The 72,089-nt window shown below is 35.3% G+C and overlaps 3 pseudogenes; 2 read left to right on the top strand and 1 right to left on the bottom strand.

The window, feature by feature from the left end:
- Positions 1 to 25,072: 25,072 nt before the first annotated feature.
- Positions 25,073 to 30,283, bottom strand: LOC123943647 (annotated as a pseudogene).
- A 186-nt stretch (positions 30,284 to 30,469) lies between these two features.
- Positions 30,470 to 59,731, top strand: LOC123943646 (annotated as a pseudogene).
- Positions 59,732 to 69,168: 9,437 nt separating this feature from the next.
- On the top strand, positions 69,169 to 69,739 carry LOC123943211 (annotated as a pseudogene).
- Positions 69,740 to 72,089: the final 2,350 nt, after the last annotated feature.

The following is a 72,089-nucleotide window of genomic DNA, read 5'->3' as shown; positions in this document are numbered from 1 at the left end:
CTGACTAATTACAAAATGTTTATGTAGATAACAATGAGCTAGTTTGGAGTTTAGAAACATCATTTTTATCATTCATTCCTCAAATGAAGATCCACATTAAGTACTAGAATTACAACGAGTGAAAAGAGTTCATAGTTCATATGAAGTTCATAGCCTAGGAGGAGAGATTGATATTAAACAATAAATTACATGAATAAGTTTGTAATGAGTGTTAGGAAAGAAAATTTATAGTATACAACAGGAGCTAATACAACAGAATCATAATCTAGTCTATAGTAAAAGTGACACAAATAACACATCAATAATATATCTCAGTCTTAAAAAATATTTATCTGTCAATGATAACTTTGATTTTAACATAGCGTATCACCAACTATTTGGGGCAGAAAGTGAGTAGGAATTAGATTATATGGCTAGTTACATTAGATAATTAGACAGACGTTGGCAATGAAATAACCAATGCATAGAATATATTCTCTCCAAATGAAGAGGCCACCCCTAGTTTATACAAATGTGGAACCAAATTAAAAATTCATTTAACTATTGGTTACACTGAAAAGGAAGTAGATCAAGAGAACATCTGTTTATCTGTTGGGTCATTTCTACTAGACCTATGGAAATACTATTAAGGATCAGATTCTAGGTATTTTTAGAGGGGTGCTCTGGATTCAATTCATAAAACTTTATTCATAACCATTTTTTTAAAATATTTTATTTATTTATTTGACAGAGAGAGAGGTCACAAGTAGGCAGAGAGGCAGGCAGAGAGAGAGGGAGAAACAGGCTTCCCACTGAGCAGAGAGCCCGATGCGGGGCTCGATCCCAGGACCCCGAGATCATGACCTGAGCCGAAGGCAGAGGCTTAAACCGCTGAGCCACCCAGGCGCCCCTATTCATAACCATTTTTTAAAAGATTTTTATTTATTTATTTAAGAGGGAGAGCATAGAGGGAGAGGGAAAGGGAGAAGCAGACCCTGCCCTGAGTAGAGAGGTGTGGCCCCTGGTGTGGGCCTTGATCCCAGGACCCTGAGATCAAGACCTGAGCTGAAGGTAGATCCTTAACCAATTGAGACACCCAAATGCCCCTCATAACCCATTTTCATGCTAAGAAAGTTTAAAGAAATTTATAGAGTAAAATATATAATTATTTATAATTTATGTTTGTCTTTACTTTATTACATATCCAAATATCATTAGATCACCCTCCAAATACCTAGGCATGGCCAACAATAAATTCAGTTATCTTTTGCATTATGAGATAAGTCCAATACATACAAGCTATCATTATGCATATTTTCTGATATATGTCATTCTGAAGGTATACTGCCAAAGAAGCAGGAAAGAACATATTTTATTTGAAAGGTTTTTTTAGTTCGATTTGTTCCTTTCTTACATCTTGTCCTTTTATTTATATTATTTTTTTCCTGATTGGTTTAAGATTTTCTCTTTACCAGTGGCTTCAAGAAATTGATCTATAATCCCTTAAGCTTTTTTTTTTTTTCCTTTTTTGTATTTTAGGTTTGATAGACTTCTTGTATATGTGGTCAACTTTGGGAAATTATCATTCATACTTTATTCAAATATTTTTGTTCTTTTATCTTCCCTCTGTCTTATCTTCAGAAACTAAAATAACATGTATAGCAAGCTTGAAGTTATTTTTAAAAATCCTATTTTTTATTTAGATCATTCCTATTGAGATATTGTCAAATTTATTGTTTTCTTCTGCAGTGTTTAATACACCATTAGTGTTATCCATTGAATTTTTCATCTCACAAGGTATAATTTTTATTTAGTAATTTTTAATTTGGTTTCTTCTCTCACTGCCAAACCATACTCATCATCCCTCTGGCTTTTTCAACACATGAAATACAGCTATAGTAATATTTATTTTTTTTCACTAATTCTATATTTGTTAGATTTCTGGGTCAGTTTTGATTGATAGATTTTTAATCTCTTTAGGTGTTATATTTCCTTGCATGCTAATAAGTTTTATTGAATTCCAGACATTTTGCATTTTACCTTGTTGAGCATTAGATATTTTTATACTCATAATTTTTTTTAAGTTTTAATTATAATTATTCTTGAGTTTTGTTTTAGGACAAGTTTCTTTGAAAATAACTTAGCCCTCTGACATTTGCTTTTAATGTTTAATTGGCAGGAGCAGAGAAGCATTTAGTTTAAAGGCAATTCTTTCTGATTATGTAGACAAAATACTTCTGATTATTTTACCCAATGCCCTGTAAAGGATGAAATTTTCTAGTCTTGTTGGTGAGAACAGACACAATTTGGGGCCCTGTGTAGTCTCCCAGTACTGTTCCCTCAAGTATATTCATGTGGTGGTGGTGTTTTTGTCCCAGGTTCTGGCAGTTTTCTCACCCATCTGCAGTGATTAGACAGACTCCGTGCAGGTCTCCAAGCACCACTCTTCCCGCCAGCCTCTCCTTTCTACTTTCTCCTTTCTATTCTGTCCTGCAGACACTTGCTACCTTCATCTCCCAGGCTTTCAACTGCATCCCCTCAAATCAAGGAGTGCATCATGACCAACTTGGCTCCTCCTCCCTGTGATATCGCTGGAATTTCTCCCAAATTGTATGCTAGGGAAATCATAGGGCTCGCCTCTGAGGATTGCCATTCCTTGTTTTATGCCTCATGTCTTCAAAACTCTTATTTCGTATGTTTCGTTTGTGTACTTAGATGTTTCATATAGGAAGGTCAATCTATTATATTATAATCTATTATAAGGTCAACCTATTATACCATCCTTAGCTCAAGGGAGAGGTACGCCCTTACTTTTTGTAAGTTTGCACTATGCCACTTAACTTTTATAAAAGACCTGAATTTTTGAAACAGATTATTTTTTTTTTAAGATTTTATTCATTTCAGACAGAGAGAGAAAGACAGAGAGAGCACAAAAGCAGGGGGGAAGGGTGGAGGGAGAAGCATACTCCTCACTGAGCAGGGAGTCCAATATGGGGCTCCATCCCAGGACCCTGGGATCATAACTTGAACTGAAGACAGATACACTGACCTAGCCACCCAGGTGCCCCAAGATATATCTACTTATTTATTTGAGAGAAAGAGAGAGAAAGAAAGAGGTGGGGAGGGGTACAGGGAGAGGGAAAGGGAGAAAAATCTCAAGCAGACTCCCTGCTGAGCACAGAACAGGATTTGGGGCTTGATCTCACAACCCTGAGATCATGACCTCAGCTGAAATCATGAGTTGATCCCTTAACCAACTAACCACCCAGGTGCCCCAAGACCTAAGTTGATGTCTGTTTTCCCTAACCAAAAGAAATCAGAAGAGGATTTTTCACTTTTACCAAAAAAAAAAAGGGGGGGGGGGCAAGAAGTGAAAACGGTGATCAGTGTTTGTTTTGCAGTGAGATGTTACGTAGGCAGCAGCATCCTGAGCAGTGAGAACTGTACCACTAAATCCTTCTCTGGAAGCTAAATTCAGCATCTCAGCATCAAACTGACAAAACTATGAGTGGTGTTTGTGGGCATCTGTGACTTTCTCTGTTTATTTTGTGCATCTGTGAGCAGGATATGTCCTACAGTATCTTGTAGGACAGGATATAGGAAAGCCTAAGAAGATTTTTTTTAGTCTAGAAACTCTCAAAAATATTTTCATAGAAACTAATGGTAATTGCTTCTTTGCTTTTTGATATTTTGGTTTGTGAAAGTTTTCATACAGATGCTCTACTTTCAGATAGTGAGGGAAACCTGTAAAAATAGTAATGGAGTTGCATAAAGATGTATGATTACATTCAGGTGAAGCATTTTACTGTCCAATTATATATGAATTATTTCCTTTACCTTATTTATTAAAGGAAGTGAAACATGCCATATTATTGATGCATTTTTAAATCTTAAAATGTACTGATTGCATATAATACATTTCTTAAATAATTCACTTATAAAACTTGCATGTCAAATGGAGGAAAAATAGACGATAAACAACATTCAACGTAATTTGCCAAATCTTTGTTTTTCTTCTGTAGTATATATATTATGCATATGTTTTATGTTTGGATTTATAAGTATACATTCACCAATTTGCAAATTGTCTATAATATTGTGTAGATTTTCAGAATCATTTAAATGCCAGTGTTACTCTCTCTAACATGAAAGAGTAATGTGATTAAAAATATTCTCAGCAATTTATTTTGGTTTTCAAAGGAGTATCTGAAAGTAAAGGCTTTCAAGAACAAAACTAGGTTCAAATTCTAGATTTGCTAAATTATTGTTCTGTGTCTCTGAGGAAATTAACATATATCTTTCCCTGAGTTAATATGATTTGAGTTTCACAGGTTTGTTGTAGGATCAAATGAGAGAACTACAAAGATACAGTACATAACAGGAGTCTTGTAAAATATATTTCTCCTGTCTAAAATTGCAAACACCAATTTAGCACCAGATTGATGGTCTGAGTTCAGATCTTATACCATTTAACTAAAATTATTACCAGTTTATGTCTGATGTATCAAATCAAGAATGACTAATACGTTTCAATTCATATGCTAATGTTGATTGATTGGTTGTGGCTTCTAGTAGCATTGAAACATTTCAATGCTGCATCCAGATTCAGTGGGAACGGGTATAGTGATTGATTAGTGATTTCCCATCAGAAATGATCATTTTCTCTACATAAACCTGTAGATTTTACTGGCATATTTTGGATTCCCCAAATCTAGTATATCTAGGGTATTAAACATTCTTAGGCTAAATATAAATATTTTTTAAGTAAAATATAAAAACAAGTATTTCTTATATAAATTGGATTCCTTTATTTCTTCCAAGCAAAAAATGGTTTGTTTAAAACACTCCAGATAGATATCTATATCTATCTATATAGATATCTATATATTTTATTATATTATTTATTTATTATATTATATATTTAATATAGATATTATATTTCTATAGACATATCTATATATCTATATATCTATATAAAACACTATAAAACACTCCCGCTATATATGTGTAAAAGGGATTATAAATTATTCATTTAATATAGGAACTCTAGGAGCATCAGAGTTTAGAATACAATATAAGAAATTGAATATTTGTATTGTATGTGCTGAACCTTAAATGATAAGGTAAATTGAAATGAATATTGAGAACAGATTCTTCTCCCATTAAAAAAAGAAATTTAGAATGTTTTAAAAAAATGGATAAATACCACAACCAAACAATAAAGAAAAAAAAGGCCTTAGGTGCAATAAATGAAAAAGATAAATAAAGTATGAAAATGGTTCCAAGGGACTTAATCATTAATGGTATTCCCAGAAGCATTAGACTGTCAGGTTGACAGAGTATAGTTAGTGTTGATACAAAGGCAGCCAGAGCTAGGATTGAGCTCCCTACACCATCTAGAGAACCAGGAGGGGGTCCTTCAACCAGTGAGACAAGGAACTGAGACTAGTTCGCTCCAGTCTGGGGAATCAGCAAGGAAAACATGTGAAGGGAAGAAATAATAATTAAAAAAAAGATAAATAAACAAATGCATAGCAATTGACATTTTAGAAGTATAGTAATTAAAATTAAAAATTCAATAAACACTTTAAACAAAACATTGGACATATCTGAAGGGAGAATTGTTTGCATAATTGACAAATTTGAGCAAATAACCAAGAACAGAGAAGGAATAAAGAAATATAATAAATAGCTTTTAAGAACACTGGAATAACATGAGAATAATAGAAACTCTAATTGTGCTTTTGGCCATATATAATGGAATAAAAAGACGAGAAGTTCTACGTGAAGAGAAATTTGTAACAAAATTTTCACAACTGAAAACAAAAATTCCTAAGTCTTCAAATAAAAACAACAGAAAAGATTATGAACAAGAGAAAAACAAATCTGGACCCACGTACACTATTTTGAATCCATAGATCATAAAATATACAGAATATTCTTAAAAACTACACCAAGAAAAAGACAGCATAAAATGTACAAAAATTAGCCTGAAAATAAAGATCTCATTAACAATAATGAATGCCTGTAGATGATAGATTAATTCACAGAAACACTAAAGGAATATACCTGTCCACCCAAAAATAATTCTATACCCATCTAACCTACCATTCAAAATTTATTGCAAAATACAAATATTACGAAACAAAACATAAACAAAAGATGATTTTCTGCACACATACCCTCACTAAAAGATTTACCAAAGAACAAACTTCAGTAAAAAGTAAAGAGTGAGATGGATCAAGAATGACCATAGAAATCTATAAACATTTAGATAAATTAAACAGTTACAGAGGGGGGTTTAAAAACAAGACATAAACAAAACATTTGGTAAATTAAGAGAGTGTTAAGAATTATAAAATAAACTTGTACATATTGATCAATCTTAGACATAATTAAGCCAGGTGAACATAAAATAACAGAAATAGGTGGGACTCCTGGGTGTCTCAGTCATTAATCATCTGTCTTTGGCTCAGGTCATGATCCCAGGGGTCCTGGGATTGAACCTTGCACTGGGCTCCCTGCTCAGTGGAAAGCTTGCTTCTCCCTCTCCCACTCCTCCTACTTATATTCGTTCTCTCTTTCTCTCTCTCTGTGTCAAATAAATAAATAAAATTTTTAAAATTAAAATAACAGAAATAGAATATACAACTGAAGAAACACATATGTAAAAAAAAGCAGAGAAGAAAAATCAATATATACAATAAATGATTTGAAAAGAAGATGCAACTAGATATATATACCATAAATACAAATGTAATGATTCAAAGGGGCACCTGCACCTTAATGTCCACAATAGCAAAACAATCATAAAAGCCCAGTTTTCCATCAACAGATGAATGGATAAAGAATATGCAATATTTATACACAACAGAATATTACAAGTCATCAAAAAAAATTCTTGCCATTTGTAATGACGTGGATGGAACTGAGGTTTTGCGCTAAGTGAAATGAGTCAATCAGAAACAATTATCATGTAATTTCACTCATGGGGAATTTAAGAAACAAAACAGAGGATCAGGAGAGGAAAAATAAAACAACATGTAATCAGAGAGGGAGGCAAACCATAAGAGACTCTTCACCATCGGAAACAAACCGAGGGTTGCTGGAGGGAAAGGGTGTGGGGAGATGGGGTAACAGGGTTATGGGCATTAAGGAGGGCCCATGATTGTAATGGGCACTGGGTGTTATATATCACTGAAGAATCACTGAACTCTACCTCTGAAATAATAATACACTATATGTTAATTAATTGAATTTAAATAAAAAGTAAAAATAATATGCAAAAAATACATAGTCAATAGGAAAATACAATAACAAAAATATATATAAATGTTGACAATAAATAATAAATATATACATCAGGTTTATAAATATACACAAAATATGTTACACAGATTAAATTTCCCTAAAGATTGATAGATACTTTCAGGTTGGATTAGAAATTCTCTTCCATGTGTTGTTGTAAAAACATATACCTTTTGATAATTTATGTTTTTATATGATATTTTCCTTCAGTGAAGAAAATTATTTGGTTGAATAACAGAGAGAGTTGAAAAAGACAGAAAATAACATACTGAGAAAATGATAGAGTCAACATAGCAATATTGATATCAGAGAATTATATTATAAGGCAAAAATGAAAATTAAGCATAAATTGTTTAATGCTAAAGTGAAAATTTAACATAGAATCTATAATAATCACTATTCTTTAGTTCATATTAATGTGGTAAAAATATAAAAGTAAAATGGATAGAAATGGATGTACACAAAAAAATCAGGTAGTCAATTTTAACTCAGCTTTGTGAGAAAAAATGATAACACAATCCTTATTATGAAGGATATTCTTATTAGTAAGGATAACATATATGTATATATATATATATAATTTTTTTCAGATCAGGTAGTAGGCCACAAAACAAATGTCTACAAATAAAAAGAAACATGATTCTATAAAATACTGTATATGACCAAAATGTGATAAGATTAGGGGATCCTGGTGGCTCAGTCAGTTAAGCATCTGCCTTCAGTTCAGGTCATGATCCCATGGCCCTGGGATCAAGACCCATATTGGGCTCCCTGCTCCGTGGGAAGCCTGCTTCTCCATCTCTCTCTGCTACTCCCACTGCTTGTACTCTCTCTCCCTCCATCTCTCTGTGTCAAATAAATAAATAAAATCTTTTTAAAAAGATGGTAAAATTAGAAATCAATTACAAAAGGACAGCTAAGAAGTTCTTGTTTGAAAATTGAAACAAGACAAAAATAATCAATAAAACACAAAAAAGTCTTAGTAAATTCAAAGAAGAAATGATTAAGGTAATGCTTGAAACTGAATGGCAAGTGTCACTATAAATCAAAACCTATGAGAAATCTCTAAAATTATATTTACAAATTAATTTTAAAATGCATATTTCAAAACAGAATCACTAAGAAGTATTAACTGTGAAGGTCATTAGTACAGTTTATCAAATATATTTGGTTATATTCCTTTCTGGACAATGATAGAATTACACTTTCTTTCTCCGTGAATTTAAGTATATTTGACATTTTTTGGCCAATGAATTTTAAGAGTCACAAGTCAATGTGTCATGTTTGGGCAGAATTTTTAAGTGCTAGTATTGTGAGACATTATATCCCTTTTCTACTGCTGCAGTGATTACAGAAATGCATGTCCAGATAAGGCCTTCTTCAGCCTGATAGCTAAAGAAGTATGAGCAGATACCATATCAGACAACACTGACATGCAGCATGACTGACAAATAATTTCTTATGTATATTTACCAAGATTTTGGAATTGATGTGTATAATATAGACTACTCTAGCTGGTACAGGCATCACTGAATTTAAGAAATTAAAATTAGAAATTCAAAACAGTCTTTGAAAAGTCTATAAAATAGATAAAGCTCAAGAAACATTGTTCAAGGAAGAAGGAAATAAGATGTAAATCAAGAATATTAAGTTTTTAAAGAGGGACCAATTTGCACAAGCAATAAAGCATGAAGAAATTACAATGGAATATATGAGATATTTTATACCAGCTATTTTGAAACCAATTGAAGTAAAAATATCCTACAAATATATAAACTAGCAAAATTAACTCCAGAAAAACCTGAATCAAACTGTAGCCTTTGAAGAAAGTGAATTAAGTCCAAAACATCTTTCAAAAAGGCGTCAGGCCCAAATAGTTTTATAAAGTTAACCAAATCTTCAAGTACAAGTTATCCTCTATCTGATTCAAGATGTTCCAGAAAAAAATAAGAAAAAATTTCCACTTCAATTTATGAAGCTAATTTAATCTTGTTACCAAAAAATTGGTAAAAGAACATTATCAAAATGAAAATTATGGAACATTGTTTTTTTTAAATTATTAAAATTGTTCTAAATAGTGACCCTGACTACCCTTAGCTTGAGCATACATTTTCTACTTGACCGCAATTCAAGGACTCCCTCCCTATGTGCACTGCAAGTACATTAAAGTTATGCTGAGTTACTGATCTACTCAGGCATCGAACAGCTGCACAGCAATGGAAAGGTAAACTTAGTGCCAGTCTCTTGTATCCAGTTTTGGATAGCCCATTCATTTTTTTTTTTTTTCCTTTTTATTTATTTATTTATTTTTTTCAGCGTAACAGTATTCATTCTTTTTGCACAACACCCAGTGCTCCATGCAAAACGTGCCCTCCCCATCACCCACCACCTGTTCCCCCAACCTCCCACCCCTGACCCTTCAAAACCCTCAGGTTGTTTTTCAGAGTCCATAGTCTCTTATGGTTCACCTCCCCTCCCCAATGTCCATAGCCCGCTCCCCCTCTCCCAATCCCACCTCCCCCCAGCAACCCCCAGTTTGTTTTGTGAGATTAAGAGTCATTTATGGTTTGTCTCCCTCCCAATCCCATCTTGTTTCATTTATTCTTCTCCTATCCCCCTACCCCCCCATGTTGCTTCTCCATGTCCTCATATCAGGGAGATCATATGATAGTTGTCTTTCTCCGATTGACTTATTTCACTAAGCATGATACGCTCTAGTTCCATCCACGTCGTCGCAAATGGCAAGATTTCATTTCTTTTGATGGCTGCATAGTATTCCATTGTGTATATATACCACATCTTCTTGATCCATTCATCTGTTGATGGACATCTAGGTTCTTTCCATAGTCTGGCTATTGTAGACATTGCTGCTATAAACATTCGGGTACACGTGCCCCTTCGGATCACTATGTTTGTATCTTTAGGGTAAATACCCAGTAGTGCAATAGCTGGGTCATAGGGTAGTTCTATTTTCAACATTTTGAGGAACCTCCATGCTGTTTTCCAGAGTGGTTGGACCAGCTTGCATTCCCACCAACAGTGGAGGAGGGTTCCCCTTTCTCCACATCCTCTCCAGCATCTGTCATTTCCTGACTTGTTACTTTTAGCCATTCTGACTGGTGTGAGGTGATATCTCATTGTGGTTTTGATTTGTATTTCCCTGATGCCGAGTGACGTGGAGCACTTTTTCATGTGTCTGTTGGCCATCTGGATGTCTTCTTTGCAGAAATGTCTGTTCATGTCCTCTGCCCATTTCTTGATTGGATTGTTTGTTCTTTGGGTGTTGAGTTTGCTAAGTTCCTTATAGATTTTGGATACTAGCCCTTTATCTGATATGTCGTTTGCAAATATCTTCTCCCATTCTGTCAGCTGTCTTTTGGTTTTGTTAACTGTTTCCTTTGCTGTGCAAAAGCTTTTGATCTTGATGAAATCCCAATAGTTCATTTTCGCCCTTGCTTCCCTTGCCTTTGCCGTTGTTCCTAGGAAAATGTTGCTGCGGCTGAGGTCGAAGAGGTTGCTGCCTGCGTTCTCCTCAAGGATTTTGATGGATTCCTTTCTCACATTGAGGTCCTTCATCCATTTGGAGTCTATTTTCGTGTGTGGTGTAAGGAAGTGGTCCAATTTCATTTTCAAAGTAGTTAATAAATAAAATTTTCTGTATGTGCCAAAATCTTTTTTTTTTTAAAGATTTTATTTATTTGAGAGAGAGACACTGAGAGAGAGCATGAGAGAGGAGAAAGTCAGAGGGAGAAGCAGACTCTCCAAGGAGCAGGGAGCCCGATGCGGAACTCGAACCCAGGACTCTAGGATCATGACCTGAGCCAAAGGCAGTCGCTTAACCAACTGAGCCACCCAGGCGCCCCTGTATGTGCCAAAATCTTAAAAAGAACTGGGATCAGTGTCATCTTGTCTTATACCTATTTCAATTTACACATTCACTATATTCCACTTCCTTGTGAACATTTTAGTTTGTAATCATGGGGTTTCTGAGAATTAATTTTATGTTTAGTTAACTGAAAAAATATGATTGATAATAAGAATAAAGTAATGTTGGGTGTTGCTTTTGAATATAACTAATATAACTAATAATTACACATTTTAAGTTAAATTTTAGTGTGGCTTAAATTCAAACCCATGATAAATGTGACATAATATCATTGGAGATTTATCTTATTATTTTAATTTGCCAATTGTTCTTTTAGTTTTTTACATGAAATATTTTATCCTTAACTCCACAGACTATAGCCCTAATCTTAGGAAACTATTGAGTCCTGGTTGAGTTAGTTGTAAAGTCCTTAGGTGGAATTACTGGGATCATTATCATGACAACAAAACAAAAGATCAAACAGTAGTCAAGGAATTGATAGTTATCTTTGTTCATAAAAGAGAGAATGTCAGCTATGTGTTAAATTTCATACAGAACACCGAACATTTTCTTCATAATGTTTTAGGAATTTCTATTATAGCTCAATTTCATACTGAGATGAATATGTGATAAAAATTTTCCACAAGCGGGGCACCTGGGTGGCTCATTGGGTTAAAGCCTCTGCTTTAGGCTCAGGTCATGATCCCAGAGTCCTGGGATCAAGCCCCGCATCAGGCTCTCTGCTCAGTAGGGGGCCTGCTTCCCTTCCCTTCTCTCTGCCTGCCTCTCTCTGCCTGCCTCTCTGCCTACCTGTGATGGCGTCTGTCAAATAAATAAATAAAAAGAGCACTGAGTATCTGAAAAGCCCTTTGGGGGAAAAAAAAATTTCCACAAGTACTGGTTTTACATCTAATTCTGTTGTATTATTCTGTTGTTTTATTATTCTCTGCTTTGTGATTTCTATTTTATCCTGAAAAGTCAATTATAAAAACTTCTTCCCAAAGCTTTTTTCTTTAAACATCATTGTCATGTTTATATTTGCTTTTTTTTTTTTTTTTCAGTTTGAATCATTACTGGATTTAAAGCTAACTTTCCTCAACAAAACTCAACATTGTACACTTAAATTCTTCTAGCGTATTTTAAAATCCATCACTTGCTACCTAGTGAGTTCTGTGTCCACTGTTACTTTTTTTTAATAATGCCAATATTACTTCTTTCATAAAAATATTGGGTTATACAATAAGTTAATTATATTCTGAGTATTTTTCCTTTGGTATAATTGATTCTAGTGGGGAAAAATCCTTATTTTAGAGTTTAAAAGGTCATAAAAAAGCATGGTTTTAAATGTTTATAATATTTTCACCAAAGTCCACATTTTGGCACTAGATACGAAATAAATAAAAGATTGATTTTGATTTCATTTTCTTATGTGATTTTTTTTTCTCCCTTGCTAATGATAATATATCCTTGGGACGCCTGGGTGGCTCTGTTGGTTAAGCAGCTGCCTTCGGCTAAGGTCATGATCCCAGCGTCCTGGGATCGAGTCCCACATCGGGCTCCTTGCTCAGCAGGGAGCCTGCTTCTCCCTCTGCCTGTGCCTGCCACTCTGTCTGCCTGTGCTCACTCTCTCTGACAAATAAATAAAATCTTAAAAAAAAAAATAAAATAAAATATATCCTGCCACTACAGTAAATGTAAGAAAAGGACTGGTTCTACTCCCAGTATGAAATTCTCACATTTTTTATGATATATCACTGGCATCAGAATTATATGTTATGTTATAACGCATTTTTGATATTTAGAAATCATTTGTCATTACTGCCACTTAGTTAAATTGTCATTACCACATTTTACAGTGCCAGCCAGCATGTAATCCACATTATAAACATTCAGCAGATATTTATTTCATGAATAAATAGAATTTGGAATCTCATTTTATAACTGAAACATCAAAAACCCATCATATAAATATTTGCTTCTATCATTCATATGTTTTGCTCCCCTGACATTCTATTACTCATGTACAAAACAAAGATATGACTCTTCATTCTTTTTCTTTAAATTAATTTATTTATTTGGGAGAGAGAAACAGATAGTGAGAGCAAGCACAAGCAGGGAAGAGAGGGAGAAGCAGGCTCCCCACCAAGCAGGGAACCCGACATGGGGCTTGATCCCAGGATCTTGGGATCATGACCTAAGTTGAAGGCAGATGCTCAACCGACTGAGCCATCCAGGAATCCCATGACTCTTCATTCTTAACATGACTTGAAATTTCACCTTTTTAAAAAGAATCTTTATTGGATATTACCTCTGACTGAAATTAAGATAGGAAATATTTTAATGAAATTCATTATACTTTGAACAACATGGGTTTGGATTGTGCAATTCCACTTATTCTTTTATTATTTTATTTGAGTATAGTTAACACACAATGTTATATTAGTTTCAGGTGAACAATGTAGTGATTCGAAATGTGCAGGTCAATTTACATGTGGATTTCTTTCACTAAATACAGTGCAGTACTGTAAATATATTTTCTCTTCCTTATGATTTTTCTTTTTTTCTCTATCTTACTTTTTGTAAGAATACAGTATATAATATAAAACATACAAAATATGTGTTAATTGGCTGTTTATGTTATCAGGAAAGCTTCTGGTCAATAGTAAACTATTAGTAGTTAAGTTTTAGGGGAGTCAAAAGTTAATATATGGATTTCCAACGGCATGGGGACCAGCACCCTTATCCCCCCACATTTTTCAAGGGTCAACTGTAGTTACTTTTCAAATATATGCCCATTAAATGATTTGTGCACAGGAAAGATTACGGGTAATGGCCCTCTCATTTTTTCTGACATCACCACTTCCACTTAACTTGACAATCTGAATTTATCTTATCTTTCTGGATTGTTTCTCCCCCACACTCCGAAACCTAGATTGTTTTTATTACAGTTCTGTGTCTTCCTTGTGGCTATGACCATTTTGGTCAATTTCTTGTAATCTTCTAACCCTAACCTCTTCCATGAAATTCTCAGCTCTTCATACATACTGGACTAGTTCTGGGTATACAATGTTTTTGTTGCCAGCTTCAGCTCCGTGGGAAGGACACTCCTAGTGGATCAATCTAGTCTTTCTCTCTGAGGAGCAATCAAGTGAAAAATCCTGAAAACAGTAAGTTTTTGTTTGCTTGATGATTTACTTTCCAAACGGTTCTCATAATAGGTTTATAAGTCCAAAAGATTGAGTGTGTGTGCATAAAATCTCAGGTAGAATTTTCCATTCTCACTTGCAAATGTTTCAGTATGTAGATTATCCAGTTAAATTCAGAGCACAAGTTGTCAAAAATTTAAAAACCAGAAACTCTATTTATTCATCAGATAACACTGCTCATTAGTCTTAACCTTAATAGTCTATGTCAATCTTCATACTGTAGACTCAGTATCCCAATTGTTTCTTTACCAGGAAATTTCTTTAAATGTATTCTGTGTGCCATGTAATTTATGTTAGGTTTATTCAAATAGTTCTAGATAGAACAAGTATCCATTTAACATGAGTATTTTTATAACCTGTGGGAAGAAATTTTTATTTTATTAGAGGACTTTTAGAATTTACATCTCAGGAAGGACTCAGATTTTAAGATATCATCTTATGTCCTTATGAAAACTTCTTTTTTTTTCACAAAACCAATACCTTACTGGTTGTTTACATTTATCCCCAAACTAGGTTTAATTTTAACTAATTTTAAAGGACAATAATGATAATGGAAACTTTTCAAATTTCCTTTTTAGTAATATGCATTGCCTTATTTTCCACTACAAAGACTGGAAATTCTTATTTTGAGCAGTAAGTTATTTATTTATTTATCTCTCTACCTATCTATCAGATCAATAGAGAATACATCTAACTCAGATATCATTCAATTTCAGACTGATGTATTTTGTCAGGGAAGTCACTTCAGATTGTAATTCTATTTGCTAAGAACTGACTGAGTCCCCACTCATTCAACACACTTAGTAATTAGCTTTGATATAGATTCACATTTGGTTTCATGGGTTTCTCCATACAATTTTTATGCAGATGTTGGTTTGTCCTACCTAGAGTATAAAATCTGTGAAACATTTAAAACTAAGTACAAATCTGGCAAACTTGGAAATTTGACAGTTTCAGAAACAAAGTAATTACATGCTTTCATGGGAGAATTTCACATTGTTTTGCTGCACTCCCTCCCCACCATTCCCAAATGCATTGTGCTCAAAGGCATAAATTTGGTAAGTGCATAAGAAAAATAAGCTTCCTTGTGATTTTATTTCATTTTCATTATTTTAAGTGAAAATGCCATCTAGTATACTATACATATTTCTATACAAACTAATGTGTATAATATAAAATATATTCCAAAATTAATTTTAAAATGTTCATCTCTAGGAGCTGTTAATAACCTTGAACCAGTGTGGTTGAAGGTGTCATAAGTTTCATTAAGATATTCAGTAGGAGGACTGGTTTGCAACTTTTTTACAACTTTCTCCACACTGGATATTGTTTGCTCCTAATTTGTGCTTAGTTGTCTCCTTATTGTTAGAGAGGCTTTATTATTGAATTCATCAAAATATACTGAGTCATTTTATTTTACATACACTCCTCTCTATTGCTATCTTATGTGTACCCTACCCATATTACCACAAGTAACAAATGTTATTAACTCTGTAATATGTATTCTTGCATAGCGAACCCCATGATCATAATGATATAAAAATATATTCACAAGCACACATACACATATACATTCAATTACACAACAGCATGTTTTTGTTTTATGTTTAAAAAAGTGTCTATATTACACATAGTTTTCTGCATCTTGCTTTATCATTTTTTGGTATGTCATAAAAATCTAAGTCAGTTGTTATAAATTTAATATACACTTTTAAATGTCAGTACAAAAGCAAACGAGCAAAGGGGAAAGGAAAAAGAGAGAAGCAAACTAAAAAACAGATTCTTAACTATAAAGAACAAAATGGTGGTTTTCAGATGGGAGGTGGGTAGGAGGATGGGTTAAATAGATCATGGGGATTAAGGAGTACCCTCATCATGATGAACATTGGGTGATGTATATAAGTGTTGAAACACTATATTGTACACCTGAAACTAATATTACACTATATATTGGAATTTAAATAAAAACTTAAAAAAATAAAAGTTAGTACAGTGTTCTGTGTTCGGATATTGGTATAAATTATGATTTATTCAACTCTTTACTTATTGATGGCATTCTTTTTGTTTCTACTGCTTAACTCAACAAGCAATGCTTCAGTAAACATCTTTATGTTGGAATCATTCCTTTAAAAATTTTTAATCTGAGGGATATAAAATGATGATTAATTTTCATTTAATTTATATTTTTCTGACTGCTTGGGAAGTTGAGAATCTTTTCATGTATTTAGTAACATGTGGATTTAACTTTCTGTAAATTGTTCATATTCTTTGCCTTTTTTGTAGTATTTTTCTTTTGGTTATTAATTTATAAATTCAAGCTTTGTTTTATCTGAAGATACTCTATCTGGACTATAATCTTACTCTTGTTTTGGATCCTTTCAAATTTCAAACTTTGAAGTTTCAAACTGTGAAATAGATCTTATTGTTAAACTACTAATCATAGAAAAATGCATTCATTTAAAATAAAAGAATTGCTATGTACTTTAATTCTCTCTCTTGTTCTTCTAATTCTCAGAAATAATAACTGGTAAAAGTTTTGAGTTTAAAGAGCTTCCTTTAAATGTTCTTTAGAGCAGATCTGCTCATTCCTGAAGTATACTTTTGCTGGATGTAGAATACTGGACAGCCAGTTCTTTTCTTTCAGCATTTAAATTATGTGCCACATAAATTAAATTATGTGTCTCTTTACTTTCTGATGAGAAATCTACTGCCTTTTGAATTGTCATTTCTCACAGGTAATACATAGTTTCATTCTGTTTGCTTTCAAGATTTTTGTCTTTAATTATCAGAAATTCATTAAGAATTTATCTAAGCCTAGACATAGATTTCTTTGATATTATCCTGTTTCAGTTTGTTCAACTTGTTGAATCTGTAAAGTTTATATTTTGTTATGTTTTAGCCCCAAATATTTTTTTTCAATTTTTTTCTTACTCGGTGCCACAATTTTTTCTCTTCTTTTTCTGAACTCTGATAAATAATTCCTTTATCAGGTCTTTTGTTATTGTCTCACAACTCCCTGCAGATCAATTTATGCTTTTTCAATGTATTTTCTTAAAATTTCTATTGCTTTATCTTCAAATTCATTATTTCTCTTATTTTTTCCATTCTGATATTGAATCCATCATTTTTTAAACTTTGGTTTTTGTACTTTTTAATTCAAAATTTTTCCTTTCTTTTTTGCATCTCCTATTTTTCTTTTTGCTGAGATTTTTTGATAGCTTAAATTTGTTTCAAGAGTGTTTATGATTGCTTATTAGACTATTTTAAATGGCAGCTGCTTTGAAATCCTTGCCAGAGATTTCTAACACCCGTGTCATCTTAGTGTTAATGCTCATCATTTTTTCTAATTCAAATTGAGATTTTATTTCATCTAATGTGTTCATTGACTAGAGGATTGTCCCTAGTTACTCAATAAAACAATAATCTAGGTGTTACAGTGAAAGTATCTTATAGATGTGATTAAAGTCCACAATCAGTTGAAGATTATTTTAGATAATATAGGTGGGCATGATTCAATTAGTTGAAAGACCTCAAAAAGCATAGTTGAGCCTTCCTTAAAAAAAAAAAAAAAATTTTCCCTTGAGGATTGCAGCTCCAGCTCAACCCCAATAGCTCTAGCTTATTCTTCCTGACAGCCTGTCCAATGACTTTGAGACTTGCCTAGCTAGCCTCCAGAATCAGATAATCCAATTTTTTGCAATAAACTTCTTAGTATAAATATCCTACAGGTTCTTGTCTCATTAAATCTTGCCTGATACAACTATTCTTAGAATGACAAATAAGTTTGTACTTCACTCTGAAAATATTTTGTGTCATAAGACTATGGTTCCTTTGTAAATCTCCTATTTTAGGAGGTAGTTAATTTGCTTAGATTCAGAATGCTTTTACTGACTCATTTCTGTGGGTTATAGTTCAAATGTGGGTGAGTTGCCACCTTGTTACTAAAGGAGGTAGAATTCAGAGTACCATTGGCAGAATCTTCTGGGAAGGGGCATGTAAGAAATAAGTTACAATATGAGAAAATATAAAACATTAGGAATTAAGAACGACTAATGGGAAGCATAAACATATTAGTAAAAATAAGACCATTCTCTTGAGTTTTTAAGATTGTGTCTGATTGTTAAAACCAAAAATAATTACAAAATGTTTTAATCTGACCCTGATTTTATGTAGAGGTAATATTTTAGATGAGTACATCATAAAGGAGTGAGGGTATAGAAATTCAAATGGGGATAAAGTATCTGTATTTTACTTCATATTGTAATCTAATCTTAATAATCACACTTCTATGTATTTACATATGTAAATATAAAACTATGTTAACTAAAAACTTGTGCATGTATTATTATAGCAGTCTTTTTTATAGTTTCTAAAAATTGGAAGTAACTAAGATTTGCTTCAACATGTAAATGATATGTGGAATAATAAAAAGGAATGAGATATTGATTCTGATAACAAATAATGGATGAATCTTTTTTTAAAAGATTTTATCTATTTATTTGTAAGATACAGAGCACAAGCAGGGGAAACAGCATGCAGAGGAGTCAGAAGGAGAAGCAGGCTCCCCACTGAGGAGGGAACCCAATATGGGACACGATCCCAGGACTCTGGGATCATGATCTGAGCTGAAGGCAGACACTTAATGGACTGAGCCACCCAGGCATCCCATAATGGATGAATCAGACACTCTGCTGAAAGAAAAAAGTCATGCCCAGAGGATATTATGTTGTATGATTCCATGTATATGATATTCTGGAAGAGGTAAAACCACTGGGAAAGAAAATAGTTCAAAAATTTTTTTTTCTCCTGGATGTTGAAGAGAGAAAAGAGTTAACTACAAAAGAAATGTACATGTGGAACCAACCTAATTACATATACATATATAATAATATATAAAGGTAGTAAAGCTTAGTAATATATATAATATATATTATAATATATTAATATTAATTAATTATAATATACCAATATATTAAAATTAATAGATTAATATATTAATGTATTAATATAATATATCGATATAACATATTAATGATATAATAATATATAATGTAACAATTAACATATTAATGTGATATATAATAATTAATATATTAATAATTAATATAATAATTGATATATTATATTGATATATGATATAATTATATTAATTATATATAATATTAATTATATGTAATATATTATAATTAATATTAATAAATAATATAATATATTAATATATTATAATATATATAATATATATATTACTAAGCTCTAAAAGAGAGTGAAATCTTGCCGTTTGTGACACGAATGGACCCAGGGAGTATATATATGCTAAGCGAAATAAGTCAGACAGAGAAAGACAAATACCATGCAATTTCACTTATATGTAGAATCTAAAATATAAAACAAACAAAAAACAGATACAGACTCACTAATTCAGAGAACTAGTGGTTTCCAGATGGAAAGTTGGGGGGAGATGGGAAAAATAGGTGAATGAGATTAAAGTGAGGTAATAAGTGAAGCAGTTATAAAAATAAATGAGTCAAGGGATGCCTGGGTTTCTCAGCTCATTAAGCTGCTGCCTTCAGCTTGGGTCATGATCCTGGGGTCCTGGGATTGAGTCCCGCATCCTTGCTCAGCAGGGAGCCTGCTTCTCTCTCTGCCTCTGCCTGCTGTTCTACCTGCTTGTGTTCTCCCTCTCTCTCTCTCTGACAAATAATAAATAAATAAAATCTTAAAAAAATATATATCAGTCAAGAGGATGAAAAGTACAGCAAGAATATGGTCAGTAAGAGTGTAATAATCATGTATGTTGACATATGTAACTATACTTATGGTGGTGAGCATTGGGTAATGTAAAGAACTGTCCAATAACAATGTTGTACACCTGAAACTAATATAAAAATGTATGTCAACTATACAGCAATAAAAATTGAAATGTGCAAGGAAATGTTGAGGGTGATATAATAACTCTTCTGTATGATACTGGATTGGTGGATCCATGACTTTTTGTATTTGTCAATATCTGTATATCACAAAGAGTGATCTTTAATATAAGAAAATTTAAAAATTAACCAGGATATTGGAGGATGCCAGAATGGAATACAGTAATACCAATATGGTGTGTATTAGAGACGAAGTAGAAGCAGTGAATGTCTTCGTAGAAACAAGCACACTTAGCACTCAGGCTTTAGTTTATAAATACCCAATTTCCAAGAAAAGTAACTAGATATTCTTGAAGAAATTACTTATACTAAGCCTAGGAGGGGGAAATAAGTGATGAGATGGAGAACTTTATAGTATTAGAAGCTAATAAGTGCTAAAACTGGAAAAATTTAAAAGAAAGAAAGAAGCAATATCAGAAGGACACAGAAGCCAATGTGAAAGAGCTCTCAATGGCCAAACATGGAATAATTGAGCAACAAAATAAATAACATAGTATTGGATTATAACTCATCATTAAATAAGTATCACTGAGTCCATAATGATATACATAAATGATTGAGAAAATAAATAATGGCAGAGAAAGGACAAATTTTCCTTAAAGGGGAATACCAAATAATATATGAAGATACTTCTCCCACTAAAATGTAGGACTTACTTCTCTTCCCTGTGAGTGTTAGCTGGAATCACTAATTTTCAAAAAATGGAGTACAGAAAGGAAAAAAAGAGTAACTTTACAGTGAAGAAGTCTGACAACCTCACCTTAACCACATGATCAAGGTTTACCATCACCAGAATAGGCAATTTGATGTATGATGCAATAAGAAGGCAACATCTTCTCTGCAGTATTCTCTCCAAAATCCATAATCCCAGTTGAATCATGGGAAAACATCATTCAAACCCAAATTAAAGGACATTTTACAAGGTACTGAGCAAATATTTTTCAAAAGTACCAAGAGCTTGAAACACAAACAGAGTGAGCTTAACTGTCAGACGGACATGGCTAAGAGGAAATTGTAGTCTCTTTATTGTATTCCACCACTTGGGAACTCTTACCAGCTCTGAATTAATTTTTGTATTTCCTATGCCTAGAACAGTGCCTGGCACAATTATGTTGTGCATTTTACATTAGTGTATTAATTTCTTTTAATAACCAGTTTTGTATGTGCTAGTGATTTTGCATTTTATCCCCATATAGTTCTTTTTCTCAATGTACCACCTTTAACCTTCATCTTGCTATTTGGAATTCCACAACCTGGTGCTATAATTTTTTCAATATGCATTAATATTACATAAGCTTAATATAAAGAACATGGAGTCGGCTAGGTATGCAAGAAAAAAATAAACTTTAGTATTCTCCCCCATTATCTTTTAATCACTAGGTTTTGACAATTACCTTAAGGCAGAATTGTTTGAGTGCTTCAGGTCATATACATATGGACTCTCCTTCAGTTCCTTCTATGATTCCAATTAATCATTTATGGACATCTCTGCTAATCCACAGTCTTTTTTGCCTATAGGCTTTTATGATCCCTTGATTCATTTCTGCTATAAGAATACAATTTAGACACTTACACATCAAACTACTATTCTGGCTCTAGAAAATCAAGAGGATAAAAATATGTAGAAAAAAATTCATGTCATAAGTGTCATCTTTTTGTCTTTTCTGGGGAGAAGTTTTATAATAAGTTTAAGATATTAGTCAATGGTATATTGGTAAATAAGCTCTCTAAGCTAAAGCAGAAAAGAAAAAAAAAGGAATTAACTGATTTGTAGCATTTGTTGATGTCCATGGTGCAAATACTCATCATGACCAAATTCAAAGAGACAACATGGTATCAACAAATTAGAAAGAAAAGCAACACATCAACTACCATAAGGCAGTGTGAATCAGCTCCAGAGTACAGGGGCACTATCCCAGTACTGTACTGACTTGACATGACAGAAGTAGTACAATTTCTTTTGTTACCTATGAACCTGAAGGAGATTGTGTGCTAGGATTAAAGGATCTCAGAGCACAACTGTATTCAGCAGTTTGGAGAAAGTTCATTCTTTTTTTTTTTTTTAAAGATTTTATTTTTATTTATTTGACAGACAGAGATCACAGGTAGGCAGAGAGGCAGACAGAGAGAGAGGAAGGGAAGCAGGCTCCCTGCTGAGCAGAGAGCCCCATGCGGGGCTCGATCCCAGGACCCTGGGATCATGACCTGAGCTGAAGGCAGAGGCTTTAACCCACTGAGCCACCCAGGCGCACCTGAGAAAGTTCATTCTTCAATTAAACCTGAAGTCAGGTGTAGTCAAGCAATCAGATTTCCAACCAGATATTCTAGGTGAAAGCATTGAACGTTAAATTTAATTTAACCAAAATTAACTTTGGTTTTTTAAAAATTTAAAATGCCTTGTGATGATTTAAAATGTAATCAGGTTTTAGAAAACATATTTGTTTATTCAACAACTCTTTAAATAAATGGACTATTTTTTCAAGAACTTTTAGATTTATAGAAAAATTGAATATGAAGTAGAGAGAGTTTGGATATACCTCCTTGTTACCGCCAGCCCTACACACATGCACACACATACATACATATATACACAGTGTCTCTGATTATTAGTATCTTGCATCATTGTGCTGCATTTGTTACAATTGATGAGCCTATATTGAAGCATTATTACCTAAAATCTATAGTTTGCATTAGGATTCACTCTTGGTGTTGTACAACATATCGCTTTTGACAAATGCATAATAGTATGTATCAACCATTATATTATCATACAGAATAGTTTCACTGCCCTAAAACCCCCATGCTTCACCAATTCACTCCTTCCTTCCCAAACTCTTGGCAAACACTGATCATTTTACTGTCTCCACAGTTTTGCCTTTTCTAGAGTGTTATATAGTTAGAATATTACTATGTGTAGTCTTTTCAGACTGGCTTCTTTCACCTAGTAATAGGCATTTAAATTTCTTCCATGTCTTTCTGTGGCTTGATACCTCATTTAGCACTGAAAAGTGCCAAAAAATATTCTGATGTCTTATATACCGAGTTTATCCATTCACCTACTACTGAAGGACAACTGGTTTTTTGTTTGTTTGTTTGTTTTTTTGTTTTTTACATTTTGGCAATTATGAATAAGGCTGCTACAAACACCTGTGGGCATGTTTTTGTGTAAATATAAGTTTTGACCTCCTTTGGATAAATATAAAGAAGTGTTATTTTGATCATAGTATGTTTAGCTTTGTAGAAACTGCCATACTGTTTTCCAAAGTGTCTGTACCACCTTGCATTCCTATCAACAATGAATGTGAGTCCTGATTGTTCCACAACCTCATCAGCATTTGCTATGGTTAGTGTTTTGGATTTTAGCCAATCTAATAGGCAATTAGTGGTGTCTCATTATTTAAATTGTTGATCATCTTGGGGTGCCTGGGTAGCTCACTCCCTTAAGTGTCAGACTCTTCATTTTGGTTCAGGTCACAAGTGAGATCAAACCCTGAGCTGGACTCCATGCTCAGTGCAGAACCTGCTTGAGAACCTTGTTCTCCCTCTCCCTCTGCCCCTCCCCCTGCTTGCACTCTTGCTCTCTCTCTCTAAATAAATAAAATCTTTAAATTGTTGATCATCTTTTCCCAGCTTGTTTGCCATATGTACATCTTCTTAACTATTTTCGAAGCAAGAACTTCCTAGGGAATTACTTTAATCTAAGTGTTAGAAATAAATGGAGAGTATGGGCAACAAATGCGTGGAGTGCATGTCAAGTTCGAGCATGCCCAATTGCTGAGGAAGTTCACGTGAAGGACATCCGATCATTTTATGAACCTAGGACAGAGAGGTCACGTTTTATTGATCTTAAAGACAGAATTCAAGAGAATGTGTGCTTAACATATCAGAAGACCCAGATGTGAAAGAGGAAAATTTGATAGCCCCTTATATGCTGAAATTTGTAATGAATGCTTATTCACTCCTATTAGTCAGCTCTGATCATTAAAGTGATGAGTCATTTAAAAAGGCAAGTAAAGTGATTTCTGATTCCATCTTATCTAGGACCTTTCACATACCTTCCAGTATTCAATTCCACAATTTAGAATTTACACTGAAAATCCCTAAAAATATCATCTTTTCATATCTGTAAGTTAGTAAGACTATGTCCTATCAGAGACTTAAGAAAAATAACGGTTGTTCTAAAACTTCAGTTGTAGCAATAAAAGAATAAAAAGGAATAACATGAAAGCCACTACTATTTGAAGCCATTGCAGGTATCAGAAACTAAGTCCTGTGCAGACTGAAATTTCTCTTGCTCCTCAAGTTCTATCTGAATACATGATTTTTAAAGGATCCTTTAAACATAAAGCATCCTGTATGTGCAGACATTAAAATAAAGTAATATTAAAATAGATACAAGAATATATTAAGTGAAAAATACCAAATAAATAAATTTGAGGAGGAAAGTGTTGGAAAAGAAAAGAGGACACCATACTGTTTTCATAGTAGACAAGATCAACAAATGAGAGAACTAATAAAAGTTACAAAAACATCAACTTCCTTACAATATCTATATGGAGCAGTGATACGTGTTTCCCAGAAAACTGTGAACAGATCAAACATTCAATCATAGTCTGGTCTGTTACCTAAGATAGACATTTACTCAGAGTTACACAGAAATCAAAGTGCATTCTTTTTTTCACATAAACTGCTCATTTATTAGCATTGGTACAGCAACATAACCATTTCCAGTAAATACATGGAGATGCATGGAGGTGGCAGAACAAGGGGAGGCAAGTGGCAGGCTCCTATTTCTTCTACTCCTCCTTGTTGTAGTCCCACCTGGCTGAGAACCTGTGAATCAGGCTGACCTTCATGTACAGCATCTTCTTGGTCTGCTTGGTCACCCACTCCTCTTCCAATGTGGAGAGGATGGAGCTATACACATCGTGCTTCTTCCAGATCGGAATGAGTGGGGAAGTCCTTGAAGATCATGCCGGCACCCACAACCATCTCCCACTCTTTCCTGCTTCTGTTCATTTCAGCAAAGCACTAATTGAACTTAATGTGGTACAATTCAACTTTTTCATTAATGGAGAGGCTGCTCCACGAAGATCTCTCCTCCTCTTCTAAAGTCTCCTGGTGGAGAGGTTCTGTTTTTTTTTTGTTTTGTTTTTTTTTTGTTTTTTTTTTTAAAGATTTATTTATTTATTTATTTGACAGACAGAGATCACAAGTTGGCAGAGATGCAGGCAGAGAGAGAGAGGAAGAGAAGCAGGCTCCCCGCCTAGCAGAGAGCCCGATGCGGGGCTCCATCCCAGGACCCTGAGATCAGGACCTGAGCAGAAGGCAGAGAGGCTTTAACCCACTGAGTCACCCAGGCGCCCCTGGTGGAGAGGTTCTTGATGTGGGTCATCTCAGGCAGGGGATAGCTGGTGGACATAACTTGGGGAGAGCATAATCTTCATTCTTCAGGACATTTCCATGTGCTCTTATACACACTGAGTAGAAATTGCTCATTTGCCAATTAAGCTAAACACTCTGGTAGCAACGTTCTGTCACTACTGTCCACTGCCCCAAAATGTAATTTTTGATCTAAATATAAAGAATTAAAATTGTACTCAACATTGAAACAGGAATTTCAGGTTGACAGATTTGCTGAAAGTCTATGTTGAAGAAGAAAATGGCACATAGGAAGATATATTTTCTTTTTTTTTTTTAATATTTTATTTATCTGACAGAGAGAAATCACAACTAGGCAGAGAGGCAGGCAGAGAGAGAGGAGGAAGCAGGCTCCCTGAGGAGCAGAGAGCCCGATGCGGGGCTCGATCCCAGGACCCTGAGATCATGACCTGAGCCGAAGGCAGAGGCTTTAACCCACTGAGCCACCCAGGCGCCCCTGGGAAGATATATTTTCAAATATGTTAACAACATGGTCATTTAGAAGGCAAAAATCTGTTTATTCTTAACTATCCATGATTACCTGTTGAAAATAAAAATATGAAATTGCATGTGGTGAATTTCCATAAAATGGAAATGAAGAATCAATAACTCTGACACTGCTTGCAAACCATGTTATTTTTAAAGTACACAATATTCAATGTTCCCATGGGCATGACATTAGAAATATTTCACCAGCAAAAATAGTAATAAGATGACATGGTATGATTTTTAGAAAGGGCTATAAGAAGGTAGACTCTATATCCTGGTATACTTGTTGGTCTATTTGTTGCTTTAATCAAGACAGAACTTCTGCTGGAAACAAAGCTGTGAATTCTTGTTATTTCATTTTGTAAACAAATTCACCAGAATGATAATCACAATGTCATTTTGGTATCTTATTCTAAGACTTCTCTCTTAAAAATGCATTTATTTATTATTAAATCTGATTACTTATAATAAACAGTATAGGATAGAGACAAAGAATTTCATTAATTATGTATTAGCAGTTTGAATATAAATATACTGAGAAAGAAAAGACAAATAATCTATTCTAATTAGTGTGTAGTTTTAGTATTAGTTCACGATTCAATGGCAGCCCATTGTGTCTTAGCTTACCTAGGAATGTGTTACTTGTCTGGGCCTTCTCTAGTGTTTAAACTCTTCCCATTCACACTGATTTGGTGACTTTTATACTTCCCTCTGACAAACTTTTTCTGCCTTTATTCCCCCCTCTTTTTTAAGAGACAGAAAGAGAAAGAGAAAGCATGAGAGCATGCTGGAAGTGTGGGGAGGGCAGAGGAAAAGGGAGAGAAAGAATGTTAAGCAGTCTCCATGCTCAGCATGGAGCCCACTTGGGCTTGTTCTCACAAACCTGAAATCATAACCTGAGCTGAAATCAAGAGTCAGTCACTTAACTGACTGAGCCACCCAGGCACCCCTAGTTTTGCTTCTTGATCCTGGACAGCTTCTTCCTGATATTAATGACAATACACTAATTCCAGAGAGCTCTGGGGCCCTGTCTCTAAATCTTCAGATTTCAAGTATAATTGCAGAGATACATTATTGTTCATGGTCAGTTTTAAACTTAATAGTGGAACACTTGATTCTATCTCATAAAAATTAGAAACAGGCAATAATATCAGTTAGTGTTTCAGAAGCTAGACATGAGCAGTGGAAGGAACAATCCAAGTCAGAGTTCCAAGTCCTTGGAGGAGAATAATAGAGAAATTTCTAGAGGCAAGGATGGTAGGAATAAACCCAAGGACACAACATCCTGACCTGTGGCCTCTAAGACCTTGGGGCTGACAGATTAAGAGCCACTGGTTGGGAGCATGCATTTTCCTCTTCCTCCTCTACCTCAGGGTAACCCCTAGACTCATTAATGCATTTGCATTACAGTTACAGCCTCCATCTCCATGGAAAAGGCTGCCAGGATGATTGATTGGGGAGCAAACCTTGCACCGTCAAAATCTCCTCCTTCCAACCTGTTGGGGGAAGTTCTCCAAATGCTTAGAAGCAGCCTTCATTAGCAACCACCCTACTGTATATCTTGGTTCCTCCCAGCCCACAGAGACACAACAAATACACAATCCCTAAAGAATCTAGGGCCAGTTTCACCTCATGGAACCTCCTTGCTCTCCCACTTTGAGAGTGTACTTTTGCTTTAATAAAACTGCTTTATGCTTGCTACTTCCCTTCTGGCTATCTTTATTCAAGCCCAGATTCCCACCTAAATGCTCTAGTGAGAAATCCCAGGATCAAGACCTCTACTCACACAACACAGACTCTCCCAATGGTAACATTAGTACATTTCTCATTTAATAGCAGCTTAAGTACTCTTAAAAAAATGCAATGTCAAAGAAAAGGTAGTTTATAAAATTAGCATATCATAATATACCTCAAGAATTGCCCACATAATAGCAATGATCAGAAATGGTAGTGAAGGCCATAAACTCTGCCATCAAGCAGTCCTGATTTCAAGCCAACAGACACAGCTAGAGGGACATCATATATTCTTTGAAAATCATAAAATATATTAGATTTCATATGACAAAGAAAATAATTGAACAAATCATACATAGTACTTTAGTTGTTAGTTTCACAGATGCTGTTATTTTACTTTAACACTGGTGTTAAAATGCTTACCTTGGAAAAAAGGGTCAGGCATTCCCATAGAGGCACCTCTTAAGAACAATAAGGGATACTTTTTGGTAACAAACCTCATATTTATTTTTGATTTTATATTACTTTTTTAAAAATTTATTTATTTGACAGAGAGAGATCACAAGTAGGCAGAGAGACAGGCAGAGAGAGGAGAAGCAGGCTCCCCACCAAGCAGAGAGCCCAATATGGGACTTGATCCCAAGACCCTGAGATCATGACCTGAACTGAAGGCAGAGGCTTAACACACTGAGCTACCCTGGTGCCTGATTTTATATTAATTTTAATGGACAAATATTTCAGTATTAATTACATAGCATGTAGAGAATCTAGTATAGGATAAGTCATCTAGACAAGTTCATCAATGTTGATTCTTATACTAGGAGGGAAGATGAAGATAATGTTTTTATAGGAGATACAATTACCTATTTATTCCAATTAGCCAGGGGCACAGATTTCTAGTTGTTCTCCAAACCTGATTTTTCCTCTTTCATAGCATTACAAATTTAACTGGCTCCGTGAACTTCCGAATAAAAATTTCATTCCCCAGACTCCTTGCAGCTAGTATTAAGTCTTAGAAGTATTAGAAGTAGGCTCTGGGAACTTTCTATCCTGGGATAGAGGGTAGGTCTAACCCACTGTATTGCACTTTGATGTCAGTCTGCATAGGTTTGAATCATTGGCACATACTCACTCAGTGCTTAGTAAATTTAGTTATTAAAGACACGGCTATTAACTTTTGATATCATTTTGCTGGAGCAGCGTTCTTCATCTGGGAGGAATTTTGTGCCTCTCCTAACTGCCCACCACAACACATTTGGCAAAATCTGGAGCCATTTCTGAATGTCACCAGGAAACTGAGGTGGGGTGGAATTCCTGGCATCTAGTAGGTAGGGGTGCTGATAAACACCTACGATATGCACGAGACAGCATATTTGATATTTTAAATTTGGTATTTTAAAAAAGTTAAATTTGATATTTTAAAAGCCGCTTAAATAGCAAAGCCTTTAAGAGGGTTGTAACACTAATATCTTTACAGATCCATGATATAAAGATATCAGTATGTTCAGGCAAAACCTCCCCAAAATCAAAAATCTCCAAACATCTATTTTGCTGCCACCCCTCTAAGCTCTGCCAGAAGTTTTAAGGGTAGAATGATAATAAGAGACTACAAGTTTCCAAAATGGCATTAGTCAGTGTTGTCAATCCCAGCCATTTTAGTTAGAAAAAACTAAGTTAAAAACTAAGTTAAAAAAAAAACACAAAATTAAAGAAAAACAAAGCAAAAACAAAACAATAGCAACAAGCTCATCCAGACTTTTATTAAAAATCATCCGTAGTGGGGCGCCTGGGTAGCTCAGTGGGTTAAGCCTCTGCCTTCGTCTCAGGTCATGATCTCAGGGTCCTGGGATGGAGACCCACATCCAGCTGTCTGCTTGGTGGGGAGCCTGCTTCCTCCTCTCTCTCTGCCCGCCTCTCTGCCTACTTGTAATCTCTCTCTCTGTCAAATAAATAAAAAAAAAAATCATCCATAGCCTAATCTTTAAAACCCTGTACTTGGAAAAAGTGAGGAATTTTTTCTATCCCCTAATCTGACATATTTAAATTTATCTTTAGAAATTTCAATGTTTGGTTTGCTTAGCCCAAGCTCAAGTATAACCACCTGAAACAGAATGATTTTAAATCTATTTCTATGAAAACTTTTCTTTGTATCTTACACTGCTCTGGCTTCCTGGGAGATATTTCCTCTGTTGCTGGATAGCCCCTTCTTTGAGTTTCTTCTCTTCCAGGGCTCAGCTCTCTGTATCCACCTCAAGCCACAGCTTCGTGGTAGAGCTGGTAGATTAAGGAGCATCTCCTGGGCCTCTGTCTCCAGTTCTCCACTGAAATACTCCTACCTGTCCTTTGCCTAGCATTTTCAGCTGCAATCACCTCTCACCACCTTTTCTGTGCCCTAAGACATGAGATCATTTATAGCTTCCCTGACATACAAAAGTGCCACCATTTCTGCCAGGCTCAGACCAAATTAACCTGAACACAATGCACACAGTCTTTCCTTTATTGTGGCTGTGCCATGCCTCTAGGTGTCAGCTTGTGAGACGATGTCCGCACAGCATCCGAAGCTCTTTCCAGGTCAATGGATTCCTTCCTTCAAAATCCCCTGCTGCCTCTAGTCTCTTTACTCACCCATATTCTCTGTCTTCCTACAAAACTAAAAGAATATTCCCCAGTTTCCCCAAAGCAACGAGCTCCCCAGTCTCAGAACTCTTGTCATTTCAGGCTAAGTAATATCTTGCTAGCCATGGAGAAACCGTCTAGGTGTTTATTGTTCCCAGATAAAGAACACTGCCCCAGCAAAATGATATGCAATCCTCAAATCTCACTCACCAAAACATTTAAAATATGCTAGAAGTGTTCCAATTTTTTTTTAAGAGCTGTAGTACTTTGGGAAGAAAAATTAGCAAAGACTTACAGAACATTTTCTATTTTCTATCAAACTTATATCCCTTACCCCAAGATAATAATTCTGTATCTCTTTAATTGAATGGAACGATGGGGGGGGGGGAGGAAGCAATGTCAGGAAAAAAAAAAATCAGTATCTCAAAAATATTATTCTGTTGCATGTATCTGTTATTCTTACAGGCCCAGTCTTCCGATTTGATGGGAAGAATAAAGAACATTTATTTAGATTATTTTTGGAAGTGAGTAGGAAGTCAAAATTATTTTTCTCATCGACATGTTTCTCCCATAGCATATGAAGCATATTGCCTCCAGACGTTACTATGCATTAATTCATACCTATGATCATGGGGTGACAAAATCTCTCTCTTCTTTCTGTACTTTTTTCTTCTATTTTAGAGACTTAATTCCCAGAACTTAGCTTCTCATTGGGACTCCTCTACCATTCTTATTGATCCTATTCCTCTAGCTATGAATACAGCGGAAGGACCTGATTTTAGAATACTGTTTGCTTCAAATTTGACATCTTTAATGCATGTGGTTTGTTGTGTATATAAGACTTCACCATAACACCTTTTATTGACTGGAGGAGTTATTTTAATTTCTCTTTTCCAACAAGTGAGGCTTTCTCTTAGCTTAATTTTTCCTCTAATGGTACTATCATGTTCCTCTCACTTTTCATAGTTTTTAAATACAATCTTTGTTTCTCATTGTGAGTTTTCTCTATTTAGTAATTTTTATTCCTGTGAGACTCATCTAAGGCTGTCCCAAAATTTTAATCACTGTGTTCTGTGAAGGAAGGCTCTGGTTTAGCGTTCTTTGGAATTTGATTTATACTTCTTTTCCACTCAAGTTATTTTTTTCTTTAATTTCCTCTTATGAAACCATAGGATAATTTTGCTTTGGAAAAACATTCTGGAATCATTTTCTTTTCCCTAAAAATTTTATTTATTTATTTATTTGAGAAAGAGAGAGACAGAGCATGAGTGGAGGGGGACAGGCAGAAGGAGAGGGAGAAGCAGACCTCCCACTGAGCAGGGAAGCCTGATGCAGGGTTCCATCCCAGGACCCCAGGATCATGATCTGAGTGGAAGGCAGACACCCAACTGACTGAGCCCAGGCCCCCCAGAGGCATTCTTGATTCTTTTTTCTCTCACAACCTATATTCATTCTGTTGGGGGAATTCAGATGGCTCTACCTTTAAAATATATCCATAAATCCATAAGTCTGGTTGATTCTCTGACATTTTCCAAGTGTTATGCCAGTGTCTAGAAATAGTAGGTGCTTGATAATATTTGCTTAATGAATGAATATGTGGATGAAAATAAAGATATTATCCATGTATACCACTCAGTTCACATATCTGATAAATAAATATATGTAAAATCAATAGCAGTGCTAATTATGCAAGAATTCATTTTGCCTATAAGAAATATAGGCAACTGCAATCATGTTAACCAGCATGTTATTGTTTGCTAAGAAAATATTGGCAATATCATCAGATAACCAATAATTATCATTCTAATTTCAAATATTTCCTATGTCTTAATGAAAAACATCTTCACTGTGCACTGGTGAGTACATCAAATTGGGGAACCACTGCTTCAGAAACATAATTTGCTGAATTGTTCTCTAAGATTGCTTTGTATTAGGTAAAACAGAAGTGAGCATTGTCCTTTCCAGTGTTCATATATTTTTATTTTGAATATAAAATGTTCATAATTAAACTTCTCTTAATGTTTTTCTTCTCATGCAAAACATTTTTTCAGGGGTACCTTAACTTTTTTTTCATTATATATTAAATAAAAATTTGAACCTTTTGGAGAATTTTCTGTAAAAATACATTGGTTTATTTAAGCATTTCTTTCTCTATTTTTTTTTTTTTAAATTTCCCCTCAGAAAAAATGGTGCCTAAATCTAGAAGAAAAAAAAAAAACCTAAAACAGTCTTTGTTAAATAAATCAATGAATCAGTACAATATATGATTGGCAAGTCAGCATTACATATTCATGGACTTCCAGATTCTTTTATTCTGTTTTCCCTTTTAGATATCTGTCCATGAAAGCTGGCACACTGTTTCTTTAAATCCTATAAAACATTTTTGTACAACCTGGAGTATTGCTTTCTGTATATTGTGCTTTTTTCAGTTTCATGGTCACCTACTTCTGGAGACCCACTCTATCAGTTACATTTGGCCCAATAGTCGTCTTGGTCATATATGATCCAGTTCATCAGAGTCCCTTGATGTTTGCTTTGTGAGTGAAGCATGCATTGGTCAGCAAGATTAATCAAGTGTCAGCTAGGCACCTTTGCTTTACCTGCATGAGTGTCCCGGCAGATGTTTAAGTGGATTTGGTGCTCATTTAGTAAGCTTGCAATGCTGCCAATATTGAGAACTGCATATGGAACTTATCTATTTACATCATCAAGCCAGATGGCTTTATCATATATTCCTTAATTGACGCTACGTGTCTCACTCTTTCCTTTTATTCTCTGCAAAATGAAAATTTGCCTCATTAGTTCTATTTGCTTAGAGAGCTAGACACCTGTTAGATTTCCTTCCTGAGTCTCTACTCTCAGTAAGAAACAGTTTGATCTAAAAGTGTACAGTTTTCTGTCCTGTTTAAAATTATGAGGGTGGTCTTGGTAAATACCAAGCTAAACTATAAACACAATTAAGATCGCATTAGTAGTTACTTTAATGAAAACTTCTCTCACATAAACATATATGTGTGGGTACATGTATACATATATATGTATATATATCATGATAAAATAAAATGGTCAAATATCCTTTAAAATTAAAAAGTGCTAATATTAATTGTATCTTTATGTAAGGAAATTTATTCAATCAAGGCACTAGAGAGGGAAAAAATATAACTGAAATAATTTTTCCATGTCATTTTGTAATTAAGAATCACTTAACTAAGCAAGTACATAAAATGTAATCAAAAGAGTTTAATAAGTGCTCTAACAGTACTGTGAAAATTAGTGGCTTCAATGAGAACTAATTATCTAACTTGCTGTTTCAAATATTTAAAATAAGTTTTTGTTCTTTACCCTTTAAATTCGTTAATATTAAACAACTTCATTACTAATGTTAAAGTGCAGCTTACATTTGGTGATTAGAATACATAGATACACTTCCTAGCATAGAAATATAAAGGCCTGATAAGGAAAAAGTAAAATGGGCTTCAATATGGGTATATTATTAGCACAGGTTTGGTTCTGACCCAGTGGGAGCATAACTGCATGTTGTTTCCTTATAATGGGAATAGTTCCCATAAGAAAAATACTTAAGATATTTTAAAACCAAATAATGTTACAGTTAGTATAATAACCAATCACTGAAAGAATCATAAAAGTAAATGAGTATTTGATAGTCATTCTTCATTAAAATACAGCAGTGTCCTGGTGTTAATAACTAGTTAATAAAAGCTAAATGATACTTGCATTTTGATTGCAAATCCAAATTTTCTAAAACACAGACAGTTGCTTATAAGTTCTTCTGCATTTAATCATTATTTCATGCAATGATATATATTTAGAACTTTATATTTTTTGAAGTGTTTTTCACTTCTAATTTTCAGTTTTTAAAGGGTTTTAGTTAATTATATTCTTCAAGATATTCCATCTTGGTTTTTGCTAAGGGAGATGTTTCTTCTAAACAGCAAGAAGGACTAAAATGTAATCTCAATAAAAATCTACATAAGTTTAAAAGAAAATAAAAATAAATTTGTCCAAATGATTTAGAAGAAATCATGACTGCTTATCAAAGTTTTGCTCTCATTTGTGCTCATTTTTTCACTTAAGTGAATTGACGGTATTTACATAGTTATACATCTGCTTTAAATTTATCATGCTCATAATGTTAAATTTGGTTTCTGCTATAGTCACCCCACATGTTCTTAGAGACTATTTGAGATGAGAGATTTGATTATTTTTATATTTTGAAAACAAAAGAGGAATTGACATACTCTATAATATACGTAATTGACATACTACATAATATGAAGAGAAGAGAGAAAAATATTCCTTCAATAAAAATCTATGAGAAAGTTTTTTAGTGTTCAATAAAATAAAAAAAGACATATTGCATAATAAGTTATTCTTTACCCTCAGGCTTTAGCTTTCAAAGTCTTTTACACATGAAACAAAGTTATCCCTACTATAGGAAAATAATTTATTTTCCATGAAAGTTTTGCTTAGAAGTAGATTATTCTCACAAATTGTATGGATTTTCTTTTTTTTTTTTTACTTTTTTTTTTAAGATTTTACTTATTTATTTGAGAGAGAATGAGAGATATTGAGAGAATGAGTGGGAGGAAGGGCAGAGAGAGAAGCAGGTTGCCGGCAGAGCAGGGAGTCCGATGTGGGACTCAATCCCAGGACCCCGGGATCATGACCCCAGCTGAAGGCAGACACATAACTGACTAAGCTACCCAAACACCTTATATGGCTTTTCTTATTAAATGTCTTGTATAGTTTGGATTTTGACATCTGTTTTTACAATCTGAGGGTAACTGATAATAGACTCCGGAACACAATAATAAAAGGTAAGATTATGTCTATATATTATTTCTAGGTCAAAGATCCATGACATAACTCACTACAAACATGCTTTTCTGACATGGCCATGTTGGTGGGATGTGGGAATGTGTGAGATTTAGAAATGGCTTTAAGATTGGCCAGGAATATGTTTTATGGCATATATCTATGTGTATGTGTATGTGTGTGTGAACCAATTTGGCTCCAAATCCATTTTTAAGTCTTCATACATAAAGATAGAGCTTCAGTAACTTGGCTACAGGACTAAAACTACATGGTTCAGGCAAGAAGATAAGGTAAAAGTAAACTAATGTAAAAATTGTTGAAAAAATATTGTTTCTTCAGTTGTTTTTCAGTGAGTCAACCACTGAAATGTTAGGCTGTCATATACACTTAAAACAATATTAGGACATTGACTTTTCATACTATCAACCAGGGAATACTGCTTTGATTTCCTAGATAGAAAAAAAGAGCTGCACAATTAACCATGAAGTCCACAGAAAATATTTTGTAAACTTGAACTCGTGTTATCAAACTGAGTAGTAAGAGCCTGCATCTGGAATCAGAAAACCCAACTTCTAATTGACTTTGTGAAAATAAAGAGCTGTGTGATTTTTTGGAGATGTTCATAACATTTTACTTTTAAAATATTAGCCTGTTTCAAACCTTATAATGCCGTATTTACAAGAAGATTTCTTGGGGCGCCTGGGGGGCTCAGTGGGTTAAAGCCTCTGCCTTCGGCTCAGGTCATGATCTCAGGGTCCTGGGATCGAACCCCGTGTCAGGCTCTCTGCTCGGCAGGGAGCCTGCTTCCTCCTCTCTCTCTTCCTGCCTCTCTGCCTACTTGTGATCTCTGTCTGTCAAATAAATAAAATCTTTAAAAAAAAAGATTTAATAGTTTTATAATCAGTCCTTCTCTTGATAATTAACATAAAAGTATGCTTATTTCTATGCATGATAAATTGCATATATAAATTCCCACTTATAGTAAGGCAGAGTTATATGCTATGAAACCAATTCATCTACCAATGAAAGTTAGAAAAGCCATGGTACTTTAAAACAAATGAATAAACAGACAATAGTTTTTTCGAGTAATCTGAGCAATCAAGCCATCCAGACATGAGGAGGGTTTCAAATCCCAGTGAAAACTAAATGCCTCTAGATGAACATGAAATTTTATCAATGGGTTTGAGAGAGTCAAATGAGCCTCTTTGAGGCATCTGCTGCTTTCTTAACTGGTGTTCTATCTAGAGAGTTAGAGTCAAATAAACAAAACAACAAAATGACTGTGAGACCAGAAGGTAAATATAGATTGAAGTAATTCCATAAAATTGGAAGACAAAATTTGTATTTCAGAGACTGACAAAGCAGCACCCTTATACCATGCATATTTCTAGTGAAGAGCTTAGAAACACTACTACCAAAGAAAGTACAAAAGCAAAGATTGTCTAGGTGTTACAAAGAAAGAAGTTCAGTTTCAAATTACCTAAATCCCATATTATATTAAATTTATATGCAACTATTCTAATTTTCTATCACAAAGAAAAAGAAAAACCTCTCTATTAGGAGATAACACCAACCAAATCTTGAAGTTAGTCTTGTCAATCATTTTATACAAAGGAAATGACCCAACTCTAGGAGAGGAAACAAAACCAGGAGAAAGAGATATGTAAATCATCTTGAAACTGAAGTAATCAAAGACTTTAAGTATCTTGATAATCTTCAAGATAATGACAAGTAGTTTCTCCAGATAGTACAATCTGAGAAAAGACAGTCAAATGAAAAAAAAAAATACAATGAGGGGCACCTCAGGACAGTTGAATAGGCATCTGACTCCTGGTTTCAGCTCAGGTCATAATTTCAGGGTTGTGAGATCGAGTCCCACATCTTTGCTGGAGTTTCTGTCTCCTTCTGCCCCTCCTGCTCATGCTCTCTCGCTATCTCAAATAAATAACTAAATCTTTTTTTTTTTTAAAGAAAAAAATACAATGAATGAAATTAAGAATAAAATGTTAAAGTTTAACAGATTAGGCATAGCTGAAGACAGGACTGGTAAAAATGGAAAGTTAAAAATATGAAAGTTTTGACCAAAATATGCAGAAAAAGTTGAAAGAAAATTAAGAAAAGAGCATAAGGAATAAATGGAGCATAGTGAAAAACCAAAACAGTTAATTTGGGGACCAATAGAAAGAAAGGAGAGAGTGATGCAAAAGTGAAATTTCAAGAGATACTTTGAGAATTTTCTCAAAACAATGAATGACATCAAGCTTCAGATTCTAGAAGCCCAATGAATTCAAGTAAGGAAACACACACACACACACACACACACACAGAGTTTCCAGGGAACAACTATATGTATGACATCTGACTTTTGAAAGAAAATATAGAGGACAGAATAAAATAAAATGTGTTGATATATTTTAGTGTTTTAAAAAAAAGGAGGAGTCAAGATGGCGGAGAAGTAGCCGGCTGAGACTACATCAGGTAGCAGGAGATCAGTTCGATAGTTTATCTAAATATTGCAAACACCTACAAATCCAACGGGAGAGCAAAGAGAAGAAGAACAGCAATGCTAGAAACAGAAAATCAACCACTTTCTGAAAGGTAGGACTGGCGGAGAAGTGAATCCAAAATGACGGGAAGATAGACTGCGGGGGGAGGGGCCGGCTCCCAGCAAGCCACGGAGCAACGGAGCACAAAATCAGGACTTTTAAAAGTCTGTTCCACTGAGGGACATTGCTCCAGAGGCTAAACCGGGGTGAAGCACACGCAGTGTCAGCGTGGCCCCAGGTCCCGCAGGGTCACAGAAGGATCAAGGGTGTCAGAGTGTTGCAGAGCTCACAGGTATAGAACGGAGAAGCCGGCTACAGAGACAGAGCCAAGGACTGAACTCTCAGCTCGGGGTTACCTTGAACCGGTCGCAGGCTGGGTGAGCTCGGAGCGCGACTGGAGGCTGGGGATACAGGAGTGATTGGGTGCTTTTCTCTGGGGGTGCACTGAGGAGTGGGGACCCAGGCTCTTGGCTCCTCCGGGCTGGAGACTGGGAGGCTGCCATTTTCATTCCCGCCCTGCAGAACTCTATGGAAAGCATTCAGGGAACAAAAACTCCCAAAAGCGAACCCAAGCAGATTACTTATTCCGGGCCCCCATAAGGGCGGTGCAATTCTGCCTCAGGCAAAGACACTTGAGAGTCACTACAACAGGCCCCTCCCCCAGAAGATCAACAAAATATCCAGCCAGGACGAAGTTCATCTATAAAGGAAAGCAGGTTCAATACCTAGGACAGCAGCGGAATTCCAGAGGAGGAGAAAGCAAAGCACGGAACTCATGGCTTTCTACCCATGATTCTTTAGTCTTGCGGTTAATTCAATTTTTTTTCAATTTTTTTTTCTTTCTTTTTTCTTCTTCTGCTAAATTTTTTAAAACTTTTACCCTTTTGTTTTTCAACGTTTGTTGACTAGTTTATCTAATATATATATATTTTTTCTTTCTTTTTTATATTTTTTCTTTATTTGTTTTATTTTTTTAACTTTTTTCTTTTTTTTCCTGAACATCCTTATATCCCCCTTCTCCCCCCCACAATTTGGGGTCTCTTCTGATTTGGTTACAGCGCATTTTCCTGGGGTCTTTGCCACCCTTTTAGTATTTTATTTGATCCTTCATATCCTCTTATCTAGACAAAATGACAAGGTGGAAAAAATCACCACAAAAAAAAAAGAACAAAGAGGCAGTACCAAAGGCTAGGGACCTAATCAACACAGACATTGGTAATATGTCAGATCTAGAGTTCAGAATGACGATTCTCAAGGTTCTAGCCAGGCTCGAAAAAGGCATGGAAGATATTAGAGAAACCCTCTCTGGAGATATAAAAACCCTTTCTGGAGAAATTAAAGAACTAAAATCTAACCAAGTTGAGATCAAAAAAGCTATTAATGAGGTGCAGTAAAAAATGGAGGCTCTCACTGCTAGGATAAATGAGGCAGAAGAAAGAATTAGTGATATAGAAGACCAAATGACAGAGAATAAAGAAGCTGAGCAAAAGAGGGACAAACAGCTACTGGACCATGAGGGGAGAATTCGACAGATAAGTGACACCATAAGATGAAACAACATTAGAATAATTGGGATTCCAGAAGAAGAAGACAGAGAGAGGGGAGCAGAAGGTATATAGGAGAGAATTATTGGAGAGAATTTCCCTAATATGGCAAAGGGAACAAGCATCAAAATCCAGGAGGTGCAGAGAACCCCCCTCAAAATCAACAAGAATAGGTCCACACCCCGTCAACTAGTAGTAAAATTTACAAGTCTTAGTGACAAAGAGAAAATCCTGACAGCAGCCTGGGAAAAGAAGTCTGTAACATACAATGGTGAAAATATTAGATTGGCAGCAGACTTATCCACAGAGACCTGGCAGGCCAGAAAGAGCTGGCATGATATATTCAGAGCACTAAATGAGAAAAACATGCATCCAAGAATACTATATCCAGCCAAACTATCACTGAAAATAGAAGGAGAGATCAAAAGCTTCCAGGACAAACAAAAACTGAAAGAATTTGCAAACACCAAACCAGCTCTACAGGAAATATTGAAAGCGGTCCTCTAAGCAAAGAGAGAGCCTAAAGTAGTAGATCAGCAAGGTACAGAGACAATATACAGTAACAGTCACCTTACAGGCAATAAAATGGCACTAAATTCATATCTCTCAATAGTTACCCTGAATGTTAATGGGATAAATGCCCCAATCAAAAGACACAGGGTATCAGAATGGATAAAACAACAAAACCCATCTATATGTTGCCTACAAGAAACTCATTTTAGACACGAAGACACCTCCAGATTTAAAGTGAGGGGTGGAAAACAATTTACCATGCTAATGGGCATCAGAAGAAAGCTGGGGTGGCAATTCTTATATCAGATCAATTAGATTTTAAGCCAAAGACTATAATAAGAGATGAGGAAGGACACTATATCCTACTCAAAGGGTCTGTCCAACAAGAAGATCTAACAATTTTAAATATCTATGCCCCTAACGTGGGAGCAGCCAACTATATCAACCAATTAATAACAAAATCAAAGAAACACATCAATAATAATACAATAATAGTAGGGGACTTGAACACTCCCCTCACTGAAATGGACAGATCATCCAAGCAAAAGATCAACAAGGAAATAAAGGCCTTAAATGACACACTGGACCAGATGGACATCACAGATATATTCAGAACATTTCATCCCAAAGCAACAGAATACACATTCTTCTCTAGTGCACATGGAACCTTCTCCAGAATAGATCACATCCTGGGTCACAAATCAGGTCTCAACCGGTATCAAAAGATTAGGATCATTCCCTGCCTATTTTCAGACCACAATACTCTGAAGCTAGAACTCAATCACAAGAGGAAAGCTGGAAAGAACCCAAATGCATGGAGACTAAACAGCATCCTTCTAAAGAATGAATGGGTCAACCCGGAAATTAAAGAAGAACTGAAAAAAATCATGGAAACAAATGATAATGAAAACAAAACGGTTCAAAATCTGTGGGACACAGCAAAGGCAGTCCTGAGAGGAAAATATATAGCGGTACAAGCCTTTCTCAAGAAACAAGAAAGGTCTCAAGTACACAACCTAACCCTATACGTAAAGGAGCTGGAGAAAGAACAAGAAAGAAACCCTAAACCCAGCAGAAGAGAAATCATAAAGATCAGAGCAGAAATCAATGAAATAGAAATCAAAAAAACAATAGAAAAAATCAATGAAACTAGGAGCCGGTTCTTTGAAAGAATCAATAAGATTGATAAACCCCTGGCCAGACTCATCAAAAAGAAAAGAGAAAGGACCCAAATCAATAAAATCATGAATGAAAGAGGAGAGATCACAACTAACACCAAAGAAATGCAGACAATTATAAGGACATACTATGAGCAACTCTACGCCAACAAATTTGACAATCTGGAATAAATGGATGCATTCCTAGAGACATATAAACTACCACAACTGAACCAGGAAGAAATAGAAAACCTGAACAGACCCATAACCAGTAAGGAGATTGAAACAGTCATCAAAAATCTCCAAACAAACAAAAGCCCAGGACCAGACGGCTTCCCAGGGGAATTCTATCAAACATTTAAAGAAGAACTCATTCCTATTCTCCTGAACCTGTTCCAAAAAATAGAAATGGAAGGAAAACTTCCAAACTCGTTTTATGAGGCCAGCATCACCTTGATCCCAAAACCAGACAAGGATCCCACCAAAAAAGAGAACTACAGACCAATATCCTTGATGAACACAGATGTGAAAATTCTCACCAAAATACTAGCCAATAAGATTCAATAGTACATTAAAAGGATTATTCACCACAACCAAGTGGGATTTATTCCAGGGCTGCAAGTTTGGTTCAACATCCACAAATCAATCAATGTGATAGAAACATTAATAAAAGAAAGAACAAGAACCATATGATACTCTCAATAGATGCTAAAAAACCATTTGGCAAAGTACAGCATCCCTTCCTGATCAAAACTCTTCAAAGTGTAGGGATAGAGGGCACATACCTTAATATTATCAAAGCCATCTATGAAAAACCCACCGCAAATATCATTCTCAATGGAGAAAAACTGAGATCTTTTCTGCTGAGGTCAGGAACACGGCAGGGATGTCCATTGTCACCACTGGAATTCAACATAGTACTAGAAGCCCTAGCCTCAGCAATCAGACAACAAAAAGAAATTAAAGTTATCCAAATCGGCAAAGAAGAAGTCAAACTATCACTCTTCGCAGATGACATGATACTATATGTGGAAAACCCAAATGACTCCACTCCAAAACTACTAGAACTTGTACAGGAATTCAGTAAAGTGTCAGGATATAAAATCAATGCAGAGAAATCAGTTGCATTTCTGTACACCAACAAGACAGAAGAAAGAGAAATTAAGGAGTCAATCCCATTTTCAATTGCACCCAAAACTATAAGATACCTAGGAATAAACCTAACCAAAGAGGCTAAGAATCTATATGCAGAAAACTATAAAGTACTCATGAAAGAAATTGAGGAAGACACAAAGAAATGGAAAAATTTTCCATGCTCCTGGATTGGAAGAATAAATATTGTGAAAATGTCTATGTTACCTAAAGCAATCCACACATTTAATGCAATCCCTATCAAAATACCATCCATCTTTTTCAAAGAAATGGAACAAATAATCCTAAAATTTATATGGAACCAGAAAAGACCTCGAATAGCCAAAGGAATATTGAAAAAGAAAGCCAAAGTTGGTGGCATCACAATTCCGGACTGCAAGCTCTATTACAAAGCTTTCATCATCAAGACAGCATGGTACTGGCACAAAAACAGGCCCATAGATCAATGGAACAGAATAGAGAGCCCAGAAATAGACCCTCAACTCTATGGTCAACAAATCTTTGAAAAAGCAGGAAAGAATGTCCAGTGGAAAAAAGACAGCCTCTTCAATAAATGGTGCTGGGAAAATTGGACAGCCACATGCAGAAAAATGAAATTGGACCACTTCCTTACACCACACACGAAAACAGACTCCAAATGGATGAAGGACCTCAATGTGAGAAAGGAATCCATCAAAATCCTTGAGGAGAATGCAGGCAGCAACCTCTTCGACCTCAGCCGTAGCAACATCTTCCTAGGAACAACGGCAAAGGCAAGGGAAGCAAGGGCAAAAATGAACTATTGGGATTTCATCAAGATCAAAAGCTTTTGCACAGCAAAGGAAACAGTTAACAAAACCAAAAGACAACTGACAGAATGGGAGAAGATATTTGCAAACAACATATCACGTAAGGGTCTAGTGTCCAAAATCTTTAAGGAACTTTGCAAACTCAACACCCAAAGAACAAACAATCTAATCAAGAAATGGGCAGAGGATATGAACAGATATTTCTGCAAAGAAGACATCCAGATGGCCAACAGATACATGAAAAAGTGCTCCACGTCACTCGGCATCAGGGAAATACAAATCAAAACCACAATGAGATATCACCTCACACCAGTCAGAATGGCTAAAAGTAACAAGTCAGGAAATGACAGATGCTGGCGAGGATGTGGAGAAAGGGGAACCCTCCTCCACTGTTGGTGGGAATGCAAGCTGGTGCAACCACTCTGGAAAACAGCATGGAGGTTCCTCAAAAAGTTGAAAATAGAGCTACCCTATGACCCAGCAATTGCACTACTGGGTATTTACCGTACAGATACAAACTTAGTGATCCGAAGGGGCATGTGCACCCGAATGTTTATAGCAGCAATGTCTACAATAGCCAAACTATGGAAAGAACCTAGATGTCCATCAACAGATGAATGGATAAAGAAGAAGTGGGATATATATACAATACTATATGTATATGTATATATACATATTGCATGGAATACTATGCAGCCTTCAAAAGAAATGAAATCTTGCCATTTGCAACAATGTGGATGGAACTAGAGGGTATCATGCTTAGTGAAATAAGTCAATCGGAGAAAGACAACTATCATATGATCTCCCTGATATGAGGACGTGGAGATGCAACATGGGGTGTTAGGGGGATAGGAGAAGAATAACTGAAACAAGATGGGATTGGGAGGGAGACAAACCATAAGTGACAATTAATCTCACAAAAAAAACTGCGGGTTGTGGGGGGAGGTGGGGCTGGGGGAGGTGGAGCGGGGTTATGGACATTGGAGGGAGGGTATGTGCTATGGGGAGTGCTATGAAGTGTGTAAACCTGGCGATTCACAGACCTGTACCCCTGGGGATAAAAATACATTATGTTTATAAAAAAATAAGAAATTAAAAAAAAACTACCAATCAATAATTTTAAATCCAGTGAAATGTTAGAATGGAGTGATGATTTTCAAGCTCTTTATATGCTAGACTGAAAACTAGGAGTCTATTTGTTTTTAATAAAATTAAAGTCTTATGTTCTTAGGAGAAAAGTAAGTGATAAATAAGTTGTCTTATTTTTTCCTTCCATGTTCATTTCCATTTTTGTTTAAAGGAATAGTGAACTGTTTATTATTCAAAACTACAAAGGCTATCAGGATTTGATAATTATTACTGGAAAAAGGAAACAAAATGAAATGGAGTGATGGTTAGAAAAAATTTAAATAATACCATGTTTTTTCCCTTTTCCCTTTGAGTTATTAAATGGAAAATATCAAAGGACACCATTAGCTATTTAGGGACAAGGACAGAGAAGATACCTTAGGTAGAAGTCAATAAAGACTTTCAAAAGATCCTAAGACTTGTAGGGACTAGAGGTAGCATGTCCTTACATGTATCACTAAACATAACTATCTTGTGGCCCAATATGTATTTCCTTGTTATATAAGAAAGCAGTGGTTGAGGTGAGGGGTTGCCTGAGTGGCTCAGTTGGTTAAATGTCTCCTTTTGACTCAGGTTATTATCTTGGAGTCCAGAGATCAAGCCCCATATCTGACTCCTTGCTCAGCAGGGAGTCTGCTTCTCCGTCTTCCTCTGTCCCTCCCCCACTCATGTTTCTCTCTCTCCCTCTCAAATAAATTAATAAAATCTGAAAAAAAAAAAGAGAGAGAGAGAGAGAGAGAGAGCAAGCAATGGGAGTTGTTAACCTGTAGGAAAGTACTCATCATTAAGGGGTATATGTGCACCCTGGGTTTTCAGTATTCAACATAATTTTAGACTCATGACTCCTCCTACAATCTTCCCTATTTTATAGTTTCCATTTCCCTCCATTGGTATAGATTTAATCATGAATTCAGAACACTGAGCAAATAATTTCCTGTCATTGTGATAGTCATCTCTATTAAAATTTGGCCGTGATATGGAACCACAGATAAAAAACCGACTTAAATGGTCCAAGGGATCTTTGTGATGTCATGAATAATTATTGTGATTTAACTCTTCAGTGATATGGACAAACATTTCTTTAAAAAAATATTCATTTAGGGGCACCTGGGTGGCTCAGTGGGTTAAGCCTCTGCCTTCAGCTCAGGTCATGGTCTCAGGGTCCTGGGATTGAGCCCTGCATCCGGCTCTCTGTCTGCAGGGAGGCTGCTTCCCTTTCGCTCTCTGCCTGCTGTTCTGCCTACTTGTGATATCTTGTTCTCTGTCAAGTAAATAAATAAAATTAAAAAATAAATTCATTTAAACAAGTTTTAACACAATATAGTAATGATTAAAATTTTTATTAATCTTTTTTCAAACCTGGATTAATTATAATACCTAAATTTGCTTCTACTTCCTTTCTTTATTCAATACATACAACAATTTTGATTCTTTTTTTTTCTTTGTTAAAACTCTCCTACTAGTGTCTTCCAAAGGTCAGCAGATAGACAATCTAGTCACTCTGACATTTCTCTAAATAGAAGGTGAAGTTTGTTCACTCTCTGTTTTTCTCTCCCTAGTCAATGATTTGTCTCTCCAAGAGCAAGTGTACACTTACTGAAGTCCTGACTTTAATTAAATATTAGCATTAACTTATTCCAAGAAAGTTTAAACAGAAATAACTGTCAAACTCTATACAATTTTCAAATTCTGGAAATAAATTTTTTAAAATAGAAAATATCAGGATTTTATATATAATAGTGTGTGTCATATGCATGTGTGTGTATGTAGTATATATATATTTTTTTCACCATTAACCTCCATTTTCAATGGATGACTTTAAAACCATACTTTAAACATAATAGCATATAAAATATATGTAGTCAGTATTCATTTATTCTCCTTCATCTTTAATATAATTTTTATGTATTCATATAAAGAGCTAAACTATTACTAGTATATTTTTATAATGTATAAGATATAAAATTTATTGTAAATCATGCACATGTACATATATCTTATATATAAGTAAATATGTATATGTTTATGACCCCATTGATATATTCATATTTTCTTATAATTTTTTAAAAATTAACATATACTGTATTATTTGTTTCAGGGTTATAGGTGTTTAAATCATCAGTCTTACACAATTCACAGCACTCACCTCATAATATTATTAAAAGTTACTTTATCATAGTAATATTTTCCCTTAGAATTCATTAAAACATAATAATTTCCTGCAATGACCCACCATGCCTGCTGAAATGAAACATAGATTATTTTAAAATACCTCATGTTCTTTTGTTTTATTCTTATAAATTTTTTTTCTTACAATTGAGCTTTATTTTCAGATTATATTTCTTATTCTACAGTGCTACATTACAGACTGTAGTCTGTAAGAATATTAAGGTCATTATTTATATATTTGCAATTCTTCTCAATGAAAACATTTTTGTAATAACATGGAAGTGGTACATCATTGTCAGCTTTCAATATATTCATAATCATATCAGAGTAACTGACAGAATCTTTTTAAAAAAGGCAAAAGAAAAGTGAATTCAAATATCTACAAATTACCCCAGGAATAAACAGATTTGCAAAAAGCAAGACTCATACCAAAGTAAACATCAACGCTAACATATTGAATGACTAATATACTGAGAATTACATTTCAATATAGCAAGATGATCAGAACAAGAAAGTTTAGTTTCTAAAGGAGCAGTATTTTAAAAACGTCTTTGCAATTAATTTTTTTTAAGATTTTATTTATTTATTTGACAGAGAGAGAGAGATCACAAGCAGGCAGAGAGGCAGGCAGAGAGAGAGGAGGAAGCAGGCTTCTCGCCGAGCGGAGAGCCTGATGCGGGGCTCAATCCCAGGACCCTGAGATCATGACCTGAGCCGAAGGCAGAGGCTTTAACCCACTGTGCCACCCAGGCGCCCCTGCAATTAATTTTATTGAATGGATAGTTCTGATTTCAACTGAACCTCCCTTAAAAAAAATAGGCAGAAACAAATCTTAAGACATACTTTACTCAAGTAGTGTCTTAAAATTAAGAAAAATTTTACTCAAGAAGTTATCTGCCTTATACCCCAAATTTTTTACTGCATAGATTTAAAAATGTGTGGCTTACACTTATTTGTCTATATAAATTGAAATGCAGAGAAACTAAGATTAGGTAATCTTAACAGAGGAACAACAAATAATAAAAATGTAAGTGAGTTATAATGCCTAAAACCCTCACCATTTCATAAGGTAGGGATTCAAGGATAGATTTAAAATTTCTTTATTAATAAGATATCTACCTCTTTTTAATAGCAAATCATCTACAATGTGATTAACAGTACAGTGATAATATATTTGGCTACATCCCACTTTACTTTCTTTACAAGAAAGAGTGAGTTGAACATTAATACATCAATGCATCTATAACTTAAAAATTACTTTTAAGAATTAGGAGGTACTTTGAGTTTTTTTCAATGTGCTCAGTTGGTATTGAATAAAAAGTGGCAAGAACTGATTATGTGCTAAAAGTTGTTCATGATCTATGCATATAAAGGCTAGTATCCCCAGACCTAGTAAATCTGTTACACTATAACAAAATATTTTGAACTCTGGTGAATCTACACAGTAAATTCAGTTACAGTGAATACACACAATTAGTTGACTTAACCTATCCTTTAAAGTTATCATTGTATTAATGTACCTCCAGTAACTTCTACATAATCTCTTTCTGCTCCCAAATAAACTACAAAAAGTGAAACCCAAGTGTATGTAACGTGCCATCTAATGTGAATACAAATAAAATTTCCACTTGCTTTCAGTTGTTGAGGTAAGAAGATAAGCACATTTTGATTCAAGTTTCTTTCTTTGTGTGTCACTACGAGTAAGGGCACTTGGTTGCTATTTTTTTTTTAAGATTTTATTTATTTATTTGACATCAAGAGAGAGAGATCACAAGTAGGCAGAGAGGCAGGCAGAGAGAGAGAGAGAGGAGGAAGCAGACTCCCTGCCAAGCAGAGAGCCCGATGTGGGACTTGATCCCAGGACCCTGAGATCATGACCTGAGCCGAAGGCAGCGGCTTAACCCACTGAGCCACCCAGGCGCCCATTCTGCCCATTTTTTGATATGATTATCTTTTTTGTGTGTGTTGAGTTTGAGGAGTTCTTTATAGATCCTGGATATCAACCTTTTGTCTGTACTGTCATTTGCAAATATCTTCTCCCATTCTGTGGGTTGCCTTTTTGGTTTGTTGACTGTTTCCTTTGCTGTGCAGAAGCTTTTGATCTTGATGAAGTCCCAAAAGTTCATTTTGGCTTTTGTTTCCTTGGCCTTTGGAGACATATCTTGAAAGAAGTTGCTGTGGCTGATATCAAAGAGGTTACTGCCTATTTTATCCTCTAGGATTCTGATGGATTCCTGTCTCACATCGAGGCTTTTTATCCATTTTGAGTTTATCTTTGTGCAAACTCTCTCTCTTCACAGATGATATGATTCTTTATATAGAAAACCCCAAAGACTCCACCCCCAAACTCCTAGAACTCATACAGCAATTCAGTAACGTGGCAGGATACAAAGTCAATGTATAGAAATCAGTGGCTTTCTTATACACTAACAATGAAAATACAGAAATGGAAATTAGAGAATTGATTCCATTTACTATAGCACCAAGAACCATAAGATACCTGGGAATAAACCTAACCAAAGAGGTAAAGGATCTGTACTCGAGGAACTACAGAACACTCATGAAAGAAATTGAAGAAGACACAAAAAGATGGAAGACCGTTCCATGCTCTTGGATCAGAAGAATAAACATTGTGAAAATGTCTATACTGCCTCGAGCAATCTATACTTTTAATGCCATTCCGATCAAAATTCCACCGGTATTTTTCAAAGAGCTGGAGCAAATAATCCTAAAATTTATATGGAATCAGAAGAGACCCCGAATTGCTAAGGAAATGTTGAAAAACAAAAACAAAACTGGCAGCATCACGTTACCTGATTTCAGGCTTTACTATAAAGCTGTGATCACCAAGACAGCATGGTACTGGCATAAAAACAGACACATAGACCAGTGGAACAGAGTGGGGAGCCCAGATATGGACCCTCAACTCTATGGTCAAATAATCTTCGACAAAACAGGAAAAAATATACAATGGGAACAAGACAGTCTCTTCAATAAATGGTGCTGGGAAAACTGGACAGTTATATGTAGAAGAATGAAACTCGACCATTCTCTCACTGTTACAAGTCTAATCCAAACTACCATTCATTTTTTTAACTGTGGCAATAACTCCTAATTGATTTTTTATTGTGGCTAAAAATGTAAGATCTATTATCTCAACCATTTTTAAGTGTACAGTTCAGTAGTATTAAGTATATTAATTCACACTGTTGTAAGACAGATCTCCGAACTTTTTCATCTTGTAAATCTAAAACTCTATAGTCTTTGAGAAGCTCCCCTTTCCAGATCTCCCTTCAGCCCATCGTTAGTTCCATTCCATTTTCTAAGAATTTGACTACTTTACCTACCTAAAATTGTAGAATTGTTCTTTTATGATTGGCTTATTTCATTTAGCCTAAAGTCCTCAAAGTTCATCCATGTTGCATCATGTGACAGGATTACTTTCATTTCTAATACTGAATAATTTGTGGTATGTATATACTTCAGTATGTATATATAATATATATAGTATATAAATTAAATATAATATTTAATATATATTATATATAATTATATATATAAATTTTATATATTATATATACATATATATTAATTTATATATATATAAATTATATATATATTTTTAAATTAATTTATTTTTTTCAGCATAACAGTATTCATTTGTTTTTGCACAACACCCAGTGCTCCATGCAATACGTGCCCTCCCTATTACCCACCACCTGGTTCCCCCAACCTCCCACCCCCGCCCCTTCAAAACCCTCAGGTTGTTTTTCAGAGTCCATAGTCTCTTATTGTTCGCCTCCCCTTCCAATTTTTTTTTAATAAACATATATTATATATATTATATATTGTATGTTTATATTTTATATTTATATAAAAAGATATATTGTATTTTTATTTATATATTTTATATATTTTTAGATATATAAAATATGAAAGTATAAAATATAATATATATTAAAATATAATAATATAATATATTATAATATATTATAAATACATATTATATAATATAATCTGTAGTATGTATGTATATGTAGTATGTAGTATGTATATATACATTTCATCTACTCATTCATCTGTTACTGGACATTTGGGTTGCTTCCATCTCTTGATTATTATGAATAGTGCTGCTATAAACATGGGCGGACAAATATTTTTTTAAAGACACTGCTTTCAACTATTTTGTATATATATGCAGGAGTGGCATTGTAGTTCTATATTTTTAATTTTTTTGAGTGGCTTTCCTACTGTTTGCCATAGCATTTGCAACATTTTACATTTTACATTTCCACTGATAGCACACAAGGGTTTCAGTTTCTCTACATTCTCCCAGTATTTGTTATGTTCTCTTTTCTTTTCTCTTTTCTCTCCTCTTTCCCCTCTCCCTTCTCCTCTACTCTTTTTTTCTTAGTGGTAGCTATCCTAACGGGCATGAGGTGATACCTCAGTGTGGTGCTGAATTATACTTCTCTGATGATTAGTGATGTTAATCACATTTTCATATGCTTGTTGGCTATTTGTATATAATTTTAAAGAAATGTCTTTTCAAGTCCTTGGGCTATTTTAAAATAGAGTTATTTCACTTTTCAGTTGTTGAGTTATAGGAGTTCTTTATATATTCCAGATACTAATCCCTTACAGAAATATATTTGTATCTTCTCTCATTCTTTGTCTTTTCAATCCTAATTGTGTCATTTGATTTGATTTTTTAGTAGTCTCTTTTATAAGCCCCCAATTCATTATCCATAATCTTTGTCAAAAAAATGCTTACAAAGCCCAAATAAGATCCTGTAATTTCACAACTTTATAGTTACCAATGTCTTCCCAAAGCTCTCTAGTTAAAATCCAAAATGCTTAAAATTGTGCTATATAATCTGGCATCAATCTATCTCACCAGTATCTTTACGCACCTTCTTTCTCCCTTTACTTTCTACCATAGATTCTTCTCATACCTCCTCTGATGACCCAAGCCCCTCCTTATTGTAGGTCCTTTGTCTATGCTTTTAATTTGGTTTTGTGTTTCTCCTTATTCCATGCAAAGAAAACTGTATTTTTTGAGCCTCAGATTAAATGTCTCTTATTCAATGAAGCATTTCCAGATTTTCCAGCTTAGAACAAATTTTTAGGTATATAACGTCAACATTCTTTGAGATGATTTGTAGTATTTATCAAATGAAAAATTTATTTGTGCAATTATACAGTTATTTATTTTGTATCTGTCTCCTCAAATAGAATGTAAGATCCATGAATAAAGAACCACCCTTTCTTATTTATCATTATGTCTCCAACACCAGCAGAGTTCCCTGCCTATTGAACTGTTCAATAAATACGTTTGAGATGAGTAAAAGAATAAATGAGGGACTAAATTAGTTGTCTGATTTCTATAGGGTAATGTTGGCTATCAACCAATGATATCAGTTTGGGCGATGTGGTATCTGGACTTGGGGCTTTGGTATTATATTAGTTGACACCTAGGAATAAAATATTAGGCCAAAAGTCTAGGTTTAAAGGTGTAGCCAATGAAGGGTAGGAGAAAGACCTTGATGTAATACAAATCAGGAACAAGGGACCAGGTAAAACAAAATTAATTTAGGAGCAAGGGTAATAAAAAACTGACAAAAGCCTAGGAAATTCATATGAATGGAAATGAAGAGAGGTTTGCCTGAGTTACTGGCCTGGAGACACATTTAGGATAGGTGAGTTGAACAGAGTTGGTTTCGAGGGGATTAAGTGTTAACATGATCAAAGGTATGGCCCAAGGCAAGGACTTAACTACTTATTTTTTCCTTCAAATTTTAAATACCTGCTTTGAGTTGTTACATATTACCCTTACTATAACTATTGTGTTTTCTCCATGAGATCCACACTGTTTGTGTTACTTTACAACAGGTATTCCTAAACCATTTAGGAATGTACTAAAATTAAAGCATGTACTGTGAAGAAATTTAGAATACTTTATTAGGCAAGAAGAATCCTGGTAATTTAATTAATGGTCTAGTGCTCCCAATTAGAATTGTATGCAGTTGCCTGGCAGATACCATCTATGCCTATGACCATGGAACATGGCTTACTTTTCCCCTCTCTACGTGATGGAATTTAATTATAGTACATTGCTTATTGATCTGATCTTAACAATAATCTTCTGCACAATATTTTGCCATCACTTAATCAGAAATATGAAGACATTAACATCAAATGGCAGTTTTACTTCCTGATTATGATTTATTTATATTTATTTTTACTACTCTAAGAAAGGAGATCATTTTTCATAAGTAGGTAGAAGAAGAAATTTTGATAGCCTTTTCCAGGTGGTATTTAATGCATTATGGTGCATGAAGAGATTTTTGTCCTGATTATTTCATAAAGATATCTTTTACCATTTGAAATGCCAGTGTCTGACAGTTGTGAACTCCTTACTTTGTTGAACAAGCTCTAACTCAGGGAAAATACCAAGAGTATTCGTGCGATTGACCTTTAAACAAGCCTTGCCTTCTACTGGAATTTGTAAGTCTCTGTGGCTGAGCTTCTCTCAAAGGAGTTTTTTTTTTTTCCTATTATACATTATCATACAAGTAATACTTAGTTTTTGAATTTTCAAATAACGTTACATTCTGTTTACATCAAAATATCAGACTAAGAGGTAATACCTGACAGGTACATCACTTAGTTATAATGTAGGTACTTATGGATATTTTTCTTTCCTACAGTGCTTCTTGTTTTGATCAATATTACTTGTGTATAGAAGCAAATTGGCCATATTCCATGCCTTATATTTCTTTTATTTTATCCATACTACCTAGTAAGAATGTATTGTTTTAGACAAATCAATTTCCTTCTCTGTGTCCAAGCTTCCTGTCAGTAAAATGAAGATTTTTTAAAACAGCCTGTTGAGCTTGCTGTCAAGCAGTGACATTGCTGTCACTGTGTTTCTGTATTCTCAATGGGGATGATACTATCTCCAAGGATGTAAAAACTGTTTGGGGGGGGCCGTAAAGGACATCTTAATGTGTGGCCCTCCAAAGGGCCATCATAACAGTAAATAACAGTATTAAAATCCTATGAAAGGAAAGAAGTAGTTAAAAACAGCATATTTAGGGACACCTGGGTGGTTCAGTTTGTTAAGTGTCTGCCTTCTTCTCAGGTCACAATCGCAGGGTCATGAGACTGAGTCCTGCATCTGGCTCCTTGTTCAGCAGGGAGTCTGCCTCTCCCTCTCTCTGTGACAAATAAATGTGCTCTCTCTCTCTCTCTGACAAATAAATAAAATATTTAAAAAAAATGATCGGTGTATTTAGTAAGTTTCCTTAGGAAGTAATAATTTAAAACAACAACAAAAAAGTTTAGAAACACTGCTCCATGCGTTATTGCACCTCAACTCATGGGCCCAGGTTAAAATCATATTTAAGCCTCTGTTTAATCCTTTTTTCATTCATACCATATAGTCATATGATCACTATGTAATGTGGGTCATACGTATAGGTGTTTACAATGATTATTTTCTGTCTAATATTTGTTTGCATGTATACATTCTTTATTTCTTTCAGGCCTATATCTCTAGGTCTTGAAGTAAGGACTTGAACCCTCAATAAAATTGCCCTCAGGAATATTATACAATGTAGAGAAAACTTCCCGGCTTGATAATAAATATTTTCTTTAGATAGAAAATTATTGGATTTTTTAAAAGATTTTATTTATTTATTTGATATATATAGAGAGAGACAGCAAGAGAGGGAAGAGAAGCAGAGAGAGCACCAGAGGGTGAGGGAGAAGCAGGTTCCCTGCTGAGCAGGGAGCCTGATGCAGGGCTCCATCCCAGGACCCTGGGTTCATGACCTGAGCTGGAGGCAGACATTCAATGACTGACCTACTCAGGCACCCCTGGATTATGTTGGTTCAGAATTATAAGCCATGACTTAAAAATGAAGCAAAAAGTCAAATATGATTCAACTCACTACCCAAATATTTAGCACAGTTTCTATTTATTTATTTATTTGACAGAGAGACACAGGTAACAGTGAGAGAGGGAACATAAGCAGGGGGAGTAGGAGAGAGAGAAACAAGCTTCCCATCTGAGCCCATTTTTTTTAGGATTTTATTTATTTATTTGACAGACAGAGATCACAAGTAGACAGAGAGGCAGACAGAGAGAGATGAAGGGAAGCAGGCTCCCCGCGGAGCAGAGAGCCTGATGGGGGGTTCGATCCTAGGACCCTGAGATCAAGACCTGAGCCAAAGGCAGAGGCTTAACCCACTGAGCCACCCAGGCCCTCCCTTTGTTCTACTTTTTAATGTTAGATACAAAATATACCAATACAAAGAGTGCTCTTTCTTTTTTTTTTTTTTTTAAGATTTTATTTATTTATTTATTTGACAGACAGAGGTCACAGTAGGCAGAGAGAGGAAGGAAGCAGGCTCCCTGCCGAGCAGAGAGCCCGATGGGGGGCTCGATCCCAGGACCCTGGAATCATGACCTGAGCCGAAGGCAGAGGCTTTAACCCACTGAGCCACCGAGGCGCCCAAGAGTGCTCTTTCTTAATCATGTTCCAATCCAACATTTTGAGACACAATAAGCATATGTGTTAAATAATATAGGATTATATATATATATATAATTTCCCTTTGTTTTTCATGAGGAAAATTTTTAAAAAGAAAGCAAAGTTGGGGTGCCTGGGTGGCTCAGTGGGTTAAGTCTCTGCCTTCAGCTCAGGTCGTGATCTCAGGGTCCTGGGATCAAGCCCCGCATCGGGCTCTCTGCTCAGGGGGGAGCCTGCTTCTCTCTCTCTCTCCGCCTGCCTCTCTGCCTACTTGTGATCTCTCTGTCTGTCAAATAAATAAATAAAATCTTTAAAAAAATTAAAAAAAGAAATAACTTATAAGATTTAGTTATTTGTGTTTAAAAAAAAAAGAAAAGAAAGCAAAGTAAATGTAAGCAAGTGACCCCGGATAATAACAGACTTGTCATCAAAATGTAATCAGTTTTCACAAATACTTACAGGATTCCACTCTTAAAGAGTTTATATTTTATACCAGAGAATAAAGTTAGGTATTCAAATTGCAGTTATTACCAGCATGGTTCCAAGAGTCTGGGAGAGTGGATAAAACTGCGATGCCTTGCTATAGGTTCACTGACCAAATGGCAATGTCCAATAAAAAAACCAAACACATGAGGGGTTAACATAAGTAATGTTTTCTAAATTTTAGAAACAAAATAGAATTTTATAACCCAAAATGTCAAAGGTACAGTCAACTAAGTGGATAATTAATTTAACCTCCCATTAAATTGTGATGATATATTTTGTACACACACACACACACACACACACACACACACACACACACACGTACAAAATACTCTGTATAATAAATATGTCATGAGTATGGCGGGCAGAATAATGGTCCCCAAAAATGCATATGTCATAACCTCCTGAACCTTTGTTCTATTACATGGCAAGGGGCAATTAAATTTGCAGATGAAATTGAGATTGTTAATCAACTGACCTTAAAATAAAGGGATTATCCTAGATAATTCTGTGAGTCCAGTGAAATATTCTTCTGGACATTGCTCGCTGTGAATATATTCAGGAGCCACAAGGCAATGAAGGAAGGCAGCCTTGAGAAGCTGGAAGAGGAAAGAAAATGCATTCTCTCCTAGGGCCTCCAGAAATGCATGCAGCCCTGCCAATTTTATTTTAGCCTAGTAAGGCCATCTCTGTTCTCCAAGCTCCAGAAATATGTGTTGCTTTTTTAAGCTACTGTTTGTGGTAATTTGTTACAGCAAGAACAGAAAACAAATAGAATGAAGTAAAATATTCAAAAGACAAGAAATATATTATTAAGGCCAAGTAACTTAACAAAAACATCAGAAGTTACTTATGCCTTTAAAAACATTGTTTTTTTTTTCCCATTTTATTTATTTTTTCAGCGTAACAGTATTCATTCTTTTTGCACAACACCCAGTGCTCCATGCAAAACGTGCCCTCCTCATTACCCACCACCTGTTCCCCCAACCTCCCACCCCTGACCCTTCAAAACCCTCAGGTTGTTGTTTTTATAGACTGGTGGGACAGCAGTATAGTTCAGAGGAAGGTCTCTACAAATAGTCTACTTTTTTCCAGATCCTAGCTTTACCGTATTCTATGTGGGTAACCCTAAGAAATTACTCAATTCCTGTGGCTCCACTTTCTCATTTTTATAGTGGATGAAATAATAATTGTACCTCAAAAATTATGTCAAATAAATATATCTGATATTATAATCAATATTACCAAGCACAGAGGAAGTCCTATGTATAATTTTCTTAATATTTTTATGCTATTTATTATTTGCTATTTGTGTTATTATTATTCTGAGAGATAGCACTCTAACACCCAATTTCATTTTTGTATTGTATCTTATATAGACATAATTCTTTTGGTTTCAGTATTATACCTGAAAGAACTGTTATAAATTGTTAGCCTTTGGTTATCTTTATAGATTGATAGAGGCAGGTTTTTTCCAAGGGCTTTTTATAATAATCTCATTATCATAGGTAAAGCATAAATCTGTGTATCAGAGATAAACTTGAAGAAGTTGACAATTTTTAAGCCATTTTGTGGTGGTCGTTTCAAAGGGAATTGGCCCATCTTGAAGCTATCATTCTTTGAAAATACATATGATTTAATGTATTGCTATATATAGATGTAAGTACTGTGAAATTTACCAATTACATGCTGGTTTTGCATTATGTTTTGGTTAAATAGGGCTATTATGAAAATGAAGCTGTTTATTTTGGGGTGCATTTATTTTGGGTAAAGACAACAATTTACACAAAGATAAAGTTTTTTTTTTTTTTTTTTTTGGTCCCCCCCTTTTAAGGAAGTGTTGATGTTAGCAAATTTTAAACAGTGAAACATCCATTTCCCTTAATATATTTACGCCACCACAAATTCACTTATATCAGACAACTCAAGGAAAGGAGAACATATTGTATATTGCTCAAAGCTACACAAAACCACTGAGATGTAAAAAATTATCTAATGACAGTTTTTATTTCAAAAATGAAATTACTTTTTTACAGAAGCAAAAAAAACCCAAGCACTGCAAAATCTTGGGGTTTTTTCCTCCACTTCTGTAAAATGAATTTAGATTAAACATTCCTAGCTTCATCTAGTTTTTTGAAGTCTGCTTTTATTGTATATGATGGAAAGATGTTTTGCAGTTATAACCATATCAAACAGTGAAAGGTGATACTTTGATAGACTCAGCATCTTGTGGAGCTGGGAGGATTCTAAAAATCATCAAATCCACACACACTCAGCTAAAATTTGACAATATATCGAATAAACCATTAAAATTTTTATATCATTTTTCATGCTCAGGATATGAGAATCTCATATATTTATGCTATGACATAAGCCCTTTTAGTCTGTCTATTTGTAGTAGAAGTTAAAAATACTAGATTACTGTTTTGCTTTGTTTTCATGATAAAATTTCAAGTGCTTGAAGACTATGTCGAAGTTTATTTTTCCTTGTTCTTCACAGTAGGTAAAGGGATACTGTTATTCTTCGTTCCTTGGGTTACTGTGTCCAGTATCTGGTCTTTTTCTCAAGATGGCCATCAGGTTTACTCCAAGTTTCTAAAGAATATATTGATCATAATTTCCTTAATTTACTTTAAAGGCAAAACATTTACTCGTATTCTACCTTGGTATCACCACTTTACGATGAAGATGATAAATCAATTTTGTTTTCATTGAATGCATCTGGCATTCAACATCTAGGCCTAATAAAAACTACAATCTAATGAAGATGAGAAAAAGAACATTTCTGTTTTCTTTAGACTGACAAATCTAGTCAAACAACAACTGAAATGTTCATTTATAGAAAGAGCAAAACTTCTTTATCATCAGAAACTGATTCATTGCAACTGAGTTTTTCTGTGTTTGAATTTCCTTGGGGTATCTTTTAAAGTAAAGTTGATTTTAAAGGTAGAAAAGGTAAAACCAATTTAATTGGAGAGATCAAGAGAGCCGAGGTGAATATCACTTTGAAAATGTTGCAGTATTATCTCAGAAACTAGGATAGACAGTGCTATTTCAAAAGAAAAAAAATACAACTATTTCTATTCAGGCAATCATAGGAATATCAAATGTGAAGCAGGGGGATAGGGTAGTATATACTGAAAAAAAAAAATGGGTTAAAACCTCTTCTGTGCCCTGAACCCTGGGGGCTAGAAATCGCTGTCCCCTAAATGAAATTATATTGGTGCATCTTTAATGTGGATGTGTATGATATCAGGATTTCTTAAAGATTTTAATTATTTATTTGAAAGGGTGTGGGAGAGGAAGAAGCAGACTCCCAGCTGAGCACAGAGCCTGATGGCGGGTTTTATCCCAGGACCCTGGGATCATGACCCAGGACTCAAGTCGAAGGCAGGCACTTAACCAATTGAGCCACCAGGCATCCCTGATGTCACTTCTGTTTTTTGTTTTTCTTTAAGAGACTCATGACTGAAATTAAAAACATAGGGAAAAGTTTAAAGTAGCAGATGGTCCTTATTAGTATCTCTCCTTTTGTTGTCCAGTTTGAAAATGACATTAAAAATTAACACATGTGTGTGTTTGTGTGTATAGTGCAATGTGTTATAAATATATGCATATATTCTTTACTAAAGTGGAGTTTGACAGTTGGCACAGAAGTCATAATATTCTCTTTTTTCAAGATAATAAAAAAATGCAATGTGTCTTTTAATATTCATTTTATGAATACTACTGAGAATTTCAAATGCTAAAATGCACCTTCAGTGACTATGGCTTTTATAGAAAGGTGGTAGAGACAGCTAATGATAATTCTTTTAGAAAGCATGGTAGATAAACAATAAAATAAAGCATTATTTTAAAATGCCTTAATAAGAATGATTATAAAATAACTACAAACTAAGACCACGTTAGAGGGTATTTTGGTATTTGGGCCATGATCCTCCAGCACAATGTTCAGCAAGTCCAGGTGGAGATGATGTGTTTCATTGGCAAGCCACAATTACGGGACCTAATGACAGCCTATATCAAAGTGGTGTATTCTTTTGGACAATTCATCTTCCTACAGATACCTCTTCACACCACCTAAGGTTGCATTTGCAACAAGAATTTATCATCCAAATATTAACAGTAACGGCAGCATTTGTCTCGATATTCTAAGATCACAGTGGTCTCCCGCTTTAACTATTTCTCAAGCTCTTGTATCCATTTGTTCACTGCTGTGTGATCCAAACCCAGATAACTCCCAGTGCCAGAGACTGCATGGATGTATAGAACAGACAGAGGTAAGTACAACAGAACATCTCGGGAAAGGACTCAGAGGAATGCCATGTGATGCAACTTTAAAGTCAGAATAACCTGCATTAGAGCTGGAATAAACTTTAAATTACTGTTTAAAAAAAAAAAAGGTATCTGGTCAAGACTCTTAAGTTCACTAAGATATAAACATAAATTACTATCTATAAATTGGAAATAGCTACTGGTTAATTTTAAAAGGTCTTATTTGCAGATTTTTAGGAAAGACAATAATATAACACTAAGCATCAACATACACAATATATTATGACCATAGAAATCTGTTTTGCTGAGTCAAAATCAATGTCAAACACTACTTCCTAATGTTTGGAAGGTTGTGTGTGTATGTGTGTGTGTGTGTGTGTTTCCCAAAAAGTTCCTTGAGAAATTATGTACCCTTATATTTTATAATCTGATATTTCTCTAAAGTGGTTTATAATGATAAACAGCTTTGGAGATAAGAACAAATCCTTTATTACTATGTCCCTTATGTTCCGTTTTGCAAATATGTTTACTTTAGTAAGACTGAATGCAAAGAAGAAAAAATCCAAGTCAACCTCTCAACTATATCTGAAAAAGTTCAAGTGCAGCAGTTACAAAGGGCCTGATAATTGGTAGAAGGGACTCACAAGTCTCCATAGGGTGTGGTGACAAAAACCTTTAGTAAAAGTAAAGAGTACGGCACATCAGGAGAAAGAAGAACATACCATCATAGAGGGTCTGACATTTCCAGGTGCAGTCCCATGTTTATTCTCAACTGCAGATGTTCTTTTCATCAGATTATAAATCAATAAAACATGCAAGGCAACTTGATTTCAGGGTTGCCCAGTCAAAAATTTACAGCAGTACTTTAAGATTTATTTATTTATTTATTTGAGAGAGAGGGAGAGAGAGCACCATCAGGAGGTGCAGAGAGGAAGGGAGAGCATCTCCAGGAGACCCTGGGCTGAGCATGGAGCCCCATGGCAGGGCTCGATCTCATGACCCGAGATCATGACCTGAGCCAAAATCCAGAGTCAGATGGTCAACCAACTGCGCCAACCAGGCACCCCGACAATGGTATTTTTTAATACCTAACTGGTTATGTAGCTAAAGTCAGGCTGTGCAGATTGAACTGAGTGTAAACCTTCAATCCATCCCAAAACAGTGTGGATAATTTAGCACTGGGCACCTATATTATATGAGAGTTTCAAACTGTAATTTGCATTATATCAGTAGCTAACACATCCCTTTTCCTATCCAGTGCTGAGACCACATTTCTAAGCATTCCTGGAGATTAGCACAGAGTAGAAGAGCTGCCACTGAAAGATGACCTTACCTTACCCACAACTGGTAGTGCTGTCACTTCATTGATGAGAAAGCAGAGGCAGAACCAATGATCAGTTTTCCTGAGTTTATTGTTGAGAGAGCTAGGATTGGTAACTGTCCACTGATACCTAGCCATGAATCTTCTGGTGGAACATACAACCTCTTAGAAAAAGAGTCTGATATTTGCATTTGGCTAGAATTAAATAGCAAGATTCCTTTGGCTAGAATGACAGATATTTGCAAAGACTGAGGGATTTTGTGCTTTTTCCATTCTCTCTGGGAGCGCTGAGTGATACCATAGTGATTTCAGACATGGACAAAAAAGCAAAAATAAAGAAGGAAAAGGAGAGGAGAGCAGAAGAAACAAAGAAGGATAAGTGGGAGGAAGGGCAACAGGGAGAAGAGAAAAGGAAGAAGAATCTAACTCATGCAAAATTATAAATGCACAATAGAAGATCTTTGTCTTTTGGCAATCTCCCCAAATATATCTTTGTCAAAATAGCAAACAATTTCATAAATTCCAGAATAATTTACTAGTGGCAGAAATATGAATTATCATAAAAACACAAGGGTAGTTTTCACTGGGGCTCAAACAGCAGAGGAAATCCTGTTTCACAATAGCACCCAGCTTCTAGTTTCACAGGGTATAGTGTACTATATAGGTACCCACTAAAGACACGATGTGTGTGTGTGTGTGTGTGTGTGTGTGTGTGTGTGTGTGTGTGTGTGTGAGGGGAGGGAGGTATACATACTTTAGAACTCATTAGATTCTTCATCTTATCAAAGAGAAAAAAAGTCATAGGTAAAATCATGGTATTAAGGAAACAAAATAATTGCTAATTTAAATGAATAATCTCTACAGCAGTTATTCAAACCTAGTACAGAAGATATCTTTCCAGCCCCCATCCATAGCTTCTCATTTCTACATTTTTCATGACCTTATTGCAAATAACACCATGTGTTTCCAACATAAAGCTACTTGTCTCCTTGAAAAAAAAAAAACAACACAAAACGAAAAAAACCAAAATCCTGGAGCCTTATGTATTCTTGATAGCAACTTCACAGACAAAGAAATGCACTTACTCTGGCAAGTTTTCTGGGTCAGAGTCCATAGAATTCCTTGAGAAAAAAACTGACAAGAAAACATATTTTTACTCTAAGACTAGGAAGCTTGTAACTCTAAATATAAAAAGTTGTCTTTAACTTTTCCACTAGTGTTAGTTCAATTAAAATACCTTCTTTATCATTTTAAGACATATTATATCATCACATGATGGTACAGCTGTGGTGTAGTCATAAACATTTGCTCCAAGAGATGGCCTAGCCTGAAATGCTTCGCATCTTGTGATTTTAACATGAATTGGAAAAACTGGTGTGAATTACCTCTCAACTGAAAGCACATCATTATAGAGCAGAAGTAGCACGCTCAACACTCACTCAGCGTAGACATCTGCCTTAAAATCCTGTCTAAAAGATGCAATAAAAGTATGAGAAGACATCAGAAATCTGGCATTTCAAATAGGTATTTATGACAATACTAGTCCACTTTCTCTGGGCTTTCTGAAGTCTAGTTTACCACTTCTCTATAAGTGTTTTGAGTACTTATCATTTCTTTTCTTTCTGTTATTAGCTCTGAGGAGGGTAAAGAACATAAAATTTATTTACCCTTCCTCTGGGTGTTGTAGATCTTGAGGAAAGAGTCTCAATTTCTTTCAGCTAAGTCACAGTGGAGTGGCTATGAGAAATAAAGAATCCTGAAAATAAGATCTTCTCCATGGACACAGTGTCTGCTACACAGAGTCAAATTACCTTGGATCACTGTGGTAATTCACATTTTTTTTATTCCTGTTGGTAGTAAATCTTAATCAAAGCTCTTATGTCTTTGAGCCATCCATGGGTTTATCTGTCTGAATCCTGATGTCAAGAGGCTGCAAAGTATTGGAAGCAAAGGTATGAAGAAAAGAGAACTTTTAAGAGTTCAATGGGATTTTGAATAAATATGAATCCCACCTCTCCCACTCTAAGACATCCTAAGGGGGTAAGGGCATACAATCTGATATTAAGTTTCTTATTTGTTTGTTCACTTACCCATTCGGCAAATATTTATTTGGTGCTTACAATGTGGCAGGCACTTTATGTGTACTGGACATACAGTGTTATCATGGAACTTATATTTTATAGTGGTGGAAGACATTGAATAAAAATACATATATAAGTAGAAATTATGCTAATTGTTGTAGAAAAAAGTAAAACAGTGAAGAGAAATAGGAAGGATTGAGATGAAAGACTTAGTTATTGAGCAGGAAAGGCTCTTTTGAGGTTAAGATTAATAAAATATCAGGTCAGAAGGGACCAAAATTTATTTTTTTTTGGGGGGGAGAGTATTCGGACAGAAGGAACCACAGGACAGCTTTGCTTGGCTTAAGGCTTAAGTTTTCCTGGCATGGTTGCTCTGCCAGAGTCAGCAATAACATAATGACCAACAGAAACTTGACGAAGATGTTCATAGAAGATTTTCAGTTTTCTCCTTTATAAATATGTAGAAGTATCTCAACATAACAAGATTGAATTTTAAAACAAGTATTATTGTGAAACAATGTAAACTTTTAAAAATATAAACAGAACATGCCAAACATTCATATACTCACCACCTATATTTAAATCTAAATTTAAATTTTTGCCACGTTTCCCAAAATTCTTTTAAGGAAGTAAAGCATCTGTGAGAGTGATGACAACACTGACTCCATCCTTGGCCTTCCATCTTGTTGCTATCCAAACAAGGACCTCCCCGCTTTGGGGATACATGTTCTAGGTCCCCCGAAGGTTAATGTAAGCAATGACCAGAATGCAGAAAGTCTTCTTCTGATTCTCCCTAAAGGGACAACATAGCAGTCTCCATTGCGGCTAGCCAGCAGAAATAACTGGCGTACAGATGGCCTCAGTGTAGATAACTACCTGTGACCTCACCACCATGTCCCTCTCTCTATAGACACTGGGGATTAAGTTCCCCCAGTGAAAAGGACAAAGAATCAAGGAGAGGACACTATTGAAAAGAGCTTCAAATTCCTGGAAATTCAATTTTCTACACAGGTAATCCACAAAGGCACAGATGTAACAAAGAGCAAAGACTACAAAGGATGTCATACTCTCTGATGAGAGGATGAGATGTAAACACAGAACGTAGATCCTTATCTATAATGTAGATCCTTATCCAAAAAAAATGGTGCTCGGGCAGTAACAGTACAGAAAGCCACAGAGATCCACTGGGAGAAATGACCAATGAGCACCTATGGGAGTTTACAGGAAGGGATTGATTTGATCAGGAGTATGTAAACTTCTTCCAGTGAAGAGACCATGGAGAAATGAGGGATGATATACTTGGCTAGCAATATACGGAACCAGAGTATGCTGCCTTAATCAGCATGTAGCAGGTGAACAGAATGCAAAAGATGGCAGTCCCACCATTATCTCAGAATACAGCTACAGATCAGGAGATATATTCAGGTTCTACAGTTGTTATGAGAGCAGCAGAAGCCCATCCCCTGTGAGCTTGAGCTATCTGGAATGCGAATACTTTGATGAGAGTGAAGGAAAAGATAGAACAGGGACATACTGACATTCTGAATGCTGGCAATAATATGAATAAAACGAAGTACATGGTAAATTGCTGCAGAAATAGCCATTAAGCCTGGGTAAATTGTTCCAAATAGTACCAGTCCCAGCCATCAAACCAGTTACAGAAATTACAAAGCCCCTCTTCAGCCAGGAACTGGGTAGTCCAACAATTAACGTACAGATAAAATTTGTGGATGACATTTTAAAATCTCAGGAAAGCCAAGAAACAGGTGAAGAAAGGTAACAGTGATTGATCACTGACTGGAGGAAATCTTCACAGGTATGTTCTGCTTCTCATAGGATAACCGCAGCAATCTCAACTAAGTCACCTTGACATCAAGGGTTGGCAACCCAAATAAACAGTTCCACAGCATTTCTCAAAAAATCGGCTCTTTTGGAACAGAAGTTTTGAAAATATGTTACTGATTAATTTTTATTGGTAAAGTGCACTTAACTGAGTAATGTGAAATTAAATGATAAATAAAAGGCTTATAATGATTAAAATGAGTAAGAAAACAGTGGGGAAAATTATGGATGGAGTGAAATGCTTTCCACAGACTCTTACATTAGTCTTCAAACATATAGCACCACTGACCCATAGAGGATAAGAAAATTGGATTGTCTAGCTTCCTTAGAGAACAACAGCCTAAAAAAACCAATGTAATAATACTTGCCAACCCAACTTTGGCTCTGTACTTTTCTTACATAATGCTTTTAAAGTCTTTTAACTGATTTTTTAATCTGAAGTAGTGATATTATTAAAAATTTAAATCTAATTGTCAAAAGACCACTTTAACCTAGCTGGGATTTCATATGTTCTTTTTTTTTTTTTTTGAAGATTTTATTTATTTATTTGACAGAGAGACCACAGTAGGCAGACAGGCAGGCAGAGAGAGAGAGGGGAGAAGCAGGCTCCTTTCTGAGCAGAGAGCCCGATGTGGGGCTTGATCCCAGGACCCTGAGATCATGAGCTGAGCCAAAGGCAGAGGCTTAACCCACTGAGCCACCCAGATGCCCCCATATGTTCTTAATCTATGATCAGAATGTATGATGACTAATTCTTTTTTTTTTTTTAAAGATCTTATTTATTTATTTGACAGACAGAGATCACAAGTAGGCAGAGAGGCAGGCAGAGAGAGAGGAGGAAGCAGGCTCCCTGCTGAGCAGAGAGCCCGATGTGAGGCTTGATCCCAGGACCCTAGGATCATGACCTGAGCCGAAGGCAGAGGCTTTAATCCACTGAGCTACCCAGGTGCCCCGATGACTAATTCTTTTTTTAAAAAATTTGGAATTGCCTTTCATTTCTTGCTATAATCAGACTCTAATGGGGTTTCTCAACTTTAATGTGCACATAAATTACCTGGGGATCTTGTAAGAATGTAGATTCTGTTTCAACAGGATTGAAACTAAACTGGGTCTAAGATTCTGAATTTCCAACAATTTCTCAGTCAATACTGATGCTGTTAATGTAAGGATAACACCTTGACTAGCAAGACCTTGGACCTCACTTGTACTATCCCAACCCCAACCTTGTCTAGCTGATAGCATTCCTTTTAGTAAGTGAGATCAGGCCGGGAGACAATGGCAGAAATAGATGAGCGATTATAATCTTTTTAAAATATATATTACCTCATCCCCTAAAGAAACTGAAAATTTTTTCCCAAACAGTGGTTCTCTTGCAGGCAAGTTATTAGATCTGCTGAGATGTAAATAGGTTATTTTTTATATGCTATAAGCTTGTCTTAAACACTTTGTAATATTTTTTAATTAACATGTAGCAAGAAATAGGCCTCTGAAAGTTAAGAACCACAAAACAATAAAGAAAGTAAACCCTTTTGTCGAAAAGCTCCAATTCCCATGTTAACATCTCATTCACAGCCTAATCGTAACCCAATTAAGAAAATTAAGATAAGTAGAAACAGCTGGAACAGAAGGCACTCGGAATGAAGTGTACCCTCCACGCTCATTATTTGATGGAGATCATTACCCAACTCTACAGACAGTGTGTGATATTTAATATGATTGGGCTAATTTATATCTGAAAAGAATAAGAGCACCTATGTAAAGAAATGAATCGACCTATTAGCTCTGATTCTTTAAACACTCCACTATTTGATGTTTCAAATGTAGCCGTATGACACGCCTTGGTTATGTTGTTAGTCTCCTTTTTATGTCCCCTCATAGCTTTTCCTCTTACCTTTTGGTCATGGTATTGTATTCACCCTGTGAGTGTTGCAACCAAAGAGGCACTAGCAACAACACTGAGACGTCCAGTGTTCAATTTCATGTGTAGTTAGTGTTAAAGACAGAATGAAAGCCTGGTTTGAATTTCACACCAGTAGTTACACAAATATAGTCTTGCATTCAAGGATCTCTCACACTGAGGAAAAGCCTACATTGTTATAGCATGTTTTTTAATAAGACAAGTTATGCATCACAAAAGGACATTTTTTTTCTTTTCTTTTTCTTTAATCTATATGAGATGACGGATGTTAGCTAAACCAATTGTGGTAGTCATTTCACAATTCATGTAAATCAAACCATTGTGTTGTACACCTTAAACTTATACGGTGATATATGTCAATTATTTCTCAACAAAACTGAGGAGAAAAAGACCACAAACTATACTGTTAAAAGAAGTGACTTAAACTATTCAAGTCTTTCTTTCCTCGCATGCAAAGAATAGGTAGTAACCATGCATATCTCACAGAGCTGTTTAGAGGATTAACTGAAATAACTCATGTAAAACCCTTGGATTGTGCCTGGCCAATGCAACTTCTCAGTAAATACTAGCTATCTTTATGTATTGGGACCCAGCACATGGATTATTATGATTCATGATCTCTCCTCAAGATCAGCTCCTAGACAAGTTAAATACAGTGTAATTTATAGATTGTCCTGTGTGTATATACATGGATATCTCGCCATCCCAGCAGGCTCATCTACAATTACACTGTGGAGTTCATGAAAAAAAGTAAAATAAATGACAGGAAAAAATAATACTTCTGATATGTTCATCAGCAATATGAATATAAGCTAAAATATTAATGAAGACATAGTTTCAAATTATCTTGGTGTATTTCCATTTTAAATAAAAACTCAAAGATACTGGATTTTCTTGTCTGAGATCATGTGTAGTTGTTATCTATGGCTTCTGCATTCTGAGTAGATGGAGTAAGCAAAAATAATAACGCAATGGATTACATGATTTCTAAGGACTGCAAACTCCAGTTCCCCTCCACACACACACACACACACACACACACACACACACACTATACTATACCTTCAAGTATACATTTATGGGAAATATGGCCATCTAAAAAGTGACCCAAGCAGTCTAATAAATTTGAACTTTGTCTACACAGTACTAACAGGACTTTTCAATTTGATCAAGACTGTAAAACAACTCAGCAGTTTCATGAGAGGTAGGGTTGCTTCATGGAATTAGCCAGTGGTTCACTGAGCTCACTGATTAATTCAGTCAGTTTATACCATCTGGTAACCCTGGAGAGAGAGTGGTCCCAGGTCAGCACCTTCAAGCACTGCTCTGGTTTATACTGGAATGGTAATATGTTGGTGGGATAGCCATATTAGGATTGGTGAGGGTTCTCAGATTCTGCAAGAAAATGAGCTACTGGCTCTATTTTGCATTACCAAGAAAAAAAAAGAACAAAAACAGCAACAAAAAAGATGTGCTTTCTGGTACATATGTAATGTGTTATATCCACAGGATAAATGGGCTAAAATTCCATTTCTGATATAGCAATCTCAGATGGAGAAGAATAAAAATAATATATTCATGACTGTGACTAGATTTGCATTAACATAGCTAAAGGTAAAATTTTACCCCTTGTGTTTATGCTTCTTGACAATCTGGTACTTAATTTTGGGGGAATTTCTATTTCCAATATCCCCAGGCAATATGCATATATAGAAATGTTCAGCTACTTAAAAGTGACATGGAAGCAATTCTGCATATCTTTCATGACTAATGGAAATAAAAAAAAAAAAAAGAAAAAGCAGTTTCTAACTAGCTAAGCTTGACAAGCTTAGATTTATCCTTCACAAGCCTGATTATTTATAGCCCATTTATTTCCATACTAACTATAGAACGATGAAATAGTCAATGAAGTTTGACTATTATTTTGAAGATTTGTAACCAAATTACTTTGTACATTTTGTTTGAATTGTTTTTTCCCAATAAAGTTATTATTTTTTAAGAATCTAAGGAAAAATAATTGAACATGCATAGCATTAAGAAATATATAAACGTTCTTAAAGAACAAGAATAATTTCAAATAACATTAGTGAATTTAAAAATAACTGGTGCTTTTTAAGGGACCATTATGTAGCAATTAAATATATAAGTTAGTAAGTACTGAGAGAATATAAGATTATTAGGAAAAAATAAAAATACAAAGTCTTCATGAAATAGCCATCCATACATCCAGCCTTGGAAAGGCTTTCCTGGGCTCCCTGACTCCCCTCGGGCTCCCTCTGCCCTGCTTCCCTAGCTCCCACCAGCAGTGTGCAGTCCTACCTCCAATTCAAATGCTCATCTGGAGAGCTGGAAACAAGTGTGGGGCCTCTGGGATCACTGTGAACCTTGTGGAAGAGGTTCAGGGAGCTGGGAGGAGCTTCCACAGCTGCTGCTTTCTGTGCATGGATTGCAGGACAATTTTAGATGGCACAGTGGCAGTGGTGCATGATGAAGAGACCTACTTGCAAACCTTGCAGTGGAAAGAAGGATGGGCTGAAAGGCTATTGTTGCAGCCAGGGCACTGGCGCACTCAACATGGACAGCGAGGAGAGGCTGGATATCAAACCCAAGTGTGTTCAAACTCACATGGCTACAACACACCCAAACACTTCCAAATTTGCTCAGAAATACAGTGGCACTGAAAAATGTCCCACATGTAGGGATTTTGAATATGCTGCTAAGAGGATAATTGGAACTGGAAAGCCCTATTACAAAAACTGTTTCCTAGGTGCTGACTGTGGGAAAGATCTTGACTCAACAACTCCAAGATGAAATCTATTGTAAAGGATGCTATGCAAAAAACTCTGGGCGTCAGGGATTGGCTATGGTTATGGAGCAGAAGTCCTTGTTCATGCTCAGTAAAGATGTACAGCCAGAACTGAGATCATATGCTGAGAAACTCTACATAATCTAACATGAAGCTACTGTAAAATTCTATGAACACATAGGTCCTATTTCGCTGTCCATAGATTGACTTACTGACTAGCAGAAAGAGAGCACTGTATCCTTTTGCTTTATTTATCAGTATTTTCAAGAGCCATTTTTTTTAATTTTTAAAATTTTTTATTATTTATTTATTTAACAGAGATCGAGAGAGAGAGAGAGAGAGAGAGACTGCATAAGCAGTGGAAGTGGGAGAAGCAGAATCCACACTGAGCAGGGAATCCAATGCAGAGACTCGATCCCAGGACCCTGAGATCATGATGAGAGCCAAAGGCAGGTGATTAGCCAACTGAGCCACCCAAGCTCCCTTCTTTTACATTTTAAAAAAAAGTTCAGCTTGAAAGTAAAAAGTATCCCTATGTAATATTTACTATTTAAATATAATATTTCAAAAACATTTATTTTTTAAATTTTTATTTATTTTTTCCCAGCATCATTGTGATATAATTGACATACACCATTAGGTAAAAGTGTGTAATATGTTGACTTGGTATAATTACATATTGTAAAATGATTATTAATATTAAAGAAATATGTTATAACTTCTATTCCATTAAAAGTTTCAACCTTATTTGCATGTTTTATATTGGGGCAGGATTCTATGTTTCATGAAAATGTTTAGCATCCATAAGTTTTATCTGGCTTAATTTTCCCATCCACCATTTTAAACATATGAAGGCCATAAAAGCCATCAAAAAAAAAAAATCTACAGATTTTCTGAGAGGTCAAAAGCTGAATTTGAGGAGTCCTCATAATTGTCAGGGGCTACAGAAAGGATTACGGTAACTCGGAGAAGATTTCCAAGAAACATATACTTTCTAGGAAAAGTAGAACTTGATTTTTTCCCAATGTATTCTTGATATGTCCTTCATACCATATTTCATTGAAAACCACCAATTCTGTTCATTCTCTTCAATACGTAGTTTAAAACCTATTTGAGATTTCTCTGCTGATTTTATCAAATCCAAGTCCCTAATTCAGTGTTCTCTCCCCCAACAATGGACTTTGAAATCTGTTTATTCTTTTGCCTATGATACCCCTTTTTGTTTAGAACAGTCTTCCTCTTCCATTCTTCCAATGAACTCCTATTCCTTCTTTTAGACTCAGTTTTGCTCTCACTTCGTCTAAGTCAGAATGGCTATGTTATATTGTAGTAACAAATAATCCCCAAATCTCATGGCTATCAACATCAAATATCTGTGTTTCATCCATGTTATACTTTTAATGTAAAGGGGCAGGAAATTCTGTTAAATGCAGGTCCTTAGGGCTGGTAGAGACCCTATTTCTTCATTTCAGGATTGAGATATGGCAATTCATAGGGAAAATGCAACAGAGGACGCACTGGCCCTTTAGGATTCCACTCCAAAGATGACACGGTGTCTCTGTCCATATTTCATAAATGGCCAGTCACATGAACATACCTGACTCAAACAGGAATATGAAGAGTACAAACCAATGGTGTGTCCTGTGGAAGGACCAGGCATTTGTGATCATCATTTTGTAATCAAGGGAATAAAAAGTGCTCTGTATTGACTGGAAGTGATTATGCTGAGTGAAGTAATTCAAGCAGAGAGAGTCAAGTATCATTTGGTTTCACTTATTTGTGGAGCATAACAAATGACATGGAGGACATTGGGAGATGGAGAGGAGAAGGGAGTTGAGGGAAATTGGAAGTGGGGGTGAACCATGGGAAGTCTCTGGACTCTGAAAAACAACCTGAGGGTTTTGAAGGGACGGGGGTGGGAGGTTGGGGGAACCAGGTGGTGGGTAATAGGGAGGGCACGTATTGCATGGAGCACTGGGTGTGGTGCAAAAACAATTCTACATGTATATCCTGAGTGCGAATCTACGTCTAACAATTTCCAAGTTATTAATTACTAATAAGTATAATACATTATCCTGGTTCTTGAGAACAGGAAATCAACCTTCAACCATAAGGTAATTAGCCACTCTGTCTCTAACTTGCAAAATTAGAACATGCTTGAAGAATCAATAGGCCTTTGAGGTGATTTTTTTCTTTTTTAAACTTTGAGGAAAAACATTTCAGCGAACAGTGAGCTTGCATAGTCAGGAGTAAGACAGCATTAAAAATAAGTAGAAAGTGGTGCCTGGGTGGCTCAGTCAGTTAAGTAGCCAACTCTTGATTTTGGCTCAGATCTTGATCCAGGATCCTGGGATTGAACCCTGTGCCAGCCTCTCTGCTCAGCAGGGTGTCGGCTTGTGGATTGTCTCTCTCCCTCTGCCACCGCCCCCGCACTCTCTCTAACAA

Source organism: Meles meles, chromosome 6 (assembly GCF_922984935.1).
Source record: "Meles meles chromosome 6, mMelMel3.1 paternal haplotype, whole genome shotgun sequence".
In the NCBI taxonomy this organism is placed as follows: Eukaryota; Metazoa; Chordata; class Mammalia; order Carnivora; family Mustelidae; genus Meles; species Meles meles.
This window is presented reverse-complemented; position numbering and strand designations above follow the sequence as displayed.